General features: G+C 35.8%; 2 protein-coding genes and 2 long non-coding RNA genes across 4 annotated transcripts; 3 read left to right on the top strand and 1 right to left on the bottom strand.

Annotated features, from left to right (window-relative positions):
• The first annotated feature begins 4,560 nt into the window (after nt 1-4,560).
• On the top strand, nt 4,561-10,629 carry LOC112784211 (uncharacterized). Its single transcript, XR_011878693.1, has 6 exons — nt 4,561-4,754; nt 5,102-6,043; nt 6,162-6,991; nt 7,515-7,704; nt 7,854-7,901; nt 9,543-10,629. It is a non-coding gene; the product is annotated as an uncharacterized lncRNA (long non-coding RNA).
• A 15,761-nt stretch (nt 10,630-26,390) lies between these two features.
• Nucleotides 26,391-28,794, top strand: LOC112786683 (phenolic glucoside malonyltransferase 1-like). The gene has a single exon (XM_025830053.3). It carries the CDS (start codon nt 27,197-27,199, stop codon nt 28,574-28,576), a length of 1,380 nt encoding a protein of 459 aa, XP_025685838.1. The 5' UTR covers nt 26,391-27,196; the 3' UTR covers nt 28,577-28,794.
• A 5,941-nt stretch (nt 28,795-34,735) lies between these two features.
• LOC112784124 (LRR receptor-like serine/threonine-protein kinase RPK2) lies at nt 34,736-39,492 on the bottom strand. Its single transcript, XM_025827243.3, has one exon. It carries the CDS (start codon nt 39,188-39,190, stop codon nt 35,759-35,761), a length of 3,432 nt encoding a protein of 1,143 aa, XP_025683028.1. The 5' UTR covers nt 39,191-39,492; the 3' UTR covers nt 34,736-35,758.
• A 21,356-nt stretch (nt 39,493-60,848) lies between these two features.
• Nucleotides 60,849-63,644, top strand: LOC140182824 (uncharacterized). The gene is made up of 2 exons (XR_011878985.1): nt 60,849-62,021; nt 62,231-63,644. It is a non-coding gene; the product is annotated as an uncharacterized lncRNA (long non-coding RNA).
• The last annotated feature ends 8,445 nt before the right edge of the window (nt 63,645-72,089 follow it).

The following is a 72,089-nucleotide window of genomic DNA, read 5'->3' as shown; positions in this document are numbered from 1 at the left end:
AGCGGCATACGGTGGTGTGGAGGTCCTTTGGTGCTGCTGCGGTGGCACGTGCAGAGTTAAGAAACCCTCTGTTGCTCTGAGACACGTGGTCGTTCAGCTTCATCCTAGCCACTTGTCCTGCGGCTTGGTATATAACCTCCCAAGGGTCGTTTCGGTCGGCGAACGGCGTCGTTGAAGGGGAAGGAACACGGGAAGATCCGTTCGGTGTTCCTTCGCTAGAAACTAAGCTACGGCCGGACCAGCTTCCGATTCCGCTAAGGGTAGACTGAGGTGAGCCGCCCATACCGCGAGTTTTGCATGCCTGTGAGGATAAGGGGTGGGGGTAAGGGGTGGGGGTGGGGTGGGGTGGTTTTTTTTTTAATATTTTTTATTTTTATTGAAAGGGCAAAATTGTCCAGAAAATTTTATTTATGGATAAAAGGACGATTTTATAACGTTTTGTAACGTTGAGGATGATTTTAATAACAAAAAAAGATCGGGGACGATTTTGATTTTCACCGAAGACCTTAGGGACGATTTCAGTACTTAACCCTAGTTATTACTACAAACTATCACACCTTTTAGGAAATTGCTAAAGGGGACATGACAGTATGTGTATTGTATTCCATATACTAAGTCAGAAATTTGATATTAAAATTTCGACAAAAACTATGAGTGCTTTGTTTTATTGAATGAAATCATAAAGATTACTTATTTATTAAAAATTCCAGCAAGCATGTGTGAAATTTAAGTGTAGCTTTTGGTTTTCGATTTCACTGGTGGGTTTTTTGGTCTCTTCTTTTTTTTTTTTTTATCATATTCAATCTTTTGACCGAAAATAGATACATATGTTATTATGTTAGAAAATGTAATTATTTGACTCATTTGATTTAGTTTACTAAATATTCTGATATTTACTTTTGACAAGTGAATAGAATGAATTTGGTAAGGAAATTAAAAAGAGACTTGAGGATTGCTAATGTCAACAGCATAATAATATAAGCTAAATCATGTTTTGAACAAAGATTGACAATATCAACTACTTAGAAAGAAGACAATATGTTAGTGATGGTAGCTTTTGTCGTCACAACGACACATAGGTATGAGATTTTATTTAATTACTATGGTTTGTGACATAAAAATACTATTTAGTTATATATTTATTTATTTATTTGTTTATGTAGTTACCCTTTTTAATTTTCTTTTCTTTCCAATAATATATACTAAAATTGGAATGCATCTTATGGTGTTTGTTAATTTGCTTAGCTAAAAATGCTTTTCATTCATTCCTTGTAAAGAAGGGTATTGCAGCTAGTTTGATGCTCAATATATCTTTCTTTGACCTTGCTCATGATGCTCTCAACTCACTTGGCTTCTTCAAAGAGAATTTCTAGGTGGCTACCTTCTCTTTCTCTACATTTAACTACTTAAGTTTTCATATCATCTCTCATTTTAGTTTTGATTAAACTGTTTTTATCTTCTCATTCCTATAGTTATTTGCCACCTGAATATTCTTTAGTAGTGTTGTCAATTTTATCTTTAAACAAACACTTATTCTCACTTCCAGCGATAAGAGTAAAAAGGTTTATTTCAAATGATTGTATTTCTCCCACTCTTTTAATTATGTTCACTCTAATTTTTTTGCTCTTCATTTTTAATCAATTTGATTTCCAATATTGTTGTATTTGTGAATTTATATTTAGTTCTAACATGTCTTTTTCATTTTTCGGTTTTGATTTTATGCCATTCTCTTTTGCTTACTCATAGTAAGTACAATGGTATTATAATTTATAAATCGCTATTTGAAAATGACAAATCTACAATAAAATGTTATGGACTCTCTAAAAAACTATGAAGTTTGAGTTTCTTGATCCAAATCAAACACAATTTATCCAAAGTATTATCATTTTTGAATAAGCATTGTAGTATTTTAAAAATGTAATTCTAAAATTGGTTGCAGTAGGTTGAATAACACGAAGAAAAAAAGCATGAAGAGGCATCTCCACTTTTTTATAAAATTGTGTTCAATAAGGCATGTAAAATGTATAAAGCTTAATTTTAGTTCTACAACCTATCATAATGAATGAATATGAACTATAAATTATTATATTCAAGTGGTGCCTCTGAACAATTTTGTTGAAGTTTGTTCCATTGGCAGTTACTTTTGCTTTCCTCATTTTCGCATTGCTATTAATGGAAATATGAGAAGAACATTGAAGGGTAAGAACTAAGAAGTGAACTAAGTATCATTATTTTGAAGGAATTATATGTTCTGATGAAAAGGCTTTTCTTTTTTTAAGTAAGTCTTTGTTTGGGCACCATTATTTTGATAAAAAAATATTTTTTTAATAAAAAAAGATCTTTTTTTTTATTTTTTAACGTGTTTGGTAAATTTCTAGTAGTAAAGTAAAAGTACTAAACCAAGTTGGGTTGGTCTAGTGGTTAGCTCACTAGTCCGCTTAAGTAAGTGTCGGGGGTTCGAATCCCGCCTTGTGCATGCAGCAACCCATTGGCCAGCGGCAAACCCTTAAATGGAGCTCAGTACCGCGACGGATTAGTCCTTGACCTGTCGGGTTGGGGGATATCGTGGGAAACCAAAAAAAAAAAAAAAAAGTAAAAGTACTAAAAAAAAATCTTTTTTGAGAAGTTGTAATTTATATATTTTTTTAAAAGATCTTTTTCTCTTAAAAAAAGATGTTTTTCATGTAATAAATAAACAAAAAAGTACTTTTATATTGTTATACCTAAACATAATTGATAGATAAAAAAATCTTTTTACATTAAATATCCAAACATAAAATTACTTTTATTTTTCCATAAAATCTTTTAAAAAAAAATAACTAAAAAAAAAATTTCTTAAAAATTTATCCAAACAAGTCCTAAATAATTTTTGTTCCAAGCTTTCTCCTTTTATATAAAAAGCTCAATTCCTAAGTATTGGTTGGTGGTTCTCTATTTAACCATTTAGACATTTTGGTGATGTTGGTGCAACTATAAATTATTATTATTATTATTATTATGGTATTTTTGTATCAACTATTTTTACACAAATAAAATAATAAATTGGCCACTCATTAATTATATAAAATGTAACGATTGTTTTATAAATGTATTAAGGAATGAACACGTGTTTTGCCCAGCCATGTAAAAAAGAATTGATTGAGAAGCAAAATGCATTTAAAATGAAAGAAGACCATCAATATGAAAGTAGGTCTATAATAACCTGATTGGAGATTGTGTTGCTGATTGCTTTGATATTTTGTAGTTTTTTTATTTTTAATTAGGTTTATATGAAAGGTGGTCACAAAAGGGGATCATTGAATACTTGATCTGTATTAATTAAAATCTAAATTATGCTTAAAGGGTTAATATTTGAATATATACGGTAGAATCAAAGCTTATGGCCAAAGAGAGAGGCATTTGAATTATCCTATGCAATTGTCTATCAATCTAACTAAGTGAAACTAATTTTTCTTGCACATACAAAATCAGTATTATAGATGTTATATTCAGGGAGATTTTTAAAAATATTTTGAGATGATTTTTTGTGATTTTGTTTTCTTTCGTGATATCGATGCAGTATGTAATTATTATGGGATGTGATGTAGATTATTTCGTTTAACGTTAGGTCATTTATATTCGGATATGATCCGAAATTATTATATGTGGTTTTTTGATTCATGCACGGGTCATTTCTTAGTAAATATTTAAATATTGGATTCGGAATTTTTTTTTTATGAATGATTTTTTTCATGTGAATTGACAAATTCATTTTGCTATTACTGAAAACAAAAAAATAATTAAGATAATCATTAATTTTTTTCTAATGGGTAATATTTTTTTCATTAGATTAAATTTTTGGTAAAGATATACGTATAGTTGTTTACATGTAAAATTGTTAATTAAAAATTATAAGATAATTTGACATATTTAATTTTTTAATTATTATTTAACTATTTTTAACTATTAAGTGTTAAATTTATATAAAAATAACTGTTTATCTAAATTTTTAAACATTCTATTGCACGATGATTGTATCTTAATTTTATTTTAGATTAGTAATTTTTATAATGAAGAATGCTAGGGATCAGCAACTTTTGTGATTTGTAGCCATCAAATAGCCATTAATGATGGTTTTAATGGTGTGAGATTGGTATGAGATTTTATCCAATGACTCACTTTTCTTTGCTGGTTATATGTTAGCCAGAATTTAACAAAATTGCTGCCCCTTATGCTTTTCCTTCTTAAATTTTTTATTTTGCCTAATGACTAAATTTAAAATTTATTATTTTCATTTTCTACCCTTTTAATACACCTTATTTAAAGATTTTCATTATTACAAAGTAGATAATAATTAAAATAATTAACTATATTTTTTGTCTTTAACCTTTTTGAATTTGATAAACAATACGCCTAGTCGTTAACAGTTAACAGCATTGAATCGTTAACGGAGTTGAGTGATATGCACTGAGAGATAAGGAAGTAGCAACTAGTCAATACAAAGGGCGCGAAAGTTGGGGAATTACTAATTTACCCCTCTAATTTACCCCTATAATTAAATGTTACTTCTCCGGTTCTCTCAAACACACACACACAAAAAACACACACAAACATTCTCAAACGTTACTTTTCTGTTTTCTCCCATCAAACCCAAAGAAGAGACGCTACCCCTGCAACCTAATCGTTGAAGCACGAACGGCGGCTCCAGGCACACTAGCGGCTTCAGTTGGAGCGGCGACAACATGTGTTCCCCGAAGGAGGCAACACGATCGGGGGTAAGCTTCTCTCCTGGTTCTCGTTTGCAGCGTTTCATTTTTTTTTTAGATTTTCGATTCTTGTTTTTTGGTTGGGTTTGGGGTTGTTGATGACCAGGTTTAGGATTTTCCATGTGTGTTTGACTCCTATTTGTTGAAAAGGTTGTGAAGAGCTGTAATTTTTAGGGTTTAGCAACCATCATTGATGCTCTATTTTTTCAAATCCTGTGTATTTCGAAATGTTGTTTTTGTTTCTTTGAATAATGATTATTCTTTCCTTTCAAATGCTGTTTTTCCCCCCTGTTTTTGCTATATTTGCTTAGGTTTCTAGTTAATGTTCTAAACATGGAATTTGAAATGCATATCAGATATGGACTATTTTAACATTAAGGTCCATCATAGAGGAACCTTCAATAATAAAGAGGGAGTCTGGCAGTATTTAAAGGATGAAAACACAATGGTGGATTGGACAAATTGTGATCAATTGGGGACAATGGAGGTTTATGACATGTTAGAGAAGTTAGGATATTTTGAAGACAACATTGCTGTGTTGTGGTACAAAGATTGTGGGTTGAGTATAGACGAAGGGTTGAGACAGTTCAAGACTGATGTAGATGCAATGGCCATGGCGAATGTTGGAGTTGAAAAGGGTGTTGCCGACTTGTTTGTGATGCATAAGACATCAGAGCCTGATGATTTTCCCTATGAGATTAGTTATTTAGATGTTGGTGGTGGTAAAACTAATGAAGTAATGATGTTGATGTGGAAGTGGAGGCCCAAAATGTGGACGTGGAGGCCTAAGTTCCTAATATAGTTGAGGTCCAAGTTGTTAAGGATGTTGGTTTGGATAAAATTCAAATACATGGAGAAGAAGAAGCCCATGCCAACAATGTTGATTCTTCAAGTGAGGAAGATGAAGAATATGAGACACAGGATGATGAAGATCTTTACTTCTATGACAATGAAGATGACTTCTATAGGGATGATGCTCTCTTTGATGTTGACATCACTTTGGAATAACTGTATCAAGAAATTAAGAAAAAGAAAAGAAAAGAAAAGAAACATTGAGTCAAAGAAGAAGAAAAAGGCTGGCGGGGTGCAAAGCAGTGGGCTTAGTGAGGATGAGGGGCTGGATAGTAATGAATTAGAAGATTTGCCTCCTGAAGGGGACAAAGAATACAAAACATTTCCGGTGTATAATGAGTTGAAGGACATGAGTGCTTATGGGTGGGAGGTTAGAACATTATTTGCTACAAGAGAGGAATTCAAGGATGCGGTGACTACATATGTCGTGCATAGTGGCAGAAATGGTAAGTTTCCAGTTGTCGACAAGGGCTGAATGAGAGCTAAATGTAAGGATGGTTGTGGATGGTTTGTATATGCAGTGAAGATGCTGACCGAGGATAATTGTTTTTTTTTTTTTGATAGTTTCCTTACTGAACCAACCTTCAAGAGAGAAGGCTACACACATTCAAACAAAAGACCAAACCTAAACAAGGCCAGCCATGCTCTAACCAAACTAAGAAAGAAAACCGTCACAGTTGCAGCTCATTATTTAACATCCAAGTGATGAAATCTAAGTGGTTGGACAAGGTGTTTAAGATGAAGGTTGAAGCGAATCCAAGACTGAATTTGAAGGATTAAAGAAAGGGCACAAAACAAGTGGAACATGTCAAGGTGCAATTGTCAAACCCAAAATCTTTAAGGGTAAAGAAGTTGGTGGACATCAATGACAGCTTTGAGGTACAATGGCGGAGGCTATATTACCATTGGCATGAGCTCTTGATGTCAAATTCTGGATCCTCAGTAAATCTTCAATTTCAACTACCTCCAGAGGCACTAACTATTAACTAAAAGTCCTACCGTCCCAAGAGGGTTAAGCACGAATGCTCTTGTAGAAAATTTCAGTTAACTGGTTTTCCTTGTCCTCATGCAGTTAGTGCCATAAATCGTGCCAGGAATGATGTTAGAAATTACGTTGATAACTGTTATAAAAGAGATGCATATGTTGCATTTTACCAACATGTAATTAGTTCTTGCAATGGAGAGCAATTGTCGGAAAGAACTGATCGAGCATCCAGATTTGATGCCCTCAACATATAGAAAGCCTATAGGCCGGCCTACCAAAAAGAAAACCCGGGGACAAGATGAAGAGCCAAGTGGTTCAACTATGTCTAGAGCTGGGGAAGCAACAAAAATGCTCCGAATGTGGTGTAATTGGACATAATAAGATGGGATGTCCACAAAGACTTCCAAGTGTGAGTTTGAATTTCTATTACTAGCCTATATCATGTGAGTTTAAATATGTAAATGTTTATTTTAGTATTAATAACCAAAAATTATTGTTATCATAAGAAACTACCAATGGTGACAAAGAAGGCCAAACCTTCAAAATTAACAAAAGGAACAAAAGAGACAAAGCAACAATCAGGCAAAGCAAATAAGATGAAGCACACAAAAGCAATAACTTTTGAAGCTTTCAAAGCAATGGAGAAAGAGGGTTTAGTTAGGACTGAGAATTTATAATGGGGTGTTCATAAAAAAAACCAAAATGTGGTTAATCGGTTAAAAAACCATAACCACATTTTGGTTAACCAGTTTAATAACAATTTTAAAAACCATATTCATATTTTTTAAAATTGGTTAACCAAAACAAAAAAAAAAACGGATTTTAACCGGTTAATCAGAACCAAAACCTAATTTCAAAATGACAACAGTTCTTCTCCTCTTCGACAAAACCTCTTTGACAAAACCAAATTCACTCTTTGTCGCCGTCAACAGTTCTTCTCCTCTGCCTCTCGCCGGTGGTTTGTCGGACCTCTACCTCTTCGAGTCATCACTTTGATTCGAGACTGTGTCTCTTTGCCTTGTCCTCCCATTTGCGAATCTGTCTTCACTTTGATTCGCCGGAGTATCTCTCTTTTTTGGTTCTCTTCTTTCGTTGGTGGCTCGCCGGAGCTCATCAATTGAGGTAAGCCTCTTCCTTGCCCTTGGTTCTGAGTTCTGAGTTTTATCCTGAATTTGTTATCTAGGTTTTTTCTATTTTGTTGATTTGTTCTGTTTTGTTCCTTCATTGGTATACTTCTAACTTCTTCATCTCAATGGATTGAAAATGTGCAGATTTTAAAATCTGCCAGTATTGAACTCTTCATTTCAATGGATCCTGCTGTAAGTTTATTCTTCACTGTGGTTCACTTTTTAATTGGTTAGGACTTAATTAATTTGTATGAATTGAATGGAGAATTGTTGTTCTAATTATCTGTCTCATTAAATGGAGAATTGTTATTTTGGCTGCTGCATTATGCTGTGTTTCTGCAACATTAAACTATAGTAATTTGGCCACTGATTTCAATTAAAGGGGGTTGTAGGATCACTTTGAACAATCATAAATTTGATACCATGATTCCACCAATAATCAAATCACCCTTTCTAATAGTAAAAGAGGGTTATGCCTAATCCTAATCTTTTGTTCTGTAAATTATGCAATATTTAATTTAATTTAATCTAATTTTATGTTTTTGTGATCATAACCCATTGGTTTATCCAAAATTATGAATAAATGAAATTTTAAACTGAATTATACAATGTGTTAATCTATTGAAACCATTTATTACGTGCTTGACATGCAATTTGTGTTGTTTAAATATTTGTCTTATGAATATATATGTTAGATGTTAGATATTAGAAGGAGTGGCAGAAGGGTGAACTTTTTGGCTACAAACTTGTGTGTGATTGTGTTTATTTAATTTTTTTTACTTGGTCTTTTGTTGCTTTGTATTGTGAAGATTAGATTATAATGAGTATGAAGGGTAGAGAAATTGGAGATAATATTTTTGAATCTAGATATGGGTTTGGAGATTTTGGATTTGGTAGAAGTATGATGATGATGCCAAGTGTGTTTGGAAGCAGAGATCCATTTGATGATCCTTTTTTCAGTGACCCTTTTAATAGCTCAACTAACTGCTTTAAATTACTTTTCTGTGTTCTCCAATTACTTTTCTGCATTAGTTTATACAGTTGCACTTAATGTATAATTTTAGTAATTGGATATGCCATTTGCTTCGGCCCCTAGCTCACTGGGTGAACGTTTAAGTTCTGGAACCTAATTAGGGACTCCATATATAAGCCTAGCAATTAGAATTATATATATATTTTTTTGGTAGGTCCAAATATTTAGATAGTAATTTGATTACGAAGCAATAATTTCACCTATATAGTTGTCTCAGAGCACTACTTGCTGATAAACTTCACATCATATTCTTAAAAAGTGGGATGATTATTATTATTCGACCACTTCCTAGCTCTTGTTCCCTAAAATAGTAACATCATGTTATCTAATTATTATATATTACATAATATATATTTCTTAATTTCTTAAATGGTTATAATTGATGACGCTTCCTAGCTCTTGTTCCCTAAAATCTTACTTGCTAATTAGTAATTAAGCATGGTAATAATTGATGACACTCAACTTTTGGTGCTTGACTTTCAAACCCTAACAAGTTCTCAATGGTTATCTGATTCAACATTTCATATGGCAAGTGGTTGATTCTTAAATAAATCGGATTGTATGCAACATGGCAGATAACTAGTGTTAATCTTATTACTTTTAACTGAACTTGAATCGGTTTCAAGTATATGTATATATTGTTTGAATTTTGCTTTGTGTTTGATAACTAGTCCATTCTGTAAGAAGCTAATGTTACATGAATTAATTTTTTTTTGGTGTTAGTATACTATATGGATATTTACATTTTAATTTGTATATATTTACAGATTTAATATTAGATTTTATGGCTTTTTATTCAGAATGAGGTAGCCGATCGTGATGTTCCCAGAGTCTGCAGAGCATTCGACTTCTACATTACCTCCTCTCCCAACCACATCATCTGAATGCAAAAATCGATCAACAGTTTGAGACCATTTCAACAGAACCCCTAATGATGAAAATAAGGCTCAATGTCAACACTATTTGAAAGTGATTAAGTGCGGAAATGGAACAAAAGCAATGAGATCACATTTAAATATTTGCATGAGCAATCCCGGTTCAGATAGAGGCAAATGACGGAAAACAGGCACATCGCCTAGCCCAGAAGCCAAGTGGGTAGGTTTGATGCAGAATATGCTTGGGAAATATTGATATCAATGTTTGTTCGCGAGGAGTTTCCTTTTCGATCTGTAGAAAGTCAATGTTTTAAAGAATATTCGGCAGCTTTGCAACCAGGATTTAACGCTCTTTCACGTATTACATTGGCACGTGACATCTTGATGCTTTATGGAACAAAGAAGGTTCAACTTCAAAAATACCTTTCCAAATAGGGAGGAAGAGTTTGTCTTACAAATGATAATTTGAGTTCGTGTCAGAATATGGCGTATATGTATTTGACTACTCATTTCATCGATGTGGACTGGAAGTTGCAAAAGAAAATACTAAACTTTTGCTAAGTCACCGGCCACATGGGAGAGATTATGGTTCAAAATATTGAAGCTTGCTTGAATAGCTGGAAGTCGAACAAGATCTTCAGTATGGTAGTTGATAATGCATCGTCGTATTTACAAAGAAGGCTGATTTCTTGGAAGAGTTCAGTTTTGAATGAAGAGTATCTCCATATGCGGTGTTGTATTTTAAACCTGATTGTGAAGGATGGATTGAAGGAGATTGATGATTTCGTCGCCAAAATTCGAGATGCTGTGAAGTATGTTAGATCTTCAAATTCAAGATTAACTAGGTTCAAGACATGTATTGAACAAGAGAATATTCCACATAAGAGTCTTGTTTGCCTAGATGTTGAAACGCGATGGAACTCTACATATTTAATGTTAGTAGCAGCCTTAAAACATCAGAAGGCATTTGAACTATTATAGATACAAGACAAAAAATTTGTTGAAGAATTAAACAAGGGAAGAAGGGTACCTTCAAGATCATCATAAGACCTATGCTCAAATCATCATCATCACGATATTGTTGAACCCTCCTTCCAAGAGCAAACACTTCTTTCATATATAAGTTACTAGTGACATGAGAGGATCCAGAGATGCGAAGTGTAGCATCGTAAAACATCTCTAAAAACGGTAAGACAGACTTAGTATAATCCCAATTTTGAATTGAAGGTACCCCTCTTCCCTTGTTTAATTCTTCAACAAATTTTTTGTCTTACATCTCTAATAGTTCAAATGACTTCTGATGCTTTAAGGCTGTTACTAACATTAAGTATGTAGAGTTCCATCGCATTTCAATATTTAGGCAAACAAGACTCTTATGTGGAATATTCTCTTGTGCAATACATGCCTTGGACTTAGTTAATCTTGAATTTGAAGATCTAACATACTTCACAGCATCTCGAATCTTGGTGATCGAATCATCAATCTCCTGCAATCCATCATTCACAATCAGGTTTAAAATATGCGCACAACACCGCATATGGAGATACTCTCCATTCAAAATTGAACTCTTCCAAGAAATCAGCCTTCTTTGTAAATACATAACTCCTACATCGTTAGACGATGCATTATCAACCGTCAAACTCAAGATCTTGTTCAACTTTCAGCTATTCAAGCAAGCTTCAACATTTTGAGCCATAATCTCTCCCGTGTGGCCGGTGACTTGGCAAAATTTAGTATTCTCTTTTGCAACTTCCAGTTCACATCGATGAAATGAGCAGTCAAACATATATACGCCATATTCTGACATGAACTCCAGTTATCAGTTGTAAGACGAACTCTTCCTCCGTATTTGGAAAAGTATTTTTGAAGTTGAACGTTGATGGTTTCAGTGGCTAAGATTCAACCTCCCCTTCTCTTAGCCACTGAAACAATCTTAGCCACTGAAACCATCAATTGTTATTAGAGCTTGGTCTCAAAGAGATCAAGCTTTGCAGCTTGGAGCAAAGATCCTTATGGTGTCCTATAATCTGACTGAAGGTCAATCAAGCAATAGACCCCCTCTTTTCAATGGGAAAAATTATACCTATTGGAAGGAGAGGATGAAGATATTTGTGCAAGCAGTGAATTACAGATTGTGGAAAATCATCCTGGAAGGACCTCAATATCCAATTGTTACAAGTGCCGAATGAGTTGTTTCTCTCAAACCAGAAGCAAGATGGACCGAGGAAGATAGGAAGAAGGTGGAGTTAAATGCCAAGGCAGTAAACCTGCTTAATTGTGCTATCAGCTTCGAGGAATACCGACGGGTATCAAGATGCACAACGGCAAAGGAAATCTGGGACAAATTGCAAATCACCCATGAAGGAACCACCATTGTAAAGAAGACTCGAACAGACATGTTGAATAGAGAGTATGAAATGTTTGCAATGAAGGAAGGAGAGTCCATTGATGAACTGTTTGAACGGTTCAATGTTATCATTGTTGGCTTAGATGCTCTGGGAATTACACATTCTGATTCTGTGCTAGTGAGAAGAGTGTTGAGATGTCTCACAAAAGAGTGGAAAACTAAAGCTTTAATTATTTCTGAGAGCAGTAGCTTAGACTTCATAACACTTGATGATTTGAGAGGAAATCTTCTTGCTTTTGAAAATACCTATTTGAAAAAAGATACAAAAAAGAAAGGAATTGCATTTTCTTCTATGACTAACCCTCTGGATGATGAATCCAGTGATAACTCTTCTGAAAATGAGTTTGTGTTATTTGCAAAAAAATTCAGGAAAATGGCTAAGCTCAAAGGCAAAGGCAGCAGCACAAGGAGAATGAAGAAAGATCTTAGTAAAATAACTTGCTACAATTGTAAGGAATTGGGGCATTTCAAATCTGATTGTCCCAAGTTGAAGAAGGAGGAAAAGCCGAAAAGAGGAAAGAAGAAAGGACTGATGGCCACATGGGAAGACTTGGAGAATGACTCTGATGGTGATGATGAAGAAACCGAGACCAAGTCACAAACATGTCTTATGGCAGACCACATAGATCAGGTAGTCTTTCATAACCCTAACACTGAAGATCTTCATCTTATGATAGACCACCTTTCTGAAAAAATAAGATGTTTTCTGCTGGAAAATCAAGAACTTGAACAGCAAATTACCATTCTTAAGGCCGAAAACAGTTTTCTAAAAGAAAAAGTGAGAGAGGCCGAAACTGCTTGTGATCTTGTTGAAGAAAATAAGCAGTTAAGAGCCCAAGTTAGGAGCTGTGAAAGTAACCATTGTGTTCTTGCATATGTGGATTGTTTTAAGCAAAATGAAGAGTTGCTTAAAGAGGTTAAAAGACTTAAGGAAGACTTAGCCAAGTTCACCCAAAGTTCCGAAAGTCTGAATCACATCTTGGCTAGTCAAAAACCTCTTTATGATAAGGCTGGGTTGGGGTTCTATAAATCTGAAAAATCACATTTTGAAAATATTGCTTCATCTTCAAATGATACAAGATTTCAAGATCCCACCTACTTTAACAAAACAGCAACTTCAAAGTTTTGTAGACTATGCAATCGGAATGGACATTTTCCCATTCAATGCTTTTTCGGTGAAAGAATGGTTGGTGACAAGGTTTATAAAATTGTTTTTGATTACAATGGCTTAGGACATAGAAGATGGTTTAACGTTAAAGGATCCAAAAAGATTTGGATACCTAAGGTTACTTGAGCTTGTTTTGTAGGTGTGCCTAGCATCCAAAAGGAAGGAAAATATGTGGTATATGGACAGCGGATGCTCTAGGCATATGACCGAAAAGGCAACCTTCTTCATAAAGCTTGATGACTATGATGGCGGACTTGTCACTTTCGGTGATGATGCAAAAGGAAAAATTGTGGCTGTTGGGAAAGTTGGTAAAAACTTTTCTTTTTGTATAAATGATGTTCTCCTTGTACATGGTTTGAAATATAATTTGCTTAGTGTTAGTCAACTTTGTGATTTGGGTTTTGAAGTTATCTTTAAGAAATTTGTTTGTTTAGTTGTGTGTGAGAAAACTGGGGATGTTCTTCTTGAAGCTAAAAGATGTAATAATGTGTATGGATTAACTCTTGAGGATTTAAAGGAACAAAATGTAACATGCTTTACATCTTTTGAATCTGAAAAATGGCTTTGGCATAGAAAGTTAGGACATGCTAGCATGTATCAAATTTCTAAGCTAGTCAAAAGAAATTTGGTTAGAGGAATCCCAAACATCAAGTTTGATAAGGATCTTACTTGTGACGCTTGTCAATTAGGCAAACAAGTAAAATCCTCTTTTAAATCAAAAGATGGAATCTCAACCAAAAGGCCATTAGAAATGTTTCATATTGATCTTTTTGGTCCTACTAGAACTCAAAGTTTAGGAGGTAAAAATTATGGTCTTGTGGTGGTAGATGATTATTCTAGATTTGGTTGGGTACTTTTCCTTGCTCATAAGAACGATGCCTTTCATGCTTTTTCCACCCTTTGTAAGAAAATTCAAAATGAAAAGGATTTGACAATTGCCCATTTGAGAAGTGATCATGGAAGAGAATTTGAAAATCAAGATTTTGAAAAATTCTGTGATGACTTAGGAATTTCTCATAATTTTTCATGTCCTAGAACCCCCCCAACAAAATGGGGTGGTTGAAAGAAGGAATAGAAGCCTTCAAGAAATGACTAGGGCTATGTTATGTGAGAGTGAAATTCCTAAATTCTTATGGGCTGAGGCTGTGAACACAGCATGCTATATTTTGAATAGAACAATCATTAGAAAATGGTTAAAGAAAACATCATATGAGCTATGGAAAGGAACCCCTCCAAATCTTAAGTACTTTCATATTTTTGGATGCAAATGTTTTGTGCTTAATAATAAAGAAAATCTTGGAAAGTTTGATCCAAAATCTTATGAAGGAATGTTTGTTGGATATTCCACCACAAGCAAGGCCTATAGAGTTTATCTCAAGGAGCATAGGACAATAGAAGAATCCATACATGTTACTTTTTGTGATTCTAACTTAATTCCCAGTACTGTGATAGATAATGATTCAGATGATGAAGGAGCTGGAACAAGCAAAGAAAATCCCAAATCTGTCCAGAATGAAGAATCTGCCAGTCCAGTTTTGTCTCGTCAGATTGGAGGAGACACTTCCATTTTATCTCCTGAGCAGACACGAGCAACTGAAACAGTGAGACCACCAGAAGTTCATCAAAGCTCTACACCTGTCCGAAAGCCTAGAGAGTGGAAGTCAATGGGGAGTTATCCTCATGACTTCATCATTGGTGATCCCTCTCATGGTGTAACAACAAGATCCTCCACCAAAAGGCAAACCGAATCTAGCAACTTTGCTTTCTTGTCACAAATGGAGCCCAACAATGTCAAACAAGCTCTTGAAGATCCATCATGGGTCAAGGCCATGCAAGAGGAGCTAGCTCAATTTGACAAGAATGAGGTTTGGACATTAGTACCTTATTTGGATAGTATGAAGGTAACGGGTACTAAGTGGGTATTTAAAAATAAACTTGGTGATGATGGACAAGTTGTTCGTAACAAGGCTAGATTAGTGGCCCAAGGTTACGATCAAGAAGAGGGTATAGATTTTGATGAGTCTTTTGTTCCGGTAGCTAGAATGGAAGCAATTCGTTTGCTTCTTGCCTATGTCGCCCATAAATGTTTCAAAATGTTTCAAATGGATGTTAAATGTGCTTTCCTTAATGGATTTATTGATAGAGAAGTGTATGTGGCACAACCCCCCGGTTTTGAACATAAAGAGTTTCTAAATCATGTCTTCAAATTAACTAAGGCTCTTTACGGTCTTAGACAAGCTCCAAGAGCTTGGTATGAAAGGCTTAGTGCCTTCTTGTTGGAAAATAAATTTCAAAGGGGTACCACCGACACTACTCTATTTATTAAAGCATCTAATGATGACATACTTTTTGTTCAAGTTTATGTTGATGACATTATATTTGGTTCGGCCAACATTTCCTTGTGTGAAGAGTTTGGAAAACTCATGACTAGTGAGTTTGAAATGAGTTTAATGGGAGAGCTTACTTTCTTTCTTGGCCTCCAAATTAAACAAACTACTAGTGGTACTTTTATCTACCAAGGAAAATATGCAAAAGAACTTATTAAAAGGTTTGGCCTAGAAAATTTCAAAGCAATGGGTACACCAATGCATCCCAACACAAAACTTGAAAAGGATGATGATGGTCAAGATGTGGATGAAACAAGGTATAGGGGAATGATAGGTTCACTCATGTACCTTACCTCCTCTAGACCGGATATTGTTCAAAGCGTGGGTGCATGCTCAAGATTTCAATCTCACCCAAAAGAATCCCATCTTACGGCTGTTAAACGCATCATTAGATACATTAAGGGAACTTATGATTATGGCTTATGGTATCCTAAATCTGATGAATTTTGTGCAGTAGGGTTTTGTGATGCAGATTATGCGGGAGATGGAGTGGATAGAAGAAGCACGTCCGGAATGTGTTGCTTCCTTGGAAGCTCACTCAATATGTGGTCAAGCAAGAAACAAGCCACAGTGGCTTTATCCACCGCTGAAGCAGAATACATTTTCGCATCTGCATGTTGCACTCAATTAATTTGGTTAAAAACACAATTAGAAGATTACAAATTAAAAATCAATAGTATACCCTTATTTTGTGATAATATGAGTGCTATAAACATTTCAAAAAAATTCTGTTTTGCACTCAAGAACAAAGCACATTGAAATTAAATATCATTTCATTAGAGAACATGTGCAAAAGGGAACTATTGATATTCAATTTGTAAAATCTGAAGACCAAATTGCTGATATTTTTACAAAACCCCTCTGTGAAGACAGATTCTGTACCTTGAAAAAAAGTTTGGGAATGTTTGATTTAAGCTTCATTGAAAATTTGTGAATATTTGACTCTGCTCAGTTTTTGCTCGTAGGTTTGGACGAGAAACAATAAATGGCATAATGGAAGAGCTGTGGTCAAGGGGGAGGCAACGCAAAATTCAAATTTTATGGGCCCCACAAAAATTCCTTGACCCCACCATGACAGTCTTGTTAGTTTCATTTCTTTTGAAAAATTAAATCAACAAAATCCCTTGGTTGTCTCATCAAATCTTGTTGGAAGAAGCATGTTGTCAAATCAAATCTTTTCCTCCAACTAATCCCTTGATTTAGGAAAACTTCTTTTCAGTTTTTTGAAACCCCCTTGGATAATAACCGCTCTCTTAATGGGTAATAACTTCTCTCATTCTCTTTCCAATTAAGCATTTAATGCTTCTCTAACCTCCCATCACTCACCTCACTATTCGGCCACCTTTTCCTCTCCAACTTCCATCTCCATTGATCTTCTTCATTATGAAAAAGAAAACAGCCCCAAAGAAGAGTGAGAGAATTCGCCAATCTCAAAAACCTTCTACACCCCAATCACATACCCACATTCACATCCGTTCCACCTACTCCTCTTCTCTTTCACCCCCCTCCAAGCGAACCGAGACTTTGAGGCGCAAAGTTATCACTCAAAAATCTTCTGGAAGAAGGAAGAGTGAGAAGGCGAAGGATCCCAGCATTGAAGAAGAAGTAGAGGAGTCTCATACCTCACCTTCTCCATCATCACCGAAAAGAACCACCCCACATGCATCCGAAAAGAGTTCCAAGCAGACGAAGGGTTTCGAGTTCCATGAGACCAGAGAATCCATGAACCTTGGGTCAATGGAGTTCAAGAACAAGTTCCACAAACCACATTCACATTTCGATCCTTCCAGGTTCTCTACGTGTGCTGCTTTTAAATTCCACAATGAAGTCCTGGAGAAACGACATTTGTATCTCTCTTACCTAGTGAATTTAAAATCTCTGGCCTCCAAAGGAATTGATTTACAACCCATGTTTGAAGGTCTAAAATGGTCACTTCTGCTTCATATTCATAAAATGGTGTACCCAGGGCTGGTCAGACAGTTCTATGCAAATCTAAGGTTTATTGATGGTAGCCTTCATTCTTATGTGAAACGGGTTCAGATCATCCTGGATTCTGAAACCATCTCTTCTGCCCTTGGATACATTGATGAAGGGCCAAAGGTTTATATGAGTGATAAATGGGACTCACATGTAGGAGTTACATACAAGCAGGTGATTCATCAAATCTGTGAAAATTTGTCTGGCCTAGATGGAACTGTTCCGACTCATAAGGCTTTGGGTCCAACTAACTCTCTGCTGCACCGCATCATAACTCATATTCTCACTCCTCAAAGTGGTTCTCACAACAGGGTAACCGTATCTGATTGTCTCATAATATTTGCTTTAGTTACTTCAACTTCTATTTCATTTAGCTATATTATGATTCGTCACATGTGGGAGTCTGTGAAAAGTACAAAAAAGGCCAATCTACCTTATGGAATATTTCTTACATGCATTTTTGAGTACTTTAAGGTAGATTTAACCAATGAGGATGTAGAGAACCGGGTTTCCATGATCAGAGCAGGCAGAGCTGCAAAAAGGGGAAAGAAATCAATAGCATCTGATGATGACTTTGAAGGCCGCCCAGAATCCTCAAAGACGACTGGTTCCCTCAGAGAAATTCTCACAGAATACACCAATATGTCCGATCTCATGGTTCAATTTCACAAGTCTGCTCGCAAACTTGCTTATGAGAATGAATTGGCATGGAAGAAATGCCAAGAGAGGGTCAGTCTAATGTTGGAAAGTCTTGAAAAAGAAGTTGGCAGTGATGGCGTCGAGGAGGAACCTGACTTTAATCTTTTTGATGATTAACTCTCTGGTTACTATTTGATATTGGCACAATTTGGCTCAATTAGTTCCTTTGTTTTTTGTTAGGGTTGCAATTGACAATAGCTACCTAGGTGATACTTTGATGACACCGTTTGATTATGTTTTGGACTGTTATATGGCATATTCTATTTTCTATAACAATATTTTGTGCAGGTGCCCCCATGATGACAAAAGGGGGAGGAAATTTAGGTTCAAAAATTGAAATTGGAACGAAACAGGGGCTGGAAAAACAGGGGAACAGGGGATGAAATTTTCAAAACAGTTATGAAACCTAAATTTTGGTTTGAAAATTTCATCCCCTGTTCCCCTGTTTTTCCAGCCCCTGTTTCGTTCCAATTTCAATTTTGGAACCTAAATTTCCTCCCCCTTTTGTCATCATGGGGGCACCTGCACAAAACATTGTTATAGAAAACAGAATATGCCATATAACAGTCCAAAACATAACCAAACGGTGTCATCAAAGTATCACCTAGGTAGCTATTGTCAATTGCAACCCTAACAAAAAACAAAGGAACTAATTGAGCCAAATTGTGCCAATATCAAATAGTAACCAGAGAGTTAATCATCAAAAAGATTAAAGTCAGGTTCCTCCTCGACGCCATCACTGCCAGCTTCTTTTTCAAGACTTTCCAACATTAGACTGACCCTCTTTTGGCATTTCTTCCATGCCAATTCATTCTCATAAGCAAGTTTGCGAGCAGACTTGTGAAATTGAACCATGAGATCGGACATATTGGTGAATTCTGTGAGAATTTCTCTGAGGGAACCAGTCGTCTTTGAGGATTCTGGGCGGCCTTCAAGGTCATCATCAGATGCTATTGATTTCTTTCCCCTTTTTGCAGCTCTGCCTGCTCTGATCATGGAAACCCGGTTCTCTACATCCTCATTGGTTAAATCTACCTTAAAGTACTAAAAAATGCATGTAAGAAACATTCCATAAGGTAGATTGGCCTTTTTTGTACTTTTCACAGACTCCCACATGTGACGAATCATAATATAGCTAAATGAAATAGAAGTTGAAGTAACTAAAGCAAATATTATGAGACAATCAGATACGGTTATCCTGTTGTGAGAACCACTTTGAGGAGTGAGAATATGAGTTATGATGCGGTGCAGCAGAGAGTTAGTTGGACCCAAAGCCTTATGAGTCGGAACAGTTCCATCTAGGCCAGACAAATTTTCACAGATTTGATGAATCACCTGCTTGTATGTAACTCCTACATGTGAGTCCCATTTATCACTCATATAAACCTTTGGCCCTTCATCAATGTATCCAAGGACAGAAGAGATGGTTTCAGAATCCAGGATGATCTGAACCCGTTTCACATAAGAATGAAGGTTACCATCAATAAACCTTAGATTTGCATAGAACTGTCTGACCAGTCCTGGGTACACCATTTTATGAATATGAAGCAGAGGTGACCATTTTAAACCTTCAAACATGGGTTGTAAATCAATTCCTTTGGAGGCCAGAGATTTTAAATTCACTAGGTAAGAGAGACACAAATGCCGTTTCTCCAGGACTTCATTGTGGAATTCAAAAGCAGCACACGTAGAGAACCTGGAAGGATCGAAATGTGAATGTGGTTTGTGGAACTTGTTCTTGAACTCCATTGACCCAAGGTTCGTAGGTTCTCTGGTCTCATGGAACTCGAAACCCTTCGTCTTCTTGGAACTCTTTCCAGATGCATGTGGGGTGGTTCTTTTCGGCGATGATGGAGAAGGTGAGGTATGAGACTCCTCTACTTCTTCTTCAATGCTGGGCTCCTTCGCCTTCTCGCTCTTCCTTCTTCCAGAAGATTTTTGAGCGATAACTTTGCGCCTCATAGTCTCGGTTCGCTTGGAGGGGGTGAAAGAGAAGAGGAGGAGGTGGAACGGATGTGAATGTGGGTATGTGATTGGGGTGTAGAAGGTTTTTGAGATTGGCGAATTCTCTCACTCTTCTTTGGGGCTGTTTTCTTTTTCATAATGAAGAAGATCAATGGAGATGGAAGTTGGAGAGGAAAAGGTGGGCGAATAGTGAGGTGAGTGATGGGAGGTTAGAGAAGCATTAAATGCTTAATTGGAAAGAGAATGAGAGAAGTTATTACCCATTAAGAGAGCGGTTATTATCCAAGGGGGTTTCAAAAAACTGAAAAGAAATTTTCCTAAATCAAGGGATTAGTTGGAGGAAAAGATTTGATTTGACAACATGCTTCTTCCAACAAGATTTGATGAGACAACCAAGGGATTTTGTTGATTTAATTTTTCAAAAGAAATGAAACTAACAAGACTGTCATGGTGGGGTCAAGGAATTTTTGTGGGGCCCATAAAATTTGAATTTTGCATTGCCTCTCCCTTGACCACAGCTCTTCCATTATGCCATTTATTGTTTCTCGTCCAAACCTACGAGCAAAAACTGAGCAAAGTCAAATATTCACAAATTTTCAATGAAGCTTAAATCAAACATTCCCAAACTTTTTTTCAAGGTACAGAATCTGTCTTCACAGAGGGGTTTTGTAAAAATATCAGCAATTTGGTCTTCAGATTTTACAAATTGAATATCAATAGTTCCCTTTTGCACATGTTCTCTAATGAAATGATATTTAATTTCAATGTGCTTTGTTCTTGAGTGCAAAACAGAATTTTTTTGAAATGTTTATAGCACTCATATTATCACAAAATGAGGGTATACTATTGATTTTTAATTTGTAATCTTCTAATTGTGTTTTTAACCAAATTAATTGAGTGCAACATGCAGATGCGGAAATGTATTCTGCTTCAGCGGTGGATAAAGCCACTGTGGCTTGTTTCTTGCTTGACCACATATTGAGTGAGCTTCCAAGGAAGCAACACATTCCGGACGTGCTTCTTCTATCCACTCCATCTCCCGCATAATCTGCATCACAAAACCCTACTGCACAAAATTCATCAGATTTAGGATACCATAAGCCATAATCATAAGTTCTCTTAATGTATCTAATGATGCGTTTAACAGCCGTAAGATGGGATTCTTTTGGGTGAGATTGAAATCTTGAGCATACACCCACGCTTTGAACAATATCTGGTCTAGAGGAGGTAAGGTACATGAGTGAACCTATCATTCTCCTATACCTTGTTTCATCTACATCTTGACCATCATCATCCTTTTCAAGTTTTGTGTTGGGATGCATTGGTGTACCCATTGCTTTGGAATTTTCTAGGCCAAACCTTTTAATAAGTTCTTTTGCATATTTTTCTTGGTAGATAAAAGTACCACTAGGAGTTTGTTTAATTTGGAGGCCAAGAAAGAAAGTAAGCTCTCCCATTAAACTCATTTCAAACTCACTAGTCATGAGTTTTCCAAACTCTTCACACAAGGAAATGTTGGCCGAACCAAATATAATGTCATCAACATAAACTTGAACAAGAAGTATGTCATCATTAGATGCTTTAATGAATAGAGTAGTGTCGGTGGTACCCCTTTGAAATTTATTTTCCAACAAGAAGGCACTAAGCCTTTCATACCAAGCTCTTGGAGCTTGTCTAAGACCGTAAAGAGCCTTAGTTAATTTGAAGACATGATTTGGAAACTCTTTATGTTCAAAACCGGGGGGTTGTGCCACATACACTTCTCTATCAATAAATCCATTAAGGAAAGCACATTTAACATCCATTTGAAACATTTTGAAACCTTTATGGGCGGCATAGGCAAGAAGCTACCGAATTGCTTCCATTCTAGCTACCAAAGCAAAAGACTCATCAAAATCTATACCCTCTTCTTGATCGTAACCTTGGGCCACTAATCTAGCCTTGTTACGAACAACTTGTCCATCCTCACCAAGTTTATTTTTAAATACCCACTTAGTACCCGTTACCTTCATACCATCCAAATAAGGTACTAATGTCCAAACCTCATTCTTGTCAAATTGAGCTAGCTCCTCTTGCATGGCCTTGACCCATGATGGATCTTCAAGAGCTTGTTTGACATTGTTGGGCTCCATTTGTGACAAGAAAGCAAAGTTGCTAGGTTCGGTTTGCCTTTTGGTGGAGGATCTTGTTGTTACACCATGAGAGGGATCACCAATGATGAAGTCATGAGGATAACCCCTCATTGACTTCCACTCTCTAGGCTTTCGGACAGGTGTAGAGCTTTGATGAACTTCTGGTGGTCTCACTGTTTCAGTTGCTCGTGTCTGCTCAGGAGATAAAATGGAAGTGTCTCCTCCAATCTGACGAGACAAAACTGGACTGACAGATTCTTCATTCTGGACAGATTTGGGATTTTCTTTGCTTGTTCCAGCTCCTTCATCATCTGAATCATTATCTATCACAGTACTGGGAATTAAGTTAGAATCACAAAAAGTAACATGTATGGATTCCTCTATTGTCCTATGCTCCTTGAGATAAACTCTATAGGCCTTGCTTGTGGTGGAATATCCAACAAACATTCCTTCATAAGATTTTGGATCAAACTTTCCAAGATTTTCTTTATTATTAAGCACAAAACATTTGCATCCAAAAATATGAAAGTACTTGAGATTTGGAGGGGTTCCTTTCCATAGCTCATATGGTGTTTTCTTTAACCCTTTTCTAATGATTGTTCTATTCAAAATATAGCATGCTGTGTTCACAGCCTCAGCCCATAAGAATTTAGGAATTTCACTCTCACATAACATAGCCCTAGTCATTTCTTGAAGGCTTCTATTCCTTCTTTCAACCACCTCATTTTGTTGGGGTATTCTAGGACATGAAAAATTATGAGAAATCCCTAAGTCATCACAGAATTTTTCAAAATCTTGATTTTCAAATTCTCTTCCATGATCAATTCTCAAATGGGCAATTTTCAAATCCTTTTCATTTTGAATTTTCTTACAAAGGGTGGAAAAAGCATGAAAGGCATCGTTCTTATAAGCAAGAAAAAGTACCCAACCAAATCTAGAGTAATCATCTACCACCACAAGACCATAATTTTTACCTCCTAAATTTTAAGTTCTAGTAGGACCAAAAAGATCAATATGTAACATTTCCAATGGCCTTTTGGTTGAGATTCCATCTTTTGATTTAAAAGAGGATTTTACTTGTTTGCCTAATTGACAAGCGTCACAAGTAAGATCCTTATCAAACTTGATGTTTGGGATTCCTCTAACCAAATTTCTTTTGACTAGCTTAGAAATTTGATACATGCTAGCATGTCCCAACTTTCTATGCCAAAGCCATTTTTCAGATTCAAAAGATGTAAAGCATGTTACATTTTGTTCCTTTAAATCCTCAAGAGTTAATCCATACACATTATTACATCTTTTAGCTTCAAGAAGAACATCCCCAGTTTTCTCACACACAACTAAACAAACAAATTTCTTAAAGATAACTTCAAAACCCAAATCACAAAGTTGACTAACACTAAGCAAATTATGTTTCAAGCCATGTACAAGGAGAACATCATTTATACAAGAAGAAAAGTTTTTACCAACTTTCCCAACAGCCACAATTTTTCCTTTTGCATCATCACCGAAAGTGACAAGTCCTCCATCATAGTCATCAAGCTTTATGAAGAAGGTTGCCTTTCCGGTCATATGTCTAGAGCATCCGCTGTCCATATACCACATATTTTCCTTCCTTTTGGATGCTAGGCACACCTACAAAACAAGCTCAAGTAACCTTAGGTATCCAAATCTTTTTGGATCCTTTAACGTTAAACCATCTTCTATGTCCTAAGCCATTGTAATCAAAAACAATTTTATAAACCTTGTCACCAACCATTCTTTCACCGAAAAAGCATTGAATGGGAAAATGTCCATTCCGATTGCATAGTCTACAAAACCTTGGAGTTGCTATTTTGTTAAATTAGGTGGGATCTTGAAATCTTGTATCATTTGAAGATGAAGCAATATTTTCAAAATGTGATTTTTCAGATTTATAGAACCCCAACCCAGCCTTGTCATAAAGAGGTTTTTGACTAGCCAAGATGTGATTCAGACTTTCGGAACTTTGGGTGAACTTGGCTAAGTCTTCCTTAAGTCTTTTAACCTCTTTAAGCAACTCTTCATTTTGCTTAAAACAATCCACATATGCAAGAACACAATGGTTACTTTCACAGCTCCTAACTTGGGCTCTTAACTGCTTATTTTCTTCAACAAGATCACAAGCAGTTTCGGCCTCTCTCACTTTTTCTTTTAGAAAACTGTTTTCGGCAAAATATCTTATTTTTTCAGAAAGGTGGTCTATCATAAGATGAAGATCTTCAGTGTTAGGGTTATGAAAGACTACCTGATCTATGTGGTCTGCCATGAGACATGTTTGTGACTTGGTCTCGGTTTCTTCATCATCACCATCAGAGTCATTCTCCAAGTCTTTCCATGTGGCCATCAGTCCTTTCTTCTTTCCTCTTTTCGGCTTTTCCTCCTTCTTCAGTTTGAGACAATCAGATTTGAAATGCCCCAATTCTTTACAATTGTAGCAAGTTACTTTGCTAAGATCTTTCTTCATTCTCCTTGTGCTGCTGCCTTTGCCTTTGAGCTTAGCCATTTTCCTGAATTTTTTTGCAAATAACACAAACTCATTTTCAGAAGAGTTATCACTGGATTCATCATCCAGAGGGTTAGTCACAGAAAAAAATGCAATTCCTTTCTTTTTTGTATCTTTTTTCAAATAGGTATTTTCAAAAGCAAGAAGATTTCCTCTCAAATCATCAAGTGTTATGGAGTCTAAGCTACTGCTCTCAGAAATAATTAAAGCTTTAGTTTCCCACTCTTTTGTGAGACATCTCAACACTCTTCTCACTAGCACAGAATCAGAATGTGTAATTCCCAGAGCATCTAAGCCAACAATGATAGCATTGAACCGTTCAAATAGTTCATCAATGGACTCTCCTTCCTTCATTGCAAACATTTCATACTCTCTATTCAACATGTCTGTTCGAGTCTTCTTTACAATGGTGGTTCCTTCATGGGTGATTTGCAATTTGTCCCAGATTTCCTTTGCCGTTGTGCATCTTGATACCCGTCGGTATTCCTCGAAGCTGATAGCACAATTAAGCAGGTTTACTGCCTTGGCATTTAACTCCACCTTCTTCCTATCTTTCTCGGTCCATCTTGCTTCTGGTTTGAGAGAAAAAACTCCTTCGGCACTTGTAACAGTTGGATATTGAGGTCCTTCCAGGATGATTTTCCACAATCTGTAATCCACTGCTTGCACAAATATCTTCATCCTCTCCTTCCAATAGGTATAATTTTCCCATTGAAAAGAGGGGGTCTATTGCTTGATTGACCTTCAGTCAGATTATAGGACACCACATTTGCGCCACTGTTTTCCGCCATAAGGATCTTTGCTCCAAGCTGCAAAGCTTGATCTCTTTGAGACCAAGCTCTGATACCAATTGATGGTTTCAGTGGCTAAGAGAAGGGGGGTTGAATCTTAGTCCCCTTTTTGTTGCTTAATACTTGCTGAACTCAGAGGAGACCTTTCTGATTTGGCTCGTCTCTGGACACGAGACTTTTTGTTTTGTCTCGTCACTTGCCACGAGACTTTTTGTATTGTCTCGTCACTTGGCACGAGACATTTTAGTTTTTGCTCCTGTGCAGTAGAAAACAGAAATGGAGTAGGAGAGAAGAAAGATCACACCCCGATATATCCTGGTTCAGCTGCTAAGTGCAGTGCAGCCTACATCCAGTCTCCATCACAACAATGATGAAATTTCACTATAATCAACCTGATTACAAACTGTAAAGTGCTAACCCAACTTACAAGGGGATTCCCACAGAATCATGAAACACAACATAGATGAACAAAGGAACTCTAAGACATCTATGGCTTTTTCTTTTAATTTTGCACTCTCTGCCTTTTTCTGCTCTATGGCTTTTTCATACAAACCTCACTTGTTTGCCTTTTTCCATGAGACTCAAGACATGACAAAATTAAACAGAAAAATATAAAACAGAATACATTGAAGGAGAAGAGAAAACTGTTAGCTCAGGTAGCTCTGAAAATTCTATGCCTTGCACTTTTAAACTTTCTCCTTGCTTCAAACAGTGGCTGTCCACTCTTATTATAGAAGAGGGGAGCCTCCACTTATTGAAGCCAAAACCGAACCAACTTCTTCCTCCTTCAACAGACAGAACCGGTTCGGCCACATAGAGAGGAGAGAGATAACAATGTAAAACCCAACATGCAATTACCTCAGGTCCTTTCTTGATCATCACCCTTCATCAATTCGAGCTCTCCATCCTTGGCTTGCTCTCCAAGATGGATTTCTGACCCTTGATGCTTCATGATGATAATGACTTCATCTGCTTCAAAAAAGATAAATAAAAAGATAAATAAAAAAAGATAAATAAAAAATTTGACATCTAATATTCACATGCATTTGTATTTTATAATTGTTTATAACGTTAATATGACTGGAATTTTGCAAAATTTTAGTGAGATTTATAATATTGAATTAAAATTTTTTCTTTATTCTTTGCTTCTCTTATTTATAGAGAAAAAATGTACTCCAATATAAATTCTTTTTTTTTTAAATAGGCACCAGTATTAGAGAGATAATTTTTTAAAATTATTTTTTTTAATATTTTTGTTAAAGAATGTTAGGGGTCATCAATTTTAGTATTTTGTAACTATTAATTAGCCATCAATAATATTTTTAATGGTGTGAGATTATGTCGAATGATAAGAGATCACTCACTTTTGATTTGATGGTTAAACGTTGCCAGAAAACACAAAAGTTGCCCGGCCCTACTTATAGATTTTTGTTTATAAATAGCAAGGAAGGAGGATACCAAGCCAACCTTCAAAAACCAATTAACAATTAATTCCCCATTCTTTCTTCTAACACGCTCTCGCGCACGTGATGGCGGAATCTACTCCAGCATTCTTCAAAGTCCATGAAGTTTACAAAGTTGCGCCGCCACAAGGAACCACCACCACCACAACCACCACCCTTCCCTTAACCTTCTTCGACCTGCTATGGCTAAGGCTTCCCTCCACAGAGCGTCTTTACTTCTACGAATTCCCAAACCCAACATCTTCATTCTTTGACTCTCTTCTTCCCAATCTCAAACACTCCCTTCAACTCACTCTTCAACACTTCTTCCCCCTCGCCGGTAACATCACTTGGCCGCAACATTCTCTGATTCCTGCCATCACCTACGTCCCCGGTCAAGATTCCGTTCCTCTCATCGTATCCGAATCCAACGAAGATTTCAACCACCTTTGTTCCAATCTTTGCCAAGTTTCCAAGTTCCAACAATTAGTACCTCGCTTGAGTATCTCAGATCACAGAGCTTCTTTGCTTGCATTGCAAGTAACCTTGTTCCCGAACTCCGGCTTTTGCATCGGAATAACTACTCACCATGCCGCTTTCGATGGAAACTGCTCAACCATGTTCATGAAAGCATGGGCCTATACGTGCTCCCAGATCTCACATACGCCATCGATGTCACTTCCCGAGAATCTAACACCGTTCTTTGACAGATCGGCCGTAAAGGACCCAAAGCGAATCGCCGAGTTGTTCGCGAAGACATGGTTGAACTTCGGTGGAGAAAACAATAGGAGTCTTAAGATCTTGGAAGCAGCCACGGAAGCAAGAACCGATGTAGTTAAAGGGGTGTTTGAATTGAAGACTTCACAAATTCAAAAGCTCAAGAAACATGCAAAAAGCAGTAACTTGGAAACCAAGGTTTCAACTTTTGCGGTCACTAGTGCTTATTTGTTGCATTGCCTGGTGAAAGCAGAGCAACAAGAGTCCAAGAAAGTTGCATTTTTATTCAACGTGGATTGTAGATCCCGTTTGGAACCTCCATTGGGGCCAACATATTTTGGAAACTGCGTGGCGATTCCGTTGATATCGGTAGAGAAAGAGAGGATAGAAGGGAGTGATGGGTTCATAAATGCTCTGAAGATGATAACAGAGGTGTTGTATGATTTGGAGAATAATGATAATGGGGTGTTAAATGGGGCAGAAAATTACATGTTAATGGTTCAATCTGTTGTTGGAGAAGGGAGTAGATTGTACTCACCTTCGGGTTCGCCATGGTTTGGGGTTTATGGGGTTGATTTTGGATTTGGAAAGCCTATAAGAGTTGATGTTGCTTCTGTTAATAAGACAGCTTCGTTTTCTCTTTCTGAAGGTAGGAATGTCGATGGTGGAATTGAGATTGGTTTGGCTCTCACCCAAAATCACATGGAGACTTTTGCTGCTCTTTTTCACCAACAAATTGAAACCTTTTAATGCTATCTTTTTGTTTGAGAAAACTATAGTATTTGTATCTTTTATTCAAACAGAAATAAGCTAGGTACTGCAATCATATCAGCACTTATGAAATGTAAGCAATGTATATTTTTGTATTTTTTTTTTTAAGATGGGATGACTGAAGAGCTATGTATGATGAGATTGGATGGTTTTGTACTTTTGTATGTTCTATATCAATATAGTTATTTTTCTTCCAATATCAACTCCTATTATGCCACTCTTCATACTATATCCAACGAAAAACTATATTATATCCACCAGGAAGCCATGTTAAAGAACATTAAACACCATTGGTTTTATTGAGTTTCAGAGTTTTGCGTACCATGTCGAGTCACATGTAATATGGTTAATTTGATTTGAATGAATTATTGTGGCCAAAATAATTATCAAATTAGTGTACGCAGATTTTTATTTGGTCAACAATTCAACATTCTTGACAACAATAGTTTTTTTTGGCATAAACGACAACAACCATCTGCCGTTTACTATTCTTTTTAGAAAAAGTATAAGTAACTAACATTTTTGAACAATGTGAATTAATAGGGTTAAAAGAGTAAATTAATCTTAAATTTAATTAGTAGCATTAAATTAGGATGTAGTGTATTTTTATTTGATTGGTGGTTGTTCATGTTGTTCAAGATGGTCATTGTTTACCTAACACTCCCCTTCTTTTTAATAGGGGCGTAAGTTATCGAACCGGACCGAAATTTAGCGTAAAATTAAACAAAAATTTACAATAATCAATTTAAAAACCGAAAAAATGGTTTTTTCTAATAAAACCGATCAATTTGGTTTGGTTTTCGGTTGGTTCAATAGAAAAAAAACCGAACCGAACCAAACCGAATCGAAGATTAACATGCAATGTCAAATGCTTTTATTGTTTTATCCTTTAACCTAACAACAAAACCCCCTAATCTTAAGTGAATGCTCACTCGCACACGCAGCGCCTCCCTCCCTCGTCTTTCTTCTGAATCTCAAATTGTAGCGCCTTCCTCCCTCCCTCCATAGCGCCTCCCTCCCCCGGCCCCCTCCATCTGTAGAGTCGTAGACTGTACCACCACCTTCCCTCAATCCCTCCTCCTCTATCTGCGGCGCTTTTCTCCTTCCGCTCCATCCTTCTCTATTCTCACGCAATCCACGGAGGTGGCGCATTCGTAAACCGAGCAGCCCTCTCCATCGCCAAGAAGCCCGCACTGTCACCAAGCTCCTTTCCGTTGCTAAGAAGCCCGCACCGTCACCAAGAACCCCATGCCATCTCCAAACAGCCGCATCTTTTCGAGCCATCACAACTGGTGGTCACCGAGCAGCCCTCTCCTCGTTAGCGCCGAACAATAGCAGAAGTTTGAGCCCTCTCTTGCAACTCAACTTCTTCTTCAGAGGTCAGAATTTTCAATTTATTAATTATTTTAATCCTCATTTGACTGTGATTAATGTTCTGTTAATTAAGATTTAAAACAAAAAAAACCGACCGAACCAAACTATTTTTGGTTTGGTTCGATTTGGCTCGGTCCGATTGTTGCAAAAATAGTAAACCGATTGGTTGATGCTATTAGGGAACTGAACAGATCGGTTCGGTTGATTTTTGGTCTAAAACCAAACCAAACCAGACCGATAACACCCCTACTTTTTAATTATTTTTGGGTCAACGACATTCACTTATTTATCTATGGGCTTTAGTTTTTGGATTTTTTACCCAGATTCTTAGATTTTTTTGTATTCAGTTTAAACAGGAGCTGAAGCCCAAGATAATACAACAACAACAACAACAACAACAAAGCCTTGTCCCACTAGATGGGGTCGGCTACATGAATCGAACGACGCCATTGAGCTCTATCATGTGTCATGTCTATAGAGAGATGTTTACATGTAGATCTCGTTTGACCACCTCATGGATGGTCTTCTTAGGTCTTCTTCTGTCTTTCACCACTTGTCCATCTTTCATCTCATCCACCCTCCTGACTGGATGTTCTGACGGTCTTCTTCTCACATGTCCGAACCACTTGAGATGCGGTTCTACCATCTTTTCCTCAATAGATGCTACTCCAACTCTCTCTCTTATATCTTCATTCCTTATTCTATCCAATTGTGTATGACCACTCATCCATCTCAACATCTTCATCTCTGCCACACTTAGCTTATGTTCGTGTTTCCCTTTGGTTGCCCAACACTTTGTACCATAAAGCATAGCCGATCTGATAGCAGTGCGATAGAATTTACCTTTAAGTTTTAAAGGCACTTTTTTGTCACATATAAAATCAGACGCACTCAGCCATGTTGACCAACCTGCTTGGATCCTATGATTTACATCCTGTTCAATCCCTCCATTATCCTGTATGATGCACCCAAGATACTTAAAACTCTTAACTTTTCGTAGGATGTTATCTCCAATCTTCACCTTTATATGAGGATTTTTCCTTCGCACGCCGAACTTACATTCCATATATTCCATCTTGTTACGGCTTATGCGCAGACCGTACACTTCTAAAGCTTCTCTCCATAACTCCAACTTCTTATTTAGATCTTCCTTTGACTTTCACATAAGGACGATATCATCGGCAAAAAGCATGCACCATGGTACAGGCTCTTGGATATGCTCTGTGAGTATTTCCAAGACTAATGTGAAAATGTATAGACTTAAGGATGATCCCTGGTGTAATCCTATACCAATAGAAATTCCTCTGTCACACCACCTTAAGTCTTCACACTAGTTGTAGCCCCATCATACATGTCTTTAGTTGCATGAATATATGCGATCCTTACACTCTTCTTTTCTAAAACCTTCCATAAGACCTCCCTTGGCACCCTATCATACACTTTTTTCAAATCAATGAACACTATATGTAGATCCTTTTTATTACTACGATACCTCTCCATCATCCTTCTTAACATGTATATCGCTTCAGTGGTGGATCTGTCTGGCATAAAACTAAATTGGTTCTCTGTTGCTTGTGTCTCTTGTCTCAGTCTCCGTTCTATCACCCTTTCTCATAACTTCATGGTATGGCTCATGAGCTTGATCCCTCTATAGTTTTCAGAACTTTGTATATCCCCTTTATTCTTGTAGATAGGTACCAATGTACTCTTTTTGCACTCATCCAGCATCTTCTTAGATCTTAAAATCTTATTAAAAAGCTTGGTTAACCAACTGACGCCTTTCTCTCCAAGACCCTTCCAAACTTCAATCAGGATATTATCGGGTCCTACTATCCTGCTATTTTTCATCAACTTTAGAGCCTCTTTTACTTTGAAGTCTCGAATCCTTCGATAGTAGTCGAAGTTTTGATCTTCTTCCCTCGTGCATAACCGACCAATGTAACAGCTCAGACCACCCGCTAGCACGATATTGTCCGCTTTGGCACACAAGGCCTCACGGTTTTGCCTTTGACGATAGGGATGATGGCTAAAGCCCCCCACACTCACTCGTAAAAACGCGTCATGCTAGGGAGAGGTATCCACACCCTTATAAGGCATGCTTCGTTCCCCTCTCCAACCGATGTGGGCCTTACAATCCACCCCCCTAAGGGATCCCAACGCCCTCGCTGGCACATCGATCCGGGTTCTGGCTCTGATACCATCTGTAACAACCCAGACCACCCGCTAGCACGATATTGTCCGCTTTGGCACACAAGGCCTCACGGTTTTGTCTTTGACGATAGGGATGATGGCCAAAGCCCCCCACACTCACTCGTCAAAACGCGTCATGCTAGGGAGAGGTATCCACACCCTTATAAGGCATGCTTCGTTCCCCTCTCCAACCGATGTGGGCCTTACAACCAAGGCTCGGAAGAGTCTTCTGTCCTTCATTAAATAACTCGTAGAAGTAGATCTTCCACCTTTCATTGATATTCTCCTATTGAGCCAACATCTCCTCGTCTTTATCCTTTATGTACTTAACCTGATCCAAGTCTCTCGTCCTTCTTTCACGACTCTTTGTGATTCTATATATGCTTTTTTCTCCTTATTTCGTGCTTAAGGACTGGTAGAGACCCTCATATGCTCTTATTCTTACTTCGGTTGTAGCCACTTTTGTTTCTTTCTTAGCCGCCTTATATTTTTTCCAATTATCTGCATTGTGACACAAAGACCACTCTTTAAAGCACACCCTTTTTGCCTTTATCTTTTCTTGTACCCTCGCATTCCACCACCAGGACTGCTTGTCTCTTGGTCCTATCCCTCTGGAATCACCAAAACTTTCTTTTGCTGTTCTTCTAATAACTTCTGTCATCTCTCTCCATATCTCCTCCGCACTTTCGTTCCCATCCCACTTTGCCTCTTCTTCTACCCATCTTAGGAAGCTTCTTTGTTCTTCACCTTTCATCCGCCACCACCTCATCCTTGGGTTCTTTGTACGATGTCTTTTCCTCAATTTTTTCTCAACTCAAAAATCCATGACAAGCATCCTATATTGTGTTGTTAAACTCTATCCCAGAATAATTTTACAATTAATGTAAAATTTTCGGTCGACTCTCCTCAACAAGAAGTCGATTTGAGAGATTGTCATGCCACTCTTACAGGTTATAAGATGTTCGTCTCTCTTTTTAAAACATGTATTTGCAATGAGGAGATCAAAAGTTGAGGAAAAGTCCAAAATAGTTTTACCCTCGATATTGACCACCCCAAAACCAGGATAATGTTAAATTTAAACTGAAACCCAAGTAAAGCCCCATCTCACAAATGTATAATAAATTCAAAAGCAAGTACAAACATATATATTCAAAAGTAAAGTGATAATTAGATCCTTGAATATTTTGTATTCGGACTATTTAGCCTGTAAAGGAAAAAAAAGTAACAATTACATTTCTCAGAATAACAAACGTCGGACTTATTACATCCTTCTGTCAGCCCATGAAACAAAACAGAACAGAGTTGCTTAGTTGTCCCATTACGTGAAATGATATGTCCGTCTCTGCCACTTTTGTAATTGGACAACGTCGTTTTCGAATACTCCTTCCCTCATTTTTGCAATTGCAGCACACTTTCAAGGTGATTAATTGGAGATTCTGCACAATTAGGGTTTGGGAGAGATTAAAATCAAATCACATTAAAGATCTAATTTTTTCTTATCATTTGGGGTAATTTCACTTTGGTATTTAATAGACACTTCATTCACTTTAACAGTACACGTCAAAAACGATGTTAGGTTTTATGTTAGGAAGAAAGTAGGAACTGAAAGAAGAACCAATTCATCGTCTGCCTGAGAAATGTAATTGTTACTTTTTTACTTTAGAGACTAAATAGTCCGAATACAAAATTGTTAAAGATCTAATTACCACTTTATTCTAAATTTAACACAATAATAATTCAGAACAAAAAAAAAAAAAAAAAGCATACGCACTCAATGATATCACATGTGAACTTCATCTGTCATTTACGGTACTACTGGTCCAAAGCTGTAGTTGTGAGGCAGAAAATAACAAAAAGAAATCCCTCAAGGTTTGTAAGAAGTCCAGTTTCTATTGCAGTATTGTATGTTGAATTTGAATTTTCTAAATAATTAATAAAGATGTTATTGTATTACATGTGTAATCGTATACTACGTACCATACACGGAGAAGCACGTTTTTCCAACATTCTCCTTCTCTAAGGCGAAAAATCCTTCAAGAGAGAATTTAGAGAAGTGTGAAACTCATCAAGATAAATTTTCTTAATTATAACTTGCACATCGTCATTGTACAATAGGGTTAGTGAATTGTACTCATAATTAAGCAAGATTAGCTAACATGTTGCTTAGTGCTTATGCAATATACTATATATTCTTCGGTATTTGCGCATGGGAAATTACATGTATTAGAAGATGAACTTTATATACGATTTTAAATAGTAAACTCATTTATACTCACGTAATCAAATATACCCTAAAATCAGATTTTATATATAGTTCATTAACCATTATCTTAGATTCCTCTAAATTTTGTCTCTGGGCAGAACACAACATTGAAAAGTTCCTGCTGACTAAATCTACTTACCAGTCAATTCGAATTTCGAAGGTGCTATTGCAGCCACTAAAATCTATTATTATATGAATATTATGAAAACCTCTTAAGATTTAATTTCCGTGGAGTTTTCATAATTATTTTCTAGTAAATGCATTTCGTATGGTTTGGTCCCAACTGCAACAAGAAAATTCTGAACACTTCATTTTCACATGCCATTGTACATCATATTAAATCAAATCAAATATAGTTCTCAACTCAACAATGTGTGTACTCATGATCAGAAAAATGGAATACAGTATTTTGATATTCAGTCAATCAAGCTATGCCAATTAAAGCAACTTACTCAATTCTATTTCATTTATGCCTATTTACAAGCTTCTAACAACTACTTTTTTTCTCTAATATTATTCCTCACTGTTCAAACAAGTGGGCAAACACTACACTTTTCTTTTTTTAAAGAAAGCTAGAATATATAATTGCTCATGCGATCATCTTCCATTTCTGCTACCCTTGAGCAAAATCCGGGGATACTAGAATCACAGTTGGCACCAACTCATTACCAAAGGTGAAAGGAACTTTTATCAGTCACATCAGAAACAAGAATTGCTAAAAACCCGGTCAACATTGCTGCTTGTTGTAACAATGAGAAACATAATAGCATCTCTACCGGAGAATACACATACACCTGAGAAACAACTTACAGTAAACTTGTCATATGCAACCAGAACCAAAGACATTGTTAGGATCATGTGGGGGACACATGCCTTCCCTTACATTTACACCCAATAGGAAAAAGAATAGTGTTTTTTTTCTTTTTCTTTTCTTTTCTTTTTCTCCTCACTCTAGTTCTGCCAAAGATGCGAAATAAGTTGAGGAAATTGATTGTATGCTATGATTTTATTTGGAGAAATACATCATATGGCATAGGCATGTATGGCATCGCATGGCATGTCGTGGATATCAAATATCTGCATTCTTCTGCAGAATCTTCCCCAAGCCCCCTAAACCTAATCAAGGAAAGAGCATGGAAAATTGGGGGCACAACTATAATAAAATATACAATGGGGGGTGTTACATACAATTTGGAACTCAACCTAAGAAAAAACACAAAAAAAAAAGGAAGAAAAAAGAAAAGCATCAAATGCCAAATTACAAATTAACAAGGTGGCAAATTTCTAAAATCACTATATGTCAGACGAGAACAACCTCACAAAATGCGGTGGGGCTAGCATGATGGGGGCTGAAGTTGTTTAAGCCGTCTCACAACTTGTTTCATCGTCGGTCTGGTAGAGAGCGAGTCCACCGTACACACAACTGCCAAGTGTAGGACTTCTACCAAATCATCTCCTGGTCCTGCATCCCACAACCCGGCAGTGAAGAACTCCTTAGCCCTTCCTTGCCTCAGTAACATGCATGCCCATGCTACTATGTTGAAGCCATTCCCATAAGAGGAGAATGAAGGATCCAATGCTTTCTTGTCTGAGAGCAGCTCTAGAAGCACAACACCATAACTATACACATCAGCCTTATCAGAAACACGGCATGTCATGGCATATTCAGGAGCCACATAACCAAATGTTCCTGCTACACCAGTGGTAGCATGGGTCTCTGAAGTACCCAGAAGCCTGGCCAATCCAAAGTCGGACAGATACGCATTGAAATCATCATCCAACAAGATGTTGCTGGGCTTGACATCTCGATGAAGAACTCGAGGTACACACTGATCATGCAGGTAGGCAAGTGCACGGGCTATGTCTAATGCAATCTTGTGAAGAATTCTCCAATCCACAGCTCTTGTTGACCTCTCCTGGATAAATTTTTCCAGATTGCCACCTGGCAAATAGTTGTATATGAGAAACATCTCTGTCTCACAAGCATGATAACCGATGAGTGTGACAAGATTTGGGTGATGAAGCCTTGCAAGGGTCTTAATCTCTGCATGGAATTGTTGAGCACCTTGAAAGCGTCCAATTGCCAGGCGTTTGACTGCCACCAAAGTCCCTGGTGATATCTCTGCCTTGTAGGTTGTCCCAAACCCTCCATTCCCAATACAGTTGCTTGTATTGAAATTCCCAGTGGCACGGACAACATCTTCATATGTCAATGGAACCCCGATATCAGTGAAGACAATGACTTCTTTTCTTGTGGACCCAGCAACCCTGGACATTGGTTTCCACTTCCTTGTGTAAAGGAACAGAATCACTAGCGCTATAAGAACAGAAACAATGGCTGATGCAGAAGTTATGGATGCTATTTCAATGGAGTTGAACCCACTCTTACTGCTAGAAGCCTGTTCTGGTGCAGCACTCTCAGAATTATCTGTTGCTTGCCCTTGTTGATCTGGTGATTGCACAGAGAGAGAAAATCCACGACAAGAACGTATAAGAGGATTCCCCACAGCACTGCTGCATTTAATTAAGCTGCTATGTGATGGCAAGGACCCAGATAAGTTATTGAAAGACACATTAAATGCAGAGAGCGTACGGAGGCTAGCCAAACCAGGAGGTATGTGGCCAGAAAGCTTGTTGTTGTTGAGGAGCACATCAGTTAGGTTTCTCATGTTCACAATAGCCTCAGGGATCTCACCAGTAAGCGAGTTGGAAGAAAGGTCCAAGACTTCTAAGTAGTGCAACTGCCCCAAGATTGAAGGAATCGAGCCACTTAAATTATTGCGTGCCAAAGAGAGAAACCTTAGATCCTTCAATTGACCAAGGCTGGAAGGAATTTGACCTTGTAATTGATTCCGACTTAAGTTAAGAGCAACAAGAGAAACCACGTCGCCAAAACCGGCAGGAATTGCTCCCGAAATATGATTTCCGGATGCATCCAAAAATTTCAGTGATTTGCATATTGCGCCAACATTGGAAGGAATCTTACCAGACAAGTTATTATAACTGACATTTAATAGCAGCGAATCTACACTGTCACATTTATCAAACAGATTCGATGGTAACGGCCCGGAAATCTTGTTTTCTCCAACAATAAATGTGTACACAGTTTCTTTCCCTAGCCGGTCGGTTGCTATTGGCAGAGAACGAATGCCACTTAAGTTGTTTACCCCAAAATTATGGAACACAGATAGACCAAATCCTCCTAATGATGGCAGAATGGAAGTTCTATCCCTAACATTCGACATAAAAAACAATGCATATGGCAGGGACAAGTCATCATATTCAAAGAGATTCCCATTATATGAAGGAACAGGGGGACAGATATCACCAACAAACTCGGGTATCGAACCGGACAAAATGTTCCCACTAACATCAAAGACAGTCATACAAGGAACACCAAGTTCAGCAGAAAGCTCACCAGTGAAGTTATTTGAGCTCAAATCAAGGAAATGCAGCTTCTTGCAGGACCTAAGTTGGTTGGGGAACTCCCCGGTGAAGTAATTCTGAGCCAAATTAACCACCTCCAACCTGTCACAACTGCCCCAATTTCTTGGAAAATCGTTTTCCAGGTTAACCATGGGAGCCCACAACAATCTCAGTTTTGGAAGCAGTGCAACCTCCGCAGGCAATGCACCTTCAAAATAATTGAATTCGTCGTTCACAGAAATTGGCTGCCCTGCTGAAGAATCATCCCCGGAATCCCTCGCCGCACCTCCGGTGGGATCAAAGAGGTTTGAGAGCACAAGGACAGACAACTCCGAGCAGTTCCCTAGCTCGCGTGGCACCGGACCACTGAGCGTGTTTCTCGAAACATCCAACACTTGAAGGCTCTTAAGCTTTCCGATTTCACTGGGAATGGCATCTACCAAAAGATTCGAATACAGAAGCAGAGTCTTCAACCGGGTACAGTTACCTAAATTTACCGGAATGCCCTGGACCAAGAAGTTCCCTGACAAATCCAGATGCTCAAGGCTCCCACAATTGTCCCCTATCTCCTCCGGGATAACGCCGACGAGCTCGTTAAATGACAGATACGCCCCTCTAAGCCTCCCTAAGAAACCAGGAACAGAACCATTCAAACCATTAGCAGCCAAATTCAGAACCTCCAAGCTCTCGAGTGATACAATTGAGCTCGGTATCTCTCCAATGATTCTGTTGAACCCTAAATTCAGAACCCTCAGCTTCTTCAAACCTTCGAACCGCAACGGTAGGTGACCGGTCACCAAGTTCCCTTCTAGATCAAGCACCTCCAAGTTCCGCAACCCCCAAATTTCGCCGGGAATCTCGCCGTCAATGCCGTTGAAGGGGAGAGAGAGGATCCTGAGCTCGGAAAGCTCGCCGATAACCGACGGGAGCTTTCCGAAGAGGGAGCCGCCGCTGCCGTTGCAGCTCCGCCTGATTCCGAAGCCGTATAGAGGGAATTGAGCGAAATCGGAGCAGAAGCTTCGGCTGCTCCGGCCGTTTCCGGTGAGGTTGATGGCTACTACGCGCGGCGGCAAGGCCAAGTCGCAGAGTACGCCGCGCCATGAACAGTGGTCGGAGTCGTTGCCGGCGGTGGGGATCCACGTGGAGAGCATGCCGGAGGGGTCGGAGATAGAGTCTTTGAGCTTGAGAAGTAGGGATTTGTCGGAAGAGGGTGAAACGGCGTCGTTTTTGTGAAACGAAAATAGGAGGAGGAAAAGGAGGAACATAAAGTGGAACTGAGAAGTGAAGGTGCTCCATTTGATCACTGAACTGGAACGAAAAGAAGAAGAAGAAGAAAACATCTCACAGAAGAAGATGCAAAACTGGAATTCAAAACACAAAACAAAAATCTTCTTTTATTTTTGTTTGTTTCTCCCTTGAGTGAGTAAAGAAGGGAGAAAAGGGTTTTTCTGAAAACCCTAATCCCGATTTTGAAGGAAAATTGCAAGAAAGAAAAAAAAGGGATGAGAGAGAGGAGAAGGAGAAGAAGGAGGAGAGAAACAAGATTCAACGGTGTTCTTTTTCACAAAACGCGTTTTTCTTCCTCTAAGCAACAGTGTTTTCTTTTTCCAAAAAAAAAATAAAATAAAATGAAAAAATAAATGATAATGATTCTTAATTAATTTTGATTTTCGTGAGGGAGTGTTTCGTGGCGTCTGGGAATTGGGATTGGATGGTGAGAGGGTCCAGTACGTGCCAGGTAGGATATGGTGGTGACCATGTACAGTCAACAAATGAAGATGCCACGTTATATACAAATTCCTGAATACATCAGGCTTACGTCATATTATACAAAAGAAAAAATGTTTGTTGTACACGGTTTTTTTATTTAAATAAAAAGAGCTACTCAAATAAATTAGACTACACAAATTTATCCGTTTATACATTTTTTTTTGCAGGCTAAGATTATGAAAACAAACATTATACGATTTTTGACATTTTCGTTGCTAGTAACTACGAAAATGAGCAACATTTTCACTAATGCTGATAGCGAAAATGAACAAACATTTTCAATACTGACTGCGAAAATAAAGTAACATTTTTTGTACTCAAACGGTGAAATGTGGTAGGTTAAGTTAGGACTGGAAGCAAGTAAGTCAGCTCACGAGTAAGTTTGAGTTTGAGTTATTAATAGTTTGATAAGCTAAATTTATGAGCTAATGAGTTGAGTTTATTTAAGTTCAAGTTCGATTTATTTAATTAATGAATTCAATTTTAGACTCAAACTTAATTATATATATATATATATATATATATATATATATATAATTATTAATACACATATTCTATATGTATTTAATATATATTTTTAATATTATATATATACATATAAAATACTTTTAATGATCTTAATTACTTAAAATTTTATATTTATTTTTTATATATAATTTTTATGTAGGATATAAATAAAAAATTTATAATTTATTGATAGATAAAGGGATAAGTATGATTTTGGTCCCCAACGTAGAGGCTGAAAATTTATTTCGTCCCCGACTTTTTTTTCGCTCTAAAATGGTCCCCAAAGTTTCAATTTGTTTTAAAATCGTCCTTCGGACGAAAATACCCTTCTCCCTTCACTCCAAAATCAACCACCACCACCACCAGAACAGAACCACCACCACCACCAGAACCCACCACCACCACCACCAATTTTAAAATCATCATCGTCGTCGTCATCATCATCATCATCAGAAATCCACAACAATATTCCACAACAAATTTCAGCAACAACAATATTCCACAACAAATTTCACAAAATCCAAAAATTTCACAAACAAATCCAGTTCACCACTACCACCACCACCAGAACAGAAACCTACCTTAACCAGAACCACCACCACCACCAGTATCATCATAGTCATCATCATCATCATCAGCAGAAAAATCAAGCAACGTGCACTTTAAACAATAATCAACAACCAGAAATTTCACAAAAAATCCAATTCAGAAGAAGAAGAAGAAGAAATGGTGGTGGTGCTGGTGCAAGGCGGTAGGGAGGCAGGACGGCGTGGCGGCGAGAAAGAAGAAGAAGAGGAAGAAGAAGAAGAAGAAATGGTGGTGGTGCGGTGGTGCAGGGCGGCGAGGCGGCGGGGCGGTGGGAAGAAGAAGAAGAAGAAGAAGAAGAAGAAGAAGAAGAAATGGAAATGGTGGTGGTGCAGGGCGGCAGGGCGGCGGGGCGGTGGTGCGACGGCAGTAGTGCAGCGGTGGTCCCCTTCTCTCCCCCCTCCCCCCTCCCCTCCTCCCCTCCTCCCCTCCCCCTTTTCTGCGCCCCCTTTCTTTCTCTCCCCACTTCTCTGTATCCCTTTCTTTCTTCTGGTGGTGGTGCGGTGGTGCAGGGCGGCAGGGCGGCGGAGCGGTGGTGTAGTGGCGGTCCCCCTTCTCTCTCCCCTCCTCCTCCCCCTCCTTTTCTGCGCTCCCCCTTCTGCGCCTCCTTCCTTCTCGTATCCCTCTCTTTCTTCTTTTTATTTTTTTTATTTTATATTTATTTTATATTTATTTTATTTTATAATTTTTTTAATAAAGGGTAATTTGATAATAAAAAATTAAAATTGGTAAGAAGGACGATTTTAAAACAAACTGAAACTTTGGGAACCATTTTAGAGCGAAAAAAGGTCAGGGACGAAATAAATTTACAGCCTCTACGTTGGGGACCAAAATCATACTTATCCCATAGATAAACAATATATAGAATTAATCTTTTTAAATATTTCTTAAAACATATAAGTTATAATTTACTCATATAGAATTATCGATTATGTTCCTATTATTTAAGTTAGCTCGTGAGTTCGAGCCAGTTTGTGAGCTTTCGGTGAAGCGAGCTTGAACTTAAGAAATAGGCTCGATTATTAATAAGTCGAGCTGTGAACTAAGCTTAATTTTTATGAGTCGAGTTTGAACTTGGTCTAACTCGACTCACTTCTAACCCTAGTTTAGGTTGTTTATTTTTTCATACAGTACTTGTGAAAATAGCAGCAGTAAAGTTTAAATATGTTGCTTATAAATAGGTGAAGTCATCTGTAACAAATGTCCTACCACTCAATTATAATGTACTAATATTTTTATCCATAATTACATTACGGGAATATAAATCTTTTAAAATTATGTTGATTTTGTCCTGACATTATAGATTATAGCACAAAAAATTTATAGAATCAAACTATTTTTACAAAAAGATTGTAGGAGATAAAAGTCTCCATCGACTAAAAAGATCAGAATCTCCGTAGATAAAAAATCCAATAATAAGATTTTTAGTTATCATTTTCAGGTGAAAGAGTTTGATTTATTACTAATAATTAATTTTAGTATTCGTTATCTAAAATTTGAAACGATTTAACTTGTATATTTTTTATTATATGTTAAGTCTGTTGCACAAATAGAAATAATTAATTTTTATGCTTGCTATTTAAAATAATATTTTTTCTATGTATATAAAAATATAATTAGATATTAGCATGAAAAAAATTACATTGATAGTTATAAAATTAATTCAATTTTTTTTTAAACAATTGAATCTTGATTTTAACTTTTAATCATAACATTAGTATTCTCTCTAAATTATATTTAATAAATATTTGAAAGAAGAAAAATAAAAATATATATTAGAAAGATAAACAGTAAAAATTTAAAATTAAATAAAAAAACTAAAAAATGTATATAATAATAATAATAATAATAATAATAATAATAATAATAATAATAATAATAATAATAATAATAATAATAATTTTTATTTGAATTATATTATTTTGTTAATTTTATTTTTTGTAGAATACAAAGATAGAAAAAATAGAGAATGAGAGAAAAGAGATAGAAAGATAAAGATGAAGATTGAGAGAGGGAGCTTGTTAATTTTGAAAGAAAAAATTTTATTTTAATTATAATAAAAAATATCTGATGACACATTTTGATTTGTCAAATTAATAATATAAATATAAATTACAAATTATATATAGAGTGGGAAAAGTAGAGAGAAATAAAAAGAGAGAGAGAGATATATGAGAGAATTTAAGAAGGGAGTTTATTAATTTTGGGAAGAAATATTTTTTCTCAATTTGAATAAGAGAATGTAATGTAACACATTTGATTATTAAATTAGATAATAATATATAAATATATTAGAATTATATATAGAGTGAGAAAGGTAGAGAGAAATAAAAAAAAAGGGAGAGAGGTAGATGAGAGAATTTAGAAAGGAAGTTTATTAATTTTAGAGAAAAATATTTTCTCTTAAATTTAATAAGAGTGTCATGTGACACATTTTGTTATCAAATTAGATAATAATATATAATATAATATAATATATAGTTATATTTTAGTTTCAATTTTAATATTTCAATTTTAATTTTAATATAATTAAAGAATATCATGTTGCACATTGATGATTCATTAATTTTAATTTTAATTATTCGTTGATTCATTGATAATTATATATAAAAGAGATAGAGTGGTTGAAGGAATGAGAGGGATAGATAAAGGGAGAGGGGGAGAGGAGAACTCTTTAATTTTGGAGGAAAATATTTTATTTCAATTGCAATGAGAGAATGACATGTGATATATTTTGGTTGTAAAATTAGTAGAGATGGAAGAACTCTTTAATTTTGGAGAGAAATATTTGATTTTAATTGTAGTGAGAGAGTGACATGTGACACATTTTTGTAATCGTTTTGATTGAATTTAAAAGTTTTATTTTGTTGAATGTAAAATTTATTAGGAATGAGACATATAAAAAATTAGATATCGGTTTTTATTTCTGGATGAAAGTCAAAGCATAGTTGTCAGAATTGAACCGGTGATCGAATCGGCCAATCTACTGGTTTATTAATTTATTGGTTCAACCGATAAATTATTGGTTCAATCGATAAAATCGATCTCACATAAATAAAAAATATAAAATAATCAAAAACTTAAAATTAAAATTTGAAATATATATCTTTACTAACATTTTATGAAAAATCAAGTCTCAAATTATAAAAATAACTAATAAAAAAACATAAAATTTGTTAGTACTACTATAATAGTATCTTAATTTGATACAATAAGAGTAACAATTAATTCACAAAGTCTATCATCTAACTATAATATCAATAGATTTTCACTAGTATCAAAACAAATATCTTAATCACAATACTAACATTAAAATAGATCAAAAAATTAATAAATTTAGTGAAATTTATATTTATATTAATAATGGCACATAATTAAAATATAATTAATTCAAAAAATAGAAAATAAAAAATTAAATTAAATTAGATATTTATAAAAGAGAAAATTCCACTCCCCTCCCCTGCGAGATACTAAAATGACACTCTCCTCCCTTCTATTTTATAAATGTATATTCCCCCTCCCTTCTAACTTTTAAAAAAGAGAAAATTTTACTCCCTCCCCTAGGAGATGCTAAAATGACAATTCCCTCCCCTCTATTTATAAAATGTATATTTTTCTCCCTTATAACTTTTAAAAAACCTCCTTTTTAATTTATTTTAAATTTTGTGTGTTAACTAATGTTAACTTTATCTATTTTTTAAAAAAATTTATTTTTTATAAAAATACCTTTTAGCAAAAATTTTATTTTTTTATCATTAAATTTTGTTTATCGAAATATCATTTAATAAATTATTTTTTCTAAAAAACTCTTCAATAATTTTTTAATTATTAAATTATGATTTTACCAAAATTTTTGTTAATAATTTTTTATATTTTACTATTAATTTTTCGATATCAATGTATATTATTTTAACATTAAATAAAAAAGTCTTACCATTGTTAATATGTATAACAATTAATATATATTGATATTGAAAAATTAATAGTAAAATATAAAAAAGTTGTTAATAAAAATTTTGGTAAAATTATAATTAATAATTAAAAAATTATTGAAGTTAGAAAAAATAATTTAATTATTAAATTTTTAAAAAAATATTTTGGTAAAAATACAATTTAATCAATAAAAAATAATTTATTAAAGGGTATTTTGGTATGTAAAATTAAGGGGTAAGTACGATTTTGGTCCCTTAAGTCTAGTGCCAGAATCGAATTCGTCCCTCTTGTTATTTTGCCATTAAAGTCGTCCTTAATGTTTTTTTTCGTATTAAAATCGTTCTTTTTATTTTTTTTGGACAAAAATACCCTCACCACTACCAACACAATTACCTCCTCCACCACCACCACCACCAACACTAACACCACCGCCACAACCTCCACCAACAGCACCACCAACACCACCACCAGTACCACGACCACCACCAACAGCACCACCACAACCTCCCCCTCCCCACCCCCGCCTCCCACCCCCACCTTGCACACTCACCGCTATCCCCACAACCCACGGCATCCCCACCCCACCACTCCCACCACCACCCCCACCCTGCACCCTCACCGCCACCCCCCACAACTCACTGCACCGCCACACCCACCACTCCCACCTCCATGCCCACCCCCACACCGCACCCTCACCGCCACCCCACACAACCCCGACATCCCTACCCTCACTCCCATCTCCACCCTCCCACCCCCGCCCCTACCGTGCACCCTTACCACCCCCACCCCGCACCCTCACTCTCACCGCCACCCCTACAACCCACGGCACCACCACAACCCATCCCACTCCTCCACCCCCACCTTCACCGCCACCCCCCATCGCCAGTCCCGCCTCCCCTTCCCCCCACCCCCACCCCGCGCGTCTTTCCCCCACCCCCACCCCGACCCCGCGTCCCCTCTCCCTCCCCGTCTCCCCTTCCCCCCACCCCCAAACAGAAACAGAGAAACACAAAGCCAGAGAAACAGAAACAGACAAACACAGAGAAACATAAATTCAAAGCACAAAGAACAGATCTGGTTCGAAGAAAGGCAGCGGCTGCAGCGGCGGGACGGCGAGACTGCGGCGGCGGGACGGCGGCTTCTCTTCTCCCTTCATCGTCATCATCATCAGAGTTCTGGAAGAGGCGGCGGCGACGATGAGGTCACGGCGGCGACGACAGAGGCTCCCTGGCGCTGTCCCCTCCCCCTTCCCCCCTTCCCCCTTCCCCCTCCCCCTCCCCCTCTTCCCTTCCCCTCCCCTCCCCTCCCCCTTCGTATACCCTTTTCTTCCCCCACCCCCAACGCGTTTTTACGCGTTTTCTTTTTTTTTATTTTATAATTTTTATTATTAAAATAGGATAGGGGTAGTTTAGGAATAAAATAAAAAATTTTATTGAAAAGGACGATTTTAATACGAAAAAAAACATTAAGGACGATTTTAATGGCAAAATAACAAGAGGGACGAATTCGATTCTGGCACTAAACTTAAGGGACCAAAATCGTACTTACCCCTAAAATTAATGACTAAAAATAAAATTTTTTTAAAGGGTATTTTTGTAAAAAGATAATTTATTTTTTCTTGAAAAATGGATAAAGTTAAAATTAGTTAACACAAAAAAAATTAAAATGGATTACAAAGAAGGTTTTTTAAAAGTGACAAGGGAGAAAAATGTACATTTTATAAATAAGGGGAGAGGAGTGTTATTTTAGCATCTCGCAGGAGAGGAGAGTGGAATTTTTTCTTTATAAAATTATGTAATTGAATGTATACTATATAATTATTATTTGTCATATAAAATAATAAAAAGCATGATGACTCAGTGGTAAGAGAAAGAGGTTGCATTACCAAGGTTCTTGGTTTGAATATCAGCTTTAGCATTTTGGAAAATTTTTACAACAGATTAGTTTGTCGATTTTTTTCGGTTCTCACCGATTTTAACCAATGTCTAAAAGATATAGCATTTTGGAAAATTTTTACAACAGATTAGTTTGTCGATTTTTTTCGGTTCTCACCGATTTTAACCAATGTCTAAAAGATAAATCGAACTGACTTAAGATCTAGTTTACTAGTTTTTTAGTCGAATCGATCGGTCTGATTCGATTTTTATAATTATAAGTCAAAGTATGTGATATAAAGTATTTTAGAAAAAAAAAATGATAAGCATGTTTGTGCTATGCTTAATTGTCATAGTAAGATTATAGGGCAACAAATGCTAGAGCTTTACATTGAGCGGATGGACATTGATGGTAATTCTTTGCCTTGTTATTCAGGTGCATTCGAAGTTCTAGAGCGGGACTAAGACGCATTCGAAGAATTGATATCGGTGACCTGAGGATTGTGTCATTAGAACTCGATTTTGTACCAATGGGTGTTAGATTTTTGGAAGACTCAGAGACGCATGAGGAGTGGATTAAAACTGGTTCTAATAGTGATAGTGACAAAAGATAAAGTTCATTTCAAAAACCCAATTTTTCGGACTTTCACAATCATGATTTATCCTTCTACCACTGTCTCCTCTTCCTAGTCGTTCACAAATTCCAAATCGCTATTCTTGATTTAGCCCTTTATGCTATGAAGATTGATTTGATGCCTTTTGATCCTGAGAGCCTTGACGACTACAATACAGACGTCAGTATGGAGTTGCGATTATTACAAGCATTATGCAACTAGTTGTCGCTGGAGCAATTGGGTTGTTTTTTGATAGAACTTTAGATATTGAGAGATTCTTAAGTATGAAGCACAATATGCATATTTGGCAACAACGTCTCAAGATCATGCTCAACTCAGATAGAAATCTCATCTGCAAGTTCCCATGATATAAGGTATCTATTTGTTCCGATAAGATCATAAGGGTGCTACAAGGTGCTGTGGAAGAATAATGTTATAAGTTTAAGACATCGGACATGAAGATATGGATGATAAAACAAAAAGTAATTATTCATTTTTATAGGGATAGAAAAGAGTCATACAACCAATTTCTAATTAAAGTTGTCGAATATGATAGAACATTATTTATTGGGTATAGTGCATGATTTCTAACTTGTTCAATATTTGCTGTAGAAGAGGTAGAATCATGCGAAGGATGGACTCCTCACATGTACCAGGTCTATTTGGACACAGAAGGTTGTGATTGCGGGCTAGCTTTTTCAAACTTTACATTATCCTTAGCGTCATGCATTAACAGCATGTGCAGCTATGAGAATTGATTGGACTAAAATACTTTTAATGTTTAGTTAATTTTAATTTTGTTCTTAACTTTTTAAATATGTTTCAATTATATCTTTAGAGGTTAACATCGTTAACAAATATTTTAATGTTGTTATCTTAAATTAACATGTAAAAGTCTCGTGTTTAATTTCATCTTTTATTGTTCTCTTCCTTTTATTTATTTTTGATCCCATTTATAAAATTAAAGGTGAGAGATTATACTTTATTATCTTAAGTGTTAAAAAAAATAGAGAGAATCTATTTCCAAGATCCTACGATGACATGTTAGAGTAGAATTATCATTCTATATGTTATCAACATTTAGAGGTAGAACAGTACGCCGTTACACTAATATTTTTACTAGAATTTAATTTTAATACACTATCAGTGTAAAGTAATAATTTTATATCAATAAAAATAATTATATTTTATATTGATCACATAAATAATTATTTAAAAAAAATATAATTATACGATTATATAAAATATTTTATACTATCAATACATTAAAATTAAACTCTTTTTATTAATGGCATTAACCTCCAAAATCATAATTAAAACAATTTTTAGGTTTTTTTGACAAAATTTGTAACATAATTTACTATTTTTTTAACCATAAATTCATAATATGATTCTTTTAATTTAAATTCAACACACGTGTGCATGCGTAAACACATATATATAGTTATGTTATGTGTCTATTTAATTAAAATTAATCTTTTATATAAAATATATATTAAAATATAAAATATATATTAAAAATAAATTAAATAATATATATATCTCTATATATAAATATATAATAATTTTTTTAATGTCTGAATTTTATATGTATATAAAGTTTTTTTGATATATTTAAAGGAGAGTTTTATTGCTCTTCCCTTTAAAATCGTGAATATGGCCAGTAACATTAAATACAAACTATAGATATCACTTCTATTGATTAATGATTACTCTCTCCGTTTTAATAAAATAAACAATATTAGAATCATCAAAATTTATTATTTTAATTATTATTTAATTATTAATTTAATTTTTTAGTTTACTAATTTAATAATATATTTTATCTCACACTTTTAAATATTAATAATTAACTAATAACAAAAAATAATAAATTCTGATAATTTTCATATATTTTTTATAAAATAATAATTTAAAAATACGCATACTAAAAAAGGTACAATTTACGTTATTAAATTGTTTGACCTCCAATATTATGCAAATGCATTGTTTCCAAATTCAATACGCAAATGCATTGTTTCACTATTTTATGTAAACCGCTACTGGCAGTAGCGGTTTACAGGTGTGCATAAACCGCTACAACCAGCATCGGTTTATGTGTGTGAGTGTGTGAGTGTAAACCGCTGCTGTCAGCAGCGGTTTACGTGTGTGTGTGTGAGTGTAAACCGCTACTGCCAGTAGCGGTTTACGTGCAAGTGTTTTGCCTATATAAACCGTGGTTATAGCCGCGGATTATGCATTTAGATGGTTTGTGGAGTTTTTTAGAGAGAGAAAATTCTAGAGAGAGAGGTCAGAGCAAGTTGTGAGCGGGTCCGAGGTATCTCAGCGGCAACTTCTGGCGAGTTATCATGGCAGGCAGGACCCTGTACCGACTAAACGGTGTTGCGTACATTGCCGGTTCTATTGGTGACGAGGTTAGTTAACATTTATTTTTTTCTAGGCTTTGCATATGTTAGTCAGAAAATGGTAGGTTAGGTAGACGAATTAGAATTTATAGATTATTCCCTCTAAGTTATAAATATGACTAGTTAGTTGAATTTCAAATCCCTTCAATGAATGTTATGCTACATGGTGTTGGTTTAGTTTAGGGAAAGGGATAGTTGACGTTAGTGAATTATTTTAGTTTGGTTAGGGTATTTGTATGATATGAAGTTTTAAATTTTAAAGCTTTATAATATTTTAACATTTGTGGCTGTTATTTATTAAAGTCCGTGTGTTGTTATTTTTTCTATCGTGACTAGGGAATTTTTTTTTATATAGGAGAATTTGTTGATGGTTTAAGATATTTGTATCCGGTTAGTTATGGGAATTTTTTTAAGGATAGGAGAATTTAATTGGACTCTGTATTTCTTTGTTGTTCTGTGCAGCCCACTAGGTGTATATACAGTGTAAGACGGCAACAGAATATGCCCATGCATGAAAGGATCATCCCGTATTTAGAGAGGGTTGGGTTGTACCATTTGGCCAGGCTAAACAGCCAATGGTTCTGGTTGGATGAGCCGCTGGTTAGTGCGTTCGTTGAGAGGTGGCGTCCTGAGACGCATACGTTCCACATGCCTTTCGGAGAATGCACAGTGACATTGCAGGACATGGCATTCCAGCTAGGGCTGCCTGTGGATGAGGAGGCTGTAAGTGGTTGCCTTGGTGAGTTTGAGAAATACATGGAGGGTGGCCGACCAGCTTGGGAGTGGTTTGAGGACCTATTCGGTGAGCGGCCTCCACCGAATAAGGTCAAGCAGATGACAGTACACTTTACATGGTTTCACGAGAGGTTTAGGGTGCTACCACCAGATGCGAGCGAGGAGACTGTCCGCATCTACGCACGGGCCTACATCATGATACTGCTATCGACTCAGTTATTTGGGGACAAGAGTGCGAACCGGGTACATATACGGTGGTTGCCATTTGTGGCAAACCTTGATGACATGGGGAGGTATAGCTGGGGGTCGGCCGCTTTGGCATGGATGTACCGATGCATGTGTCGGGTTGCGAACAGAAATGTGACTAATCTTGCGGGCCCGCTCCAGTTGCTACAGAGTTGGATATTCTGGCGGTTTCCGTCTTTGAGGCCGGAAGGGTTTGAGGTTTTCTCTTTCCCGTAGTTTGTGTCTCATATGACTTAAATTTAGGTGGTCTGCCTACTTACCTCCAAAGGGTCATAAGGTATCGGCTTGCATTGGATCGATTGACCGCTCGTGATGTAAGTTTTATAGCAGTTAGAGTTTCATTTTGGGTTTACTCTCTAGTCGTGACTAGATATATACTTGTTGTTGTAATGTCTGATGAGTTCTAAGATTTCAGATTGTATGGGAGCCCTACTCCGCGCTTGATGTACTTGTCGTGGTCCATCCAGAGATACTTACAGAGGAGCATAGTCGCATATGGCGAGCGGTGACTACTTTGATATACTTTGCGGCATAGTTAGCAGAACCGGACCGGACCGGCCGGTTCGACTGGAAAACCGGTGAACCGGACCTAGTACCGGTCCGGTTTGATATTTGGACCGTACAAGGTATAGAACCGGAACGAACCGATCAAAACCGGTGAGAACCGGTCAAACTCGATAAGACCGGTCTGACCGAACCGTTTGAAAGGCAAATTATCCAAAATGTGTGATATGGGGTTCGAACCCCTATCTGCTGGAAGATCAAAACCTCTCTTTGCCGCTGAGCTGTGTTGATTTTCATTAATATATATGCAAATTATAATATATATAGATATCTTTCATCAAATAGTTTACTTTTATTTATTTTATTTTAATTTTAGTTATAAACTCACTTATTTTTTCTTTTCATAATTATATAATATATTAATATTATTTTTAATGAATACATATAGCAATTTTTTATTTTACTTATATTCAATTAATTTTAATTTTAAAGTCACTTATTTTTAAATCAATTATATTTTATTTAACTATAAATTTTATTAATATATATATATATTAAAAAGATAAAAAAATTATTAACCATAATTTATTTTTTCTTTTTATGATTATATGATATCTATTAATATTATTTTTTCAATAAATAATTGTAGCATATAGTAATAGGTAAAGACTCACATGCAGTTATCTTCATATGAAGTTAATAATTAAAAATCGTTAGATGATATTTAGTTAAACTTGTCAAATCATCTAACTGTTTTTAAATATCAACTTCACATGAAAATTAACTGTATGTAAGTTTTTATTTATAATAATATAATAATACAATAAATATAAATTAATTAATAAAGTATTAAAATTTGAAAATAATTATTATTTTTATAAAAAAAATAAAAGTACTTATAATAAAGAAAAAATAATTAAATTTTACATAATTACTTAATTATACCGGGTTAACCGGTTCGACCAGTGACCCACCGGTTGAACCAGTAATCCAATAACCCATTGACCTCACCGGTTCGATCACTGGTTCAGTTCTGACAACTATGCTTTGCGGTCATCGAGTGGCATCAGGTTGACAGGGTTGTTCCACAGCTGGGTGGAGTACAGCATATCCCCGAGGATGCTTTGAACGTAGACTAGCTGCATGCTAAGGACGGGAGGGGAGGGGATAGGTGGTTCCCCCATTACTATCAGGTCTGGCATTTGCACTGGGGGAACCGACTTGATGCAGTCATTTTCATTGAGCGAGTGGCAGATCCTGGCCCATCTGCTGATTACCTAGATTGGTGGTTCCGCGAGGCTCAGCGGTTCCTTAGCCCGGGGGCTGCATTCGCGGATCCTAGAGGCACCCAGATACCTCCAGAGGCGTTTCAGAGAGGGTCGTCCCAGGTCCCACGCAGATCACAGCTACCTGATATGCCGGATAACCGTCGTGTTGAGAGACGCCGTCGTGTTGGTACTAGGGACACCGGGAGAGAGTGGCGATGGTTACATGATGCGATACAGGAGGATGATGCAGGCGGAGAGGCTAGAGCTGAGGTCGATCACCGTGTTCGTCAGTCTAGTGCCAGACGCGGGAGAACTGCGGATCCCACACAGTTCGGTGGTGGAGTTAGTGGGACCGCAGCGACTGAGGCTGGAGGGGAGACATTCACCAGCAGATCTTACTCTCCGATGTCAGAGCCCAGCTCTCACATGTATGCGCAGCCTGAGACGCCGACGATGACTATGGATTTAGATGATCAGCTGGTGAGTCCACGGTTTTATGCAGATTTTGCTGACTTGATTAGGGATGATGCTGGCACGTCCAACGTGCAGTTTGGTGGCCAGTCTTACCAGCCGCAGATGCCGGATGTGCATTTGGAGACCGCAGCTTACCAGCCACATATGACGGAGATGCATTCCCAGCCACCTGATTATCAGGGTGAGTATGTGGTGTGTTCCATAGAGATGTGTTCCATCGATGCTTACGAGCGGCTTACAGTGGCGGAATGCCTCAATACACGGAGGGAATGTCCAAAACATCCGATGAAAGTAGACTCTATCTTCATCAACTTGGTCACCACCCTAACCGGGGACGTCTTCAGTAGAGCAACGGAACCTTCCATCGTGCATGTGACCCCAAGGATCCACCGAGGTAGATCAGCATATGACTCCTCCCAATCGCCATATATTTGCGCTACTGCCTTCTGCTTCGCCAACCACACCTTCCGATAACTAGGCCTGAATCCATAAGTCACCTCCGTTGCCTCTTGCAACACCTTAATCGACACCGACGCATCAGCTCAAACCAATGGATAGATTCTCGCACAGATGACATGATAATCAAGCTGCTTGTGGTCGCTTGATATCGATGTGGCCATACACGTGTGCGGACCGTTGTACCACCTAACTTCCCATGTGCTCTTCCTTTTCCGCATGACTATCCGAATCAACCACGTGCACCCGTTACCAAACTCATTGCATCTCCCTTGGTATTTCAGATTGTCGGACTCTATAACCTTGTACTCAACTCCACGCCGAATACTGTAATATTTTACACTCAACACGGCTTCCTCTTTACTCTGGAAAGATTGGCCAATCTCAAATTCAGTCATAGGTGTCCCATCATGCATCCCCTGCCCATCAATTGTTGCATCAGTATTCTGGTGTTGGCCGATGGCTTCCAAGTTCAAAGAAGAGAGGTGGGGAGGGTACTCTTGTGTTCCAGAACCGGAACTTCCATGGGCTGAACGTCCACCTCTCGGAATATCATCATCACTGTCCCCACCAATATCGACAGGCTCCTCATTCGAATCATCGTCAAACAGTGCATTCTCAACTCGATCCAGGCCGGCATCGCATTCAAAATCAGGAACAACAGGAGCAATATATGCATGAACAGCCCCAGCATGTTCGGGCTCAGCATTCGGAACTGCCACTGCTACCACAGGCATCGATGTTGATGCACCACCAGCTGGGGTCGACTGAGGATTAGGTGCCGATGCCCCAGAGCTATCCACACCATCTTCCAACTTCGCAAGCAGCTCAGGTATCCTCACCTCCGAAAAACTACGCATGCAGTGAAACAAGACCTGCAAGTCTTCATCCGACCCGATCACGAAGGTCTCATATCTCACACCAGTTGACACAACGGCAATGAGAATCTTGTAAAATAATTTTTTTACCCACTTCGTCCCACAGGTACCGAGCTTCCGTAATATGCTTTGCTTAATCTCTGCCAACGTATTCGACGATCGGATAAAAACACTAAGCCGTTCTCTATCTGTGAATTTCACACCATGCCTTTTGCTCTTTTGAATTTTTCCAGAGCAGTGAACCAGAGCCACAAAACTATCCTCCCCCTCCATTTGTGAATAACACTCAACCTCTCCACATTTGGCCCCTCCATGGTTTATATAGGCAGCCCCATGCAGCACACTACACGTAAACCGCTACTAGCAGTAGCGGTTTACACTCTCACACACACACACACGTAAACTGCTGCTGACAGCAGCGGTTTACACTCACACACTCACACACATAAATCGCGGCTGGTTGTAGTGGTTTATGCACACCTGTAAACTGCTACTGCCAGTAGCGGTTTACATAAAATAGTAAAACAATGCATTTGTGTATTGAATTTGGAAACAATACATTTACGTAATATTGGGGTCAAACAATTTAATAACGTAAATTGCCCCTAAAAAAGGTTATAAAAATCTTAATACTTTTTTGTTTTGTTTTCGAACAAATATTTTGAAACGAAAAGAACATATATGATCTATTTTATTCTATAATTAAAAAAATCAATTAAATACTTTAAATTATTTACTTTTTTATAAATACTATGTTTTGAAACTAAACATATAAACTTTAGTACTCTACATTTTATTATTTTTATAGTGCCTACTAGAAGTGGTAACATGTACTTTACTTGTAAGTATCAAATTCGATCTAATTCAATTAAAGTAGGTTATTAACTCGATACACAGTAGTGGATAATAAGATAGAATACGGATAGAATTCTTGGACGAATTGAATAGAGTGTGAATTAAACATCAATCTTACTCGACTAATTCACACCCTATATATATAAAAGTATATTTTAAGTAGATGTTTAATTAATGATCTTTTACTAAATGCAAAAGATTCTTAATCATTAAGATAAAATTATTAATTAATAATTTAATACATTTTTTAACATAAAAATCAATTCTATTTTAAATTATCATAAAGTTATATAATAATGTTACATCTTTTTTATAACTTGCAAGTAGAATCGAGTTCCTGCATATTAAGAACGGGTAGGATTAATATTAGGATATTCTCAACTTGTAAATAGAGTAAGGTTAATTTTATATAAAAATTTTAATCCGCATATAGAATTAAGGGTTAAGTACGATTTGGTTCTTAAGGTATAGATCGAAAATTTTTTTCGTTCCTAACATTTTTTTGTATACAAAATCGTCCTTTTTACTTAAATTTTAAAATTTTGGTCCAAATTACTCATAACAAAAAAAATATAAAAAAAAAAATATGAAGGAAAATGAGAAGAAGAAGAAAAAGAAGAGAAAAGAGAAGAAGAAGAAGAAGCTGTTCACGATCCACCTCTACCTCTACTTCTGCCGCAAAAAATTTAAAACAAAATTAAACTTTAGGGACGATTTTAAAGTTAAGTTAAATTTTAAGAACCATTTTGTATAAAAAAAAAAGTTAAAGACAAAAAAGATTTTCAACTTATACTTTAAAAGCCAAAATTATTCCTAACCCTAAAATTAAAATTAAATCTAAATTCTATTTTATTCTACCCCTCACCTCTCCTAATGTCTCCAACATATATTACACGGAAAGGAAAGTAATACAGAATAAGCAACTTAGGTTAATATTTGTTAATTAACAAAATTTGTACATAAGTGGACTCATTCTCTAATTTTGTCAAACAAGTGCAACCAGATGATACACGCATGATGTGTTAAAACTTAAAAAGTTTCATATTAATATATATTAGTATTATTATTGTAATGGCCCCTCGATCGGTTGGTAGGCTTAAAGTTGATAAAGGGCTTTAAAGATACCACAAAAGTTAAACACATGGCTCTGTAAAACCATCCCACGTGGGATATTGTCTCAAAATGCGACAAATAAATTTTGTTAAGAATTAAGATGAACATTAGCCTTATATAAGCGTAATATGATGATATGATATGATTTTTCTTTGTATTATTATTCTTCTTTAATTCTTCTTTTCTTGTCCCGTTTTCTTTTCCCTTACATGGTTTTCTTATTTTCTTTTTCTGGTTATGGCTTACATGGATTTCTTTGTCATCTAATGAGTCCTTAAATGGTTTTTTGTTGGATTTGAAAGGAGTGCTGTTTAACACAAAAAAAAAAAAAAAAATTCGGTGCACATCTTTTTAAAATCTAAATAGCATCAATTTCGTATGGATAATTATTACGGTTAAGTACGATTTTGGTCCCTAGCGTAGAGGCCGAAAATTTATTTTGTCTCCGAGCCTTTTTTTTGCTATAAAATGGTGCCAAAGGTTTTAGTTTATTTTAAAATCGTCATTCGGACAAAAATACCCTTCCCCCTACTTCCCCAAAATCAACCAAATACAGAAGCTGAACCAGAACAGACGCAGATGCAAAACAGAAGCAACACCAATAACCAAAAACAAAGAACAACAATAGAATCAAAAGAACAACAACAATAAAAGTAGCTACAAGCACAAGAACAACAACAACAAAAGAACAACATGAACCCAGAACTCAGAAAATCATCATTATCATCATCAAAACTCAGAATCTCAGAACCCAGAACTCAGAACTCAGAAAAAATAATGGATAATAAAATCAAAAGAATAATAACAAAACAACAGAAACCAGAAGAATTGATAATCAGAAGCAGAAGCAGCAGAACAAGAAGAAACCAGAAACCGGCGAGCAGCAGCGACAACCGGCGATCGAGTGAGGAGGAGGAGCAGAAACGGCGAGCGGCGCGCGACATCCACCCTCGCAGATCTGTTGCCTTCGACGTCAAGCCAGGAAGAGGAGCAGTGGTGAGATCTGGCAGTGAGATCCAGCGAAGACGATGAGGACTGAACGATGAGGAGCAGCGGCGGCAACGGCGGCGGCGGTGAAGAGCAGTGACGGCAGCGGCGAGGACCTCACCCCTTCCCTTCCCCCTCTTCTTCCCGAACCCCTCTACCCTTTTTCCTTCGCGTTTTTCCTTCCCCCTTTTCCCTTTACACGTTTTCTTTTTTTTTATTAAGGATAATTTGGTAATAAATATAAAAAAATTTAGTAAAAAGGACGATTTTAAAACAAATTGAAACCTTAAGAATGATTTTGTTGTAAAAAAAAGGCTGAAAATAAAATAAATTTTTGACCTCTACTTTAGAAACCAAAATCGTACTTAATCCTAATTATTAAGTATAAAAAGATCAAAACAATGTAAATACCATTGACAAAATTTCCAAAATAATAAAAAATTAAATGGATTATTAATTTCTAATTAAATCATAACCCTAACTAAACAAACAAACATACATACATACATATAATTTCACTATATTTCTTATAAAAAAAGTGATATTAATTATCAAATAAAAGTGATATTATCATTATATAACAACTAATATATATAAATGATGTTATATTTAATTTATTTTTAATATATATTTTATATTTTAACACTTATTTATTTAATTGTTGATTTTTTATGTACGTAAACATAGTAGTGCCTGTTATATATAAGATAGTTTTTTCAAAGATATCACATAATTCAATTTAGTTTTATAAGATTTATTGTTTTAATTTAATCTTAAAAGTTATTAATGTGAATAAATTGTTACAAAAAAATCAATACATACGATGGTTTGTCATTAATAACTGCTAATATGTAATTAAGGTAATTAAAATCAATCTTGCGTGGCATATTTTTTGGAACCTGCAAAGACACTCTGACATTCAAGTCAGAATGGATTTAAAATGTATAAGGTGTATAGAATGAATGACGTATTTGAGGGGGCCTGAGACTCCTCTTTATATAGGTGATGGTAATGATCTTATCTTATTTTATTTGGCTAAAATAAGGAATAATTTGGTTTTGAATGTTGATTAGGAAATCTGATAGGCCAGTTTGGACCTTCTAAAAGGAGGGAGCGGATCAAACCCGGATAGTCGGATTGGGGACCACTCCAAATGTAGGATTCGTGGGTAACAGATTTTATAAAATTTATTGTTTTAATTTAATCTTAAAAGTTATTAATGTGAATGAATTGTTACAAAAAAATCAATACATATGATGATTTGTCATTAATAACTGCTAATATGTAATTAAGGTAATTAAAATCAATCTTGCGTCGCATATTTTTTGGAACCAAAAAATTTTAGTTTAAAAAGCGTAATAGTTTCCTTATTTGACTTTATTTAAATAATTTTTGTAAAAGAAAATTTTACTTTTTTTAGAGATATTAAAATGACATTCACATTTTTTTTATTTGTAAAATATACACTTTCCTCTCTTATAACTTTTAAAAAGTCTTCTCTTTAATTTATTTTAAATTTTTTGTGTTAACTAATATTAATTTTATCCATTTTTTAAGAAAAAATAAATTATTTTTTTATAAAGATACCTTTTAGCAAAGATTTTATTTTTTTGTGATTAAATTTTGTTTAGCAAAATACCCTTTAACAAATTATTTTTCTATTGATTAAACTGTATTTTTTTCAAAATATATATTTTTTTAATTTTTAGTTATTAAATTATTTTTCTTAAGATACTTTTTAATAATATTTTAATTATTAAGAAACTTGTTTTGTAAAAATGTGAAGGAATGGGATGTTAATTTTTTAAATTTGAAATTTATCTATCTGGATTTATTTTAAATTTTGATAAAGTTGTTAATAAATTTTAATAGTTCTATGAAATAAATTATTTATTAATATTAATTGTTATACATATTAACGGTGGTAAGATTTTTTAATTAAATATTAAAATAATATACATTGATATTGAAAAATTAATAGTAAAGTACAAAAATAATTGTTAATAAAAATTTTGGTAAAATCACAATTTAATAATTAAAAATTTATTGAAGGGTGTCTTAGAAAAAAAATAATTTAATCATTAAAAAATTTTTAAAAGAATATTTTGGTAAAAATAAAATTTAACTAGTAGATAAATAATTTGTTAAAGGATATTTTAGTAAGTAAAATTTAATCACAAAAAATAAAATTTTTGTTAAAGAGTATTTTTGTAAAAAATAATTTATTTTTTCTTAAAAAATGAATAAAGTTAACGTTAGTTAACACAAAAAATTTAAAATGGATTAAAAAAGAGGTTTTTTAAAAGTTATAAAAGAAGAGAGTGTATATTTTACAAATAAAAGGAAGAAAAATGTTATTTTAGCATCTTTTAGGAGAGAGAAGTGAAATTCTCTTTCTATAAAAATTTCAACTAGTATAAAAATTTTAACAATTTTTTAACTTTATAATAAAGAGGTTGTCTATCATCCGATTTAAGTATATATAACATTCATAATTATATACATATAACACCTATAATTTAATATATATATATATATATATATATATATATAAAAATGTATTTAAGTATATATAACATTTCTAGTTTTAGTTTATGCATATAACATCTATAATTTTATATATATAGTGTCTATAATTTTATACATACAATATTCATTTAAATGATCAAATAATACAATATTATGTATAAATTAAACCAAAACAAAGCGTTTTTATAATTGATTTTATAAAGGTTATAAGTGAAAAAAGCATACAAAAACATGAAAAAAAAAGTGTAATCCAAAATCAAAATAAAAACAATGAATAATTGTATGTTATTGATTTTAAGCACATAGAAATTTAAATCAATAATTAAAACTGAAAAATAAAAAAACAATAAAATTGAAAGAACAAATTTTTAAAAAAAAAAACTAATATTTTTTTCTTTTCTTCTCTTTTGTTCTTTTTCGACCCCTCGTCATTATTCATGTCTTCTTTTTCTAAATTAATATAGTTTGTTTGACCTACTCCATTATTCGACTTCAATTGTCTGACCCGCTCTATGTTGTATCTGGTTCATTCAGCCTTTCTACTCCGTGCTGCAATTTTTTTCACCGACAGTCATGCATCCATATTGATACCGTCGCATTTTTTTGGGAACGTAATTAATCTCATTTTTTACTTAATATAGATGAATTTGTAATATAAGTGTATGGTCTTAAAATTTGTAATATTTGATTTTGAGATTTTGGGATGTTTTTTGTGAGTTGTGTTTTAAAAATTGTGATTTCTATTTAAAAAAATTGGATAATTATTGGTATAATAGAGAAGAATATAAATGGAAAATTTTTTGGATGTAACCGCACAAAATCTGAAATTTAATATGTGGTTTAATTAATTGAATCAATCATTATAATAAAAGAGTAAATTGTCAAGTTATTCTGGAATGTGATAGCACGCTTCTTTAAATGAGAGTGTTATTTAGAATGTATACTTTTTTATTGTTGATGAGTTATTGATTACGTAGCACTACTATTTTAACATAACATATAACACTTGACGATGGTACGTCAGTAAAATTCTAGTATAAAAGTTAATTTAACTAACATTAATAATATCTTTATAAAATGACAATGCATAATTTTTCACTCAGATCTCAGTATCTCACTGATAGTATATAGATAATAAACAATTTATAGTTAGTGAAATTAAAAGATGATTCTAGAATAGCAGTTAGTTATACGATACCAACTCTCTCTCTCTCTCTATATATATATATATATATATATATATATCAGATTGTAATTAATTCTCTGCGATACTTTAGAATAATATCTACCACACCTAAAACACTTTCCTTCTCATCTCTATACTCTCTTCTCACCTAAGAACATAGACTGATACTTTTCATATCTTTCATGGTATCAGAGCTAGATCCATGATCATGGCTTCTGTAGCATTCACATTAATTCCAATTTCAACAAAATTCGATAAAGGCAATTTTCTACAATTGAGGAATCAAGGTGAATCAACAATTGAAGGAAATGATTTGATGCCATATCATAGGTAAAGGAATTTCAGCAAAATTTGTCAACACAGAAGCTGAAATTAATGGAACGATAAATTCAGAATATGCCAAATAGAAGAAACAAGATGCTCTTCTCAAGTCTTGACTTCTTACTTCATTGACAAAGCCATTTACAACAAGAATGGTTAGTTGTATTTTAACATTTAATATCTGAAAAAGGTTAAAAATTTATTTTGCCTCTCAAATCAAAGCTAGAGTAATACAATAAAAGAATAAACTTAATTAAGATTCTTGGTTTGGTAAATGTATACCTACTTGAGATCAAAAGCACGATTGATTCCTTGGTCTTAGTAGGAGAAAATGTTAATGGTGATAATTATGTCAATGATATACTACATAGTTTGACTGAAGAATATGGTCCATTAATTACTGTTGTTGTCTCAAGGCCAGTAAGCATAACTATTGCAAAATTGGAGGCTTTATAACTCACAAATGAAAGTATGATAGAAAGATTTAGAAAATCATATCAGTATGTTCAAGCTCATGTAGCACAATTCACAAATAGAGGCAGTTTTAGAGGATTTCGAAGCAATTTCAGAGGACACGGAAGAAGATCGATGGAAAGAATGCCGAGAAGAGGTTACGACAGAAGTCACAATGAAGGAAGACGAAATTATGAAGGACAAGGAGGTTCACAGTTCAATACTACCAGGCTCCAATGCCAGCTTTTCGATAAGATAGGACACATAGCAACAAATTGCTGGTATAGATATGAAGTTTCCAGAGAAAGACACAATTCAAGACCAGACTCATCAAAAAGATCAGCTCCAAATGCAAATCTCAACCATGTTCTTGCCACTCCAGCCACAGCCTATGATCTAGCTTGGTATCCAAACTTTGAAGCCACACATCATATGTCTCATGATTTAAGCAATTTGATGGAAAAGATAGATTATAAAGGTGAAGAAGAAGTAATCATTGGTGACAGATTAGGTTTGAATATCAATCATGTTGGAAATGCTTATGTTAAATCTGATTTGAGCTTGTTGAGTTTGAAAAACTTATGTTTAATTAAAATGATGATCAAACATTATTAAATTATTAATTAGAAAATTAGTAAATTATTATTTGCTTTTAATGGTTTGTTTGATGTGTTTGTTACTGTGCAGGAAGAAGAAATTAATTTCCTATTGGGTCAAAAAGTTAGAGCAGTCCACTTTGATCAATGAATTAATTTAGCTTTGTGCAAACATTAATTAAACATAAAGTGGCTGAATGTTAGAATCAAAGTGGCCCATATCACAAGCCCATTAACCAATATTGAAGGATCAAAAGAAAGAACCCAAAGGTTCTCAAAGCAAGCCACGGTTACCTAATACATTGTGTAATGGAATTCAAAATTCAATTTGCTTTATTGCATGCATAGGTAACCGAAACTCAAAATTAAATTGAGTTTAATTGAGCATTGAAAGCTTTGTCTCTTGTCTCTCTTGCTTTCGGTCATATCATGTCAATCAGAAAAGAAGATAAAAGCAAGTTATCAGAGGAGATCATCAGTGGCCTAATGGAAGAAAAGGTTAGGATGAAGAAAGGCTAGTGAAGTTCATCTCAGAAGAAAGATCTAAAGTAAGGCATGGCAAGATCTTTGACATTGAAGGCAAGATTTTGAAGAAGAGCTTCAAGATTTTCCATACCAAGAAAAGAAGCAATCCGCCTCTGTCAGAGAGGAAGATCTCAGTTGCAAAAGTTCACTGTCATTTTTGTTCATAAAAAAAGAATGTAGCCGCCGAGCTACACATAAGAAGAAGCAAAAATGGAAAGCAAGGAGCTGTCCTGGGTCAGAAGATCATCAAGGGTCTGAATCCTTTCTTGGAGCCAAAGACAAGATCAAGGGTTCAGATTGAAGGATCTTGATGAAAAGGGTTGAGAGAGGTACATGCATGTTGGTTTTTAGTTTTTCCTCTCTCTTCTCTTTGTCCGAACCGCTACTGTTTTGGTTGGAGAAGAAGTTGCTGGGTTGGTTAAACCAGTTTCAACCTTGGAAGCTTCCCCTTCTATAATAAGGGTGAACGGCCAAAGGTTGAGATCAAGGAGAGAAAGTGAAAAAGCACAGAGTTCTCATAGCTACCCAAGCTTCCTAAGTTCTTCTCCTTCAATGGTGTTCATTTTATTTTCTTTTTCTTAGTATTGTCTGTCTGAATCTCATAGTGAAAAAGGCAAACATGGTGAGGTTTGTAAGAAAAAGCAAGTGAGAGAAAAAAGGCAGTGATCAATATTAGAGAAAAAGCCATAGATGTCTTAGAGTTTCTTTGTACATCTGTATGTTGTGTTTCATGATCCTGTGGGGATTTTCTTACAAGTTGGGTTAGCATTTTACAATTGAAAGCTAGGTTTTGAGTCCTAGTCAAATTCAGATTGGGTGTAGAATCTGGGTTTGTCCCTAATAGGATTGGGTAGATCCTAGGGAAAGAATTGGTGTTTGTAATCTTGTAAAAGATAGTGAAATTCCATCATTGTTGTGATGGAGACTGGATGTAGGCTGCATTGCACTTAGCAGCTGAACCAGGTTACTTCTTGGTGTGATTCTCTCTTCTCTGCTTCTTCTCTGTTTCTGGTTCGCAAAAGACAAAATGAAAAATGTCTCAACATGTTACGAGATAAAACAAAAATGTCTCTTAACTTGTTATGAGACAAAAAGTGAAAATATCTCCTGAAGTTCCTTTAAAAGTCAGAAAGTAATATTCAGCAAAAAGGAGGCTAATATTCAACCCACTTCTGTTAGCCACTGATTACCATCAATTGGTATCAGAGCTTGGTCTCAAAGAGATCAAACTTTGCAGTTTGGAGAAAAGATCCTGATGGCGGTTAACAGTGGCTCAAATCTGGTGGCCTATACTCTGACGGAAGGGCAGTCAAGCAACAGACTCCCATTTTTCAATGAAAATAACTACAACTACTGGAAAGAAAGAATGAAGATCTTTGTTCAATCTGTAGATTACAGGCTTCGGAAGATAATCTTGGAAGGTCCACAATTTTCAACCACCACTAGAGCTGATGGAGTAGTTGTTCCCAAGGCTGATGCCGATTGGAATGAAGATGATAGAAAATAAATAGAGCTCAACACTAAATTTGTCAACTTGCTCAACTATGCTGTCAGCTTCGAGGAATACCGACGGGTATCAAGATGCACAATAGCAAAGAAAATCTAGGACAAACTTCAAGTCACTCATGAAGGCACAACCCAAGTCAAAAGATCCAGAATAGACATGTTGAATAGAGACTACGAAATGTTCTCAATGAAGCAAGGAAAAATAATCGATGAAATGTTTGAAAGATTCAACATTATCATCACTAGCTTGGATGCTATGAGAATCAGACATCCAGAACCTGTACTTGTGAGGAGAATATTGAGATGTCTCACTAAAGAGTGGAAAACCAAGGCTATAATAATAGCTGAGAGTAGTGGTATTGATGAAATGACCTATGATGATCTGAGAGAAAACTTACTTGCTTTTGAAAATACTTATTTAAAGAGAGATACAAAAAAGAAAGGAGTTGCTCTCAAATTAGTCACTGAATCTCTGGATGATGAATCCAGTGATAATTTATCTGACAATGACTTTGTTTTGTTTGCTAAGAAATTCAGAAAAATGATGAAGCTGAAGGAATGGAACAAATGAGGCAGTTCAAGAAAACCAAAGAGGGATCTGAGCAAGGTGGTCTGCTACAACTTAAAAAAACTGGACACTTCAAGTTTGATTGTCCTAAACTGAAGAAGGAGGACAAACCGAGAAGAGAAAAGAGGAAATGACTCATGGAATATTGGGAAGACTTGGAGAATGATTCGGATGAAGAAGAAAAAACTGAAACCAAGTCCCAAACCTGTCTTATGGCCGACATAGTAGATGAGGTAATATTTCCTGAACCCTCAACTGAAGACTTTCATCTTATGATAGATCATCTCAATGAAAAAATCAAATGCTTCTTGAATGAAAACTATGATCTTGAATCTCAAGTTACCATTCTAAAAGCAAAAAATAGTTTTCTTAAAGATAAATTAAGGGAAGCCGAAACTGCTGTTGATCTTGTTGAAGAAAACAAGCGGTTAAAAGCTGAACTTAAGAGCTGTGAATATCATCACTATGTGATTGCAAATCTAAGCTATTTGGAAGAAAATGAGTGGCTGCATAAAGAGGTAAAAAGACTTAAAGAGGACTTAGCCAGTTTTGCTCAAAGTTCTGAAAATTTAAATCAACTCTTGGCTAGTCAAAAACCTCATTATGATAAAGCTGGTTTGAGTTTTCACAAATCTGAAAAATTTATTGAAAAATCTTCTTTTACCAACATGGCATCCTCTTCGGATGACATAAGGTTTCAAAACCCAACAAGCTTTAGAAAAACAGCAACTCAAAAATTCTGTAGATTATGCAATCGGAATGGACCCTATTCAGTGCTTCACAAGTGAAAGGATGATTGGAGATAAAGTTTACAAGATTGTTTGTGATTATAATGGCTTGGGAAAAAGAAGATGGTTTGACATCAAAGGATCCAACAAGATTTGGATACCTAAGGTCACTTAAGCTTGTTTTGTAGGTTTGCCTAGCATCCAAGAGAAAAGACAACATGTGGTATATGGATAGTGGGTGATCTAGGCATATGACCATAAAGTCAACATTCTTCATCAAGCTTGATGAGTATGATGGAGACTTTGTTACTTTCGGTGACAATAGAAAAGGAAAAATAGTGGTCATAGGTAAAGTGGGTAAGAATTTCTCTTCTTTTATTAATGATGCTTTGCTTGTTGATGGATTAAAGCACAATCTACAAAGCATTAGCCAATTGTGTGATCTTGGTTATTTGGTTATTTTTAAAAAAATTGGATTTCTTGGTTATTAGTGAAAAATTCGGTGATATTTTGTTTGAAGCAAAAAGATGTAATAATGTGTATGAATTAACTCTAGAGGATTTAAAGGATCAAAAAGTAACTTGTTTTACTTCTCTTGAATCTGAAAAATGGCTTTGGCATAAGAAATTGGGACATACAAGCATGTACCAAATTTCTAAGCTTGTTAAAAAGAATTTAGTTAGAGGAATTTCAAATATTAAATTTGATAAAGATATTACTTGTGATGCTTGTCAACTAGGCAAACAAGTAAGATCATCTTTTAAATCCAAAGATGGAATTTCCACTAAAAGGCCATTGAAAATGTTACATATTGATCTTTTTGGTCCTACTAGAACTCAAAGTTTGGGAAGAAAACATTATAGTTTGGTAGTGGTGGATGATTACTCTAGATTTCGTTGGGTTCTTTTCTTAGCTCACAAAAATGATGTGTTCTATGCTTTCTCCTCTCTTTGCAAAAAGATCCAAAATGAAAAAGATTTAAAAATTGTCCACTTGAGAAGTGATCATGGAAAGGAGTTTGAAAATCAAGATTTTGAAAATTTTTGTGATGAATTTGGAATAGCACATAACTTTTCATGCCCAAGAACACCTCAACAAAATGGGGTTGTTGAAAGAAGGAATAGAAGCTTTCAAGAAATGACTAGGGCAATGCTTTGTGAAAATGATGTTCCAAAGTTTTTGTGGGCTGAAGCTGTAAATACAGCTTGTTATATTTTAAATAGAACCATCATTAGAAAAGGTTTAAAGAAAACTCGATATGAGCTTTGGAAAGGAACCCCACCTAATCTTAAGTATTTCCATATTTTTGGATGCAAATATTTTGTACTTAACAATAAAGAAAATCTTGGAAAATTTGATCCAAAATCTTATGAAGGAATGTTTGTTGGATACTCCACCACTAGCAAAGTGTTTAGGGTTTACCTCAAAGAACATAGAACAATTGAGGAATCCATACATGCGTCTTTTGTGATTCTAACTCTATTCCAAGTGCTGTGTTAGATGATGATGCAGGTACTGAAACTGATGCGGACCAACAAGCCTGATGAGCGGATAATTTATACCCTTTTTGGCATTATTTTTGCATAGTTTTTAGTATGTTTTAATTACTTTTTATTATATTTTTATTAGTTTTTATTTAAAAATCACATTTCTAGACTTTACTATGAGTTTGTGTGTTTTTCTGTGATTTCAGGTATTTTCTGGCTGAAATTGAGGGACCTGAGCAAAAATCTGATTCAGAGGCTGAAAAATGACTACAGATGCTGTTGAATTCTGACCCTGTTGTACTCGAAATGAATTTTTTGGAGCTACAGAAGCCTAATTGGCGCGCTCTCAATTGCGTTGGAAAGTAGACATCCTGGGCTTTCCAGCAATATATAATAGTTCATACTTTACTTGAGATTTGATGGCCCAAAGCTGGCGTTTAACTCCAGGAACAACCTATGCACGAAAAAGCTTCATTGCTCAGCCCAAACACACACCAAGTGGGCATCGGAAGTGGATTTCTGCACTATCTGCACTTAGTTACTCATTTTCTGTAACCATAGGCTACTAGTTTAGTATAAAAATTACTTTTAAATATTTATTTGATATCCATTGGTTAGCTTTTAATCTTTTTACATCTTTGGAACTTATTGTTCACGTTTGGGGGCTGGCCTCACGGCCATGCCTAGACCTCTTTTCACTTATGTATTTTCAACGGTGGAGTTTTTACACCCCATAAATTAAAGTGTGGAGCTCTGCTGTTCTTCCTGAATTAATGCAATTACTACTGTTTTCTATTCAATTCACGCCTACTTCTTCTCCAAGATATACTCTCGTACTTAATTCAGTTAAGTCAGAATGAAGGGATGACCCGTGACAATCACCCAATCTTTGTTACTCGCTTAGCCAAGATCACGTGCCTGACAACCACAAAGCGGTCTACATGATGTTCAATATAGTCATTGGACAACAGCCGGAGTATATTCTCTTGGATATCTAATACACGGACCAAGTCTGTGAGATTAATATCTTCGTGGTATAGGCTAGAATTATTGGCAGCCATTCCTGGGATCCGAAAAGTCTAAACCTTGTCTGTGGTATTCCGAGTAGGATCCGGGAAGGAATGACTATGACGAACTTCAAACCTACGAATGTTGGGCGCAAGTGCCAGTGTGCAAAAGGATCAATGGATTCTATTCCGACGCTAGTGAGAACCGACAGATGATTAGCCATGCGGTAGCTGTACCTGGTATTTTTCATCCGAGACGAGAAATTCGACAGTTGATTAGCCGTGCAGAAACCGTAGAGGACCATTTTCACTGAGAGGATCTTACAGCTTGCCATGGAAGGAAGTAACGCATGGTTGGAAGAAGGCAATAGGAAAGCAGAGGTGCAGAAGCAACAAAGCATCTCTAGACGCTCATCTGAAATTCCCACCAGTGAATTACATAAGTAACTTTATTTTATTTTATGTTTTATTTATCTTTTAATTATCAAAATCTCATAACCATTTGAATCCGCCTGACTGAGATCTACAAGATGACCATAGCTTGCTTCAAGCCGACAATCTCCGTAGGATCGACCCTTACTCACGTAAGGTTTATTACTTGGACGACCCAGTGCACTTGCTGGTTAGTTGTGCAGATATGTGAAAAGTGTGAGATCACGATTCCGCGTACCAAAGCCAATCAAGAAAATCCCAATTCTGTCCCAGCTGTTGAATCTGTTTGTCCAGAAACATCTCTTTAGAATGGAGGAGACATTTCTGTTTTGTCTCCTGAACAAGCCAAAAAATCCAGAGCAGAGTTGCCAACTGAAACTAGTCAAAGCAAAATCATTCCTCAAAGGCCACGTGAATGAAAATTTTTGAAGGGTTACCCTCATGAATTCATCATTGGTGATCCTTCACAAGGCATAACCACTAGATCCTCAAGCAAGAAGCAAATAGAACCAAGCAATATTGCCTTCTTGTCCCAATTGAAACCTCTCAATGTGAAGCAAGCTCTTAAAGACCCCTCATGGGTTAAAGACATGGAAGAAGAGCTATCTCAATTTGAAAAGAATGAGGTTTGGACCCTTGTACCAAATTCAAATGGTAGAAAGGTAACCGGTACAAAATAGATTTTCAAAAATAAATTGGGTGAGGATGGTAGTGTTGTTCATAACAAGGCTAAACTAGTGGCCCAAGGTTATGATCAAGAGGAAGGTATTGATTTTGATGAGTCATTTGCTCTGGTAGCAAGAATGGAAGCAATTAGGTTGCTTCTAGCCTATGCTGCCCACAAAGACTTCAAAATGTTTCAAATGGATGTCAAATGTGCTATTCTTAATGGCTTTATAGATAGGGAAGTATTTGTGGTTCAACCCCCCAATTTTGAAAGTAAAGATTTTTCAAATCATGTTTTTAAACTTTCAAAGGCCCTTTATGGTCATAGGCAAGCTCCTAGAGCTTGGTATGAAAGGCTTAGTGCCTTCTTGTTAGAAAACAATTTTCAAAGGGGTACCACCGATACTACTTTGTTTATAAAAGAGTCTAATAATGATATCTTGCTTGTTCAAGTTTATGTGGATGACATTGTGTTTGGTTCGGCCAATGAATCCTTGTGTGAAGAGTTTGGAAAACTTATGACTAGTGGGTTTGAAATGAGTTTGATGGGAGAATTAACTTTCTTTCTTGGTTTTCAAATCAAACAAACTCCTAGTGGTATTTTTATTTACCAAGGTAAATATGCCAAAGATTTAATCAAGAAATTTGGTCTTGAAAATTTCAAACCAATGGAAATTCCTATGCATCTAAACACTAAACTTGACAAAGATGAAAATGGAAAAGATGTGGATGAAACCAAGTATAGAGAAATGATAGAATCTCTCATGTATCTTACATCTTCTAGACTGGTTATTGTTTAAAGTGTGGGTGTATGCTTTAGATTTCAATCTCACCCAAAGAAATCCCATCTTTCGACCATTAAAAGAATCATTAGATACATTAAAGGCACATGTGATCTTGGCTTGTGGTATCCAAAATCTAATAAATTTTGTGCAGTAGAGTTTTGTGATGCAGATTATGCTGGAGACCGAGTGGATAGGAGAAGCACTTCCGGAATGTGTTGCTTCCTTGGAAGCTCACTCAACATGTGGTCTAGCAAGAAACAAGCCACAGTTGCTTTATCCACGGCTGAAGCCAAATATATTTCTACGGCTGCTTGTTGCTTTCAACTTTTATGGCTTAAAACTCAATTGGAAGATTACAAATTGAAAATCAATAGTATACCTTTATTTTGTGACAATATGAGTGCAATAAACATTTCAAAAAATCCTGTACTGCACTCTAGAACAAAGCACATTGAAGTGAGATATCATTTTATTAGGAAATATGTGCAAAATGGTACTATTAATATCCAATTTGTGAAATCCGAAGAGCAACTTGCTGACATTTTCACTAAACCTCTGTGTGAAGATAGATTTTGTTCATTGAAAAACAGTTTGGGGATAATGGATTTAAGTTCTATTGAATAATTGATTTGTTTTATGCTTCTCTTTGTTTTTGTCTCGTAGGTAGCAGGGAGATAAATCTGGGCAAGTGATGAACTCTTCAAAGGAAGACTTGTATAAAGCCCAGAAAATTTGTGGATTAAAAATGAAGAATTGTGCCCTATAGCCCAGCATGCTGTAACCACCTTTTGGGCCTATGTAAGACAAACTTTGTTCACATGATATGGGCTCATTATCTTTAAATCATAAAACTCTTTTAATTTTTGAAATTACTTTTTCAACATGCCATCACTTTACTCCATTTCAAGTCATGTCAATTTTAATCTTTTGTCATTCCTCATGACTTGTATTTTCAGTTTTCATATTTTTAAAAATTTAAATTAATTTTTGAAGACCGTTTTCATTAGTGATTTTGCTTTAAGAGAGGAGGTTTGTTCTTAGCATTAATGACAATTCTTTTACTCCTAAAAAGCGGATCATATCAGAGGGTAGCTGTTTGTGACACCCTTGTTCTTTATGCTATTTTGAACTCCATTCCCATATCTTTAGCTTTCTTTATGATTCGTCATATGCAGGACTATGTGAAAAGTGATAAAAGGAGTAACTTGCCATATGGTATGTTTTTTACTTGCTTGATTGAGTATTTTAATGTTGATTTGAGTAATGATCCTGTTGAGAATAAAGTGTCCACAATCAAAGGTGGTGGTGTACTGCAACATGCTAAAGGTAAAGATGTTCTCTTGGAGTTTGCTACCATGTCCAAGCAAATGGTAAAATCCAACAAAGAAGCTAGAAAGCTTGCATTGCAAAATGAAAGGCTTGGCTTAAGTCTCATAAAAGGGTAAACTTGCTTTTAAAGCATTTGGATTCCATTGATGAGGACATGGCTCATTCCGAGAAAGAAGATGATGTTCTAGAATCTGATGCTGAGTCTTCTGATACCTAAGATTTGCTCCCTGATGTGTCTGCTACTAAGCACTTTTATTTTGTTATCTTTGAACTTATTTTCAGTGGAACTGTTGATTGTAATTAATTACTTTGATACTGTTTATGTTTTAAATATTATGGACTGCATTGCTTTTCTATATTTTGTTTGCAGGGTCCCTCCTTGATGACAAAAGGGGAAGGAAAAGATTGAAAATAGGACTGAATTGAATATGAAATTAGGGCTGCTGGTTGCTCTGATTTATTATCTTGTGCTCTTTTTTGTGCTCTGTTTTGATGGCTGATACTTTGTTTTGTTGATTGCTCTAATTTGCTTTATTTTTTATGGCTGGATACACTGTTTTACTAGCTTAATGCTTTGCTTTGAATATGTATTTTTGAGCAGATTGTTAGTAGGTTAAAATCAACCCGAGCCTTGATCAATGTTGATAAAAGTGTTTGTTCAAGTACAAGCATTTTTGACAAAATATGGCTCGATTTCTTAAGGTTCCATGTTTTGAAAATTTGTATCTTGTTTGGAACTTTTAGAACATGCACACAGGTACTGCTTCCATAAAAAAATGATGGATAATCTGGCACACATTAAGGGAGAGCATTTTGAACAATGGAAAGAGGGAGGATTTGGCCAAACCATCAAAGGGAAGTTTACTAATCCTAATCCTTCAATTCAGTTTAATAATGTTTGTCATCAAGGGGGAGAT

This window comes from Arachis hypogaea, chromosome 20 (genome assembly GCF_003086295.3).
Source record: "Arachis hypogaea cultivar Tifrunner chromosome 20, arahy.Tifrunner.gnm2.J5K5, whole genome shotgun sequence".
Classification (NCBI taxonomy): Eukaryota; Viridiplantae; Streptophyta; class Magnoliopsida; order Fabales; family Fabaceae; genus Arachis; species Arachis hypogaea.
The sequence above is the reverse complement of the archived record's forward strand: the minus strand, read 5'-3'. Positions and strand labels throughout refer to the sequence as shown.

Bases quoted from the DNA above. Each gene is read 5' to 3' on its own strand.
- LOC112786683 (XM_025830053.3), top strand. From the start codon at position 27,197: ATGGCGGAATCTACTCCAGCATTCTTCAAAGTCCATGAAGTTTACAAA.
- LOC112784124 (XM_025827243.3), bottom strand. From the start codon at position 39,190: ATGTTTTCTTCTTCTTCTTCTTTTCGTTCCAGTTCAGTGATCAAATGG.